Source organism: Loxodonta africana, chromosome 5, assembly GCF_030014295.1.
Source record: "Loxodonta africana isolate mLoxAfr1 chromosome 5, mLoxAfr1.hap2, whole genome shotgun sequence".
In the NCBI taxonomy this organism is placed as follows: Eukaryota; Metazoa; Chordata; class Mammalia; order Proboscidea; family Elephantidae; genus Loxodonta; species Loxodonta africana.
The window spans coordinates 51,789,033-51,859,056 of record NC_087346.1 but is presented as its reverse complement, the minus strand read 5'-3'; the positions used below and the strand labels follow the sequence as shown (position 1 = coordinate 51,859,056).

Sequence of the window (70,024 nt, the reverse complement as noted above, 5' to 3'; positions counted from 1 at the left end):
CTTTCTACCTCCCTTATCTTAGTCTGAAAGCTCCACCGAAAACTGTTCAGCTTCATAGCCTCCACTGACAGATGAGTGGTGGTTGTACATGTTAAATTATTAGCTAAGGTAAAACTGTTGTAACTTGGTTTTATTTAGTGGGAAGAAATAAGTCTTCACTCAGTGCCTAGTGAATATTAGGCACTGTATGCAAATAATCTTTGCCACAACCTGTGAGGTAGGTATTATGTTCCCTATTCACAGGTAATGTAATATAATTAACCTGTTGATACTGTTCAGTTATTCATGAAGGGAACGGAGATTAGATTTGAGGCCTGTTTGACTACAAATTTTATGTTTTGTCTAGTCACTCTATTGCTTTTGAAAATTTTAGTTTATTTGATAATATTTGGGATTTGTAGCTTCCTTCTCTTGCCATACTTGCAATAGAAATTTGATTTCTAGAATATTATTAATTTTACTTTTTTCCCCTAAATTTTATTTATTTTGTTGCTGTTGTTAAGAATACACACAGCAAAAATTACTCTGTGTTCCTTTTACTTTTATCATTGTTAAGTTAATATGTACCATATAGAATTACAACTCTAGATCCTAGTTAAAATGCAGGGAAAAAGACTACTTTTTTCATGTTTAGATGAGTGCTTGTATGATAACAAGTCATAATTAAAAAAAAATTTTTTTTTTAATAAAGTCATAATAGCATGTACTTATTTTAGCATCGGGAAATCAGGCAAATAGAATTCTTCCGTATTATTCAGATTTCAGTTTAAATGTAATTTCTTCAAGGTAGCCCTCCCTGAGTCTCTCAGGTGAGGGCCTTTGTGTTTCACTCTCAAAGCCCGCTGCACATTTCCTTCATAGTACTTTCAAATTTGGTGTTGCTTACTTGTATCTCTGTTTCATCTAGTGATTTCTTTTGGGGAAATATGGTGTTAAGGATTTAAATAAACTTACAGTAATTCTTTTACGTTGGCTTACAATTCAAGCTCTTCTAGGTGTATCACAGGTTGTAGCAGGGGAACATTCACGGAACGAACCTGAGGTTCTCTGAAGCAGGGTCAACATAATGGGATTTCCCTCAGGAGAAAACGAAGGTCAGAGATTTGAAGAGACCACAGAAAGAGACATTGAGTTGTTAAGCATTACATATATTTTATGGAATATTCATGAAATACAAAATGAGTAATCGTAGCCCGAGTATCTTCATATTCTGCTAATGTTAGAAGCAAAGCAAGTTTGCTGAACCAAATAATAAAAACTAAAAATCAGGGAATGTACCCAAAAAGACAAAAATTGCCATATTCTCTAAAAGGCTCAGCATGGATAAATACATTATATGTAGACCTTTTAGTACACATACATTGCTGTATCAGTAGCTATAGCTCAGTTCTGTATTTAAAACCTGCCTTCCAAACTAAAATAGGTCCAAGTTTTTATTTTTGTTCAGGGTAGCCAATTATCTTTTGTCTCTCAGCTCTAAACCTCCCTCTGCAGTCAGCTTTGCAGTGCTGGGACTCTGAACCATTTTGCTTTGCCAGCTGGTTCCATGGTAGACTCTGTCACTAGAGGGTGTGAGGGGGCATCTGGCAGGCCGGGGGAGGAAGCACGTGTTCTTTCCTGTTTATGCCCTGTAAGCTTTCTGTTTTCTTCTTGTATGCTTGCAGTTCCTGTGAATATCACCCCAGCATCATTTCTTCACCTCAGTAGAAGAAATTTCTTCGGATAGCATCAGCTGAATCAAGTTTAAAGTATTTCCAATCCTTGCAAAAGCAGCCCTATCATGTATCCTCAGAGACCCCAGCCAGCCAGAGCCCTCTCCTCAGAGACCTGAGTTTCAGTTCCGCTGGGCCCGTCCCTCAAGCTTTTAAGTTTTAATAGTATCAGCCTTTCCTTTTGTTCTCTCAAGCCCTAAGAGTTCCAGCAGCTTCCTGTAATTGTTGTTTTTATGATCCTTCTTACTTTTTTTGGTAGCCTAATTAGCAACTTTATTGCCTTTAATTTTTTATGTTACATTCCTTCAGTTCAAGTTACTGGTATGGCTTCTTTCTCCTGACTGATACACATAACCAAAAACTAAAACCAAACTCATTGCTATCAAGTCGATTCGAACTCATAGTGACTCTACAGGACAGAGTAGAAATGCCCCATAGGGTTTCTAAGGAGTGGCTAGTAGATTCAAGCTCCCAGCCTGTGTGCCACCAGGGCTCCTGCACTGATATGCATAAGCAAAGGACAAAGGCAAGAACCTTTGACTGGTTAAGTCTGTGTGCTTTTACCAAGCCCAACAGTACCTATATGAACTTGAATTTGAGCTAAATTTGATGTCATAAGAGGTGAAAAAATAGAGTGAAACTGGTTTTGGTATTCTTGAACCTGGGCAAGCCTGTACAATTGCTGAATTAGTGGCTATTTTCACAGATTGCACTGTTCTGCTGATACTTCCCTTTTCCCTTTAACCCTATTTATTGCTGCCATTTTGGTTAAACTCGATAATCCTTATTATATCTAACTAGGACAATTTGTGTAAATACTAAACTGACTCCATCCCTGCACTCAGTTAAATAGGTAGGAGATGGGGCCATCTGGTGGCCAGACTCCAAAATGCCCACCAGTGATCCTTACCACTTGGTATTCATGTCCTTCCATAGTCCTCTCCCACACTGAATAGGGATAATCTATTGGTTTCAGCAGAGCTTTCAGACTAAGACCAGGAAGAAAGGCCTGGAAATCTACTTCTGAAAGTTAAGCCAATGAAAATCTATGAATCAGAACATTGTCCAACTCGCTTGTTTTGGACACATCATCAGAAGAGATTAATCTCTGGAGGATGAATCATATTTGGTGAAGTAGAGGGCCAGAAAAAGAGAGAGAGACTCTTGGTGAAGTGGATTGGCATAATAGCCACAATGATGAGATTGAACATGCTGGTGTTTATGAGGATGATGCGGGACTGGGCAACATTTCCTTCTATTGTACGTAAGATCACCACGAGGTAGAGTCAACTCCACAACATTTATCTATCGAGCTCATGAGAACACCCAAGCAGCCCCCTATGAAACAGTCCAGGTGATCAAACTGAAGACTGTCACCAACAACCAAGTGCCACTTTGCCAACCATGAGTGATCCACCCTGGAAAGCAGATCCTTCGGTCCCAGTCAAGCCTTCAGGTGACCACCCTCTGGTTGACATCTTAACTGCAACTTCATGATGAACCCTGAGCTGGAACCATCCAGCTAAGTTGCTCTTGACCCACAGAAACTGTAAGATAATAAGTGTTTATGGTTGTTTTGGGCCATTAGTTTTGGGGTAATTTTTTATGCATCAACATAACAAATACAGACACTTACATAAATCAATACATAAATTTTATCTGTGTGATAGCTGTCATGATAGAGATAGAGTACAAGGTATAGTAGAGACACAGAGGATGAAGTATTAACTCTACCAATGAAAATGCTACAATTCAAGTTTTCTGAAAGCCTAGTATAAATTATTATTGTTGATTGCCGAATCATCAGAGAAATGGAAGTGCACACGTTTTTGCACATGAAGACAACCAAACACATTTTCTTGTATGGACATTGTCTTAGTTATCTAGTGCTGCTAGAACAGAAATACCACAAGTGGGCGGCTTTAACAAAGAGAAATTTATACTTTCACAGTTTAGGAGGCTAGAAGTCTGAATTCAGGGCGCCAGCTCTAGGGGAAGGCTTTCTTTCTCTGTCAGTTCTGCATGAAGGTCCTTGTCATCATCCTGGATGTGGCTACTCAGTTCAGGGACTCCGAGTCCAAAGGACACAGTATGCTCCTGGCTCTGGTTTCTTGGTGGTATGAGGTCTCCCTGTCTTTCTGCTCTCTTCCCTCTTTTATATCTCAGAAGAGATCGATTTAAGACACCACCCAATCTTGAAGATTGAGTCCTGCCTCATTAACATAACTGCCTTTTATCCTGCCTTGTAAACATCATAGAGGTAGGATTTACAACACATAGGAAAATCACATCAGATGGCAAAATGTTGGACAATCACACAATACTGGGAATCATGGCCTAACTAAGTTGACAGACATTTTGGGGGGACACAATTCAATCCAGACATCTACAAGTGAGGGCAATTAATTTTTTCTAGTTGAGTGTACAACTTTAATCAGGGGGCTAGATCCCTGAATTCAAATGATTTACCAGCCTAAAAAGTATATTTATCTTTATTTTTCAATGTTGGAAAAGTAACCAACAATACATGGAATCAAGTAAAAAGCTTTAATATAAAATATTTCAAACATCTTTAACTCATTGATCCCCCCCCCGCCCTATAAATTCTTTAATAAACTGGCATACATTATTTTTCACAGGGCTTTAACTGGACCATGCTGGCATTTTGGTTACCATGGAATTGGTGTTATCTCAGACTCTGTATCTGACAATTTTTGGAAGATCTGAGTATCCCCCCACCCCCATTTAGAGTTACACTGGTTTGTTTTCATGAGAAAGGATTGTGGGGAATTGATAGCGTATAGACTTACTGTGTGTGGAGTCTGTACTGAAGAGGACCCAGGTTCCCTTTCAGCCGATGGGCTCTGGGTCTGACAACCAGCTCAGGGTTGGAAACTGAGTGGAATGATCATGATTTTCTAATGTGGCAGCTGACATCAGCCTTTGGCCCACTCATTATTGAATTTTTTTTTTTTCCTATGTATGGGTCAAGCAATACCCTTATCCATCTCAGCTCTAGAAACACTGCAACCTATTAGCCATCACCACAAATCCCTGCAGATCAGAGCCTCCTGGTTGCCATTCAGTCCTTGTTGCCTATTAGGATCACTATATCCGTCTTGCTTCTGATGCTTCCGGGCTGCCTCCTGGCCTCTGGTATTTCAGAATCCTATCATGCCCATTGACACAAAGAGCTTCCCTACTGTTATCTCTGGCTTCCAAAGCACAGACATTACTGAGCTTCTTAGTAATACCAGTGCCCTTCTCCTGCTTCTGCCTCCCAAGACTAGTGCATTTCTTTTTGCTTTAGTGAAAGGAGTGTCTCCAGTGGATTCTCCTGAGGAGCACAGTATAGTTTATTTGGTGGATTTTCAGGTTTTATATGATAGATTCATTTTAACATGCCCATATCTCTGAGCCTCTCCACTCCTTCTTTGGTACTCTGCCAAAGCGGTTCTGGCATCTCTGCCTCATTTATTGTAGACCACTATTTTTGCTCCCCAAGCCTTAAGGAGCCATCCCAGCATCACGGAACAGACTCCAAATGTCCTTATCAGGGCATTAAATCTTGAGTGACCGGAGATTGCCCCCAGTAAACAACATCCCGCTTATATTCTGCTCCTCCAGTTTAGCATTCTCAAGATAGATTTCTAACACGTTTTTCCAGTTCCTGCTGGTACATATGAGCCAGTTCCCATGGCTATTTTGGTGAATTATTTTCCTAACCAAGCTGAGACTTAACCTTATTTATTGGCTTAGAAGCCATGAGGGGACTACTTTGGGGAGGGTAACTATCATCTTGTGAAGCATTCACCTTAGGTAAGGCCCCTTCATGATCTCTAGGCAAGGAGAGGCTGCTATACTGTATCAAGGAGGAATGGGCCACTTTAGGCTTAGAGGGTTCAGGAGAATCTGGGGGTTCACAGTTCTCAACTACATCTACCTAGGTACTTCTAATTCACCCCCAAGATACCACTCCTTCCTTATCAGGGCTTTAGTGCAGTGTATTTGTGGGGGCTGTAGAGTACGCCTTCTCTGTAATTTGACTAATCTTATATTCAAATCCTAGGTCTTCTTTTCAGCTCAATATGCCCTCTGGAGGAGCCCTGGTGGCACAATGATTAAGTGGTCGGCTGCTAACCAAAAGACTGGTGATTCAAACCCACCAGCTACTCCATGGGAGAAAGATGTGGCAGTTTGCTTCCATAAAGATTATAGCCTTGGAAACTCAATGGGGGCAGTTCTGGTCTGTCCTATAGGGTCTATGAGTTGGAATGGAGTCGATGGCAGTGGGTTTCATTTGGTGATGCCCTCTGGTTGTGGGAGATGAGGGAATTTTAAAATGCTATCATAGAAGTTGTATAGCTTTTACTCATGCTCTTAGTTGGTGATTGACTGACTCAAGCCTATCATCTTTTTCCTTCAGCAAATTTATAACACTTAACAATAACCTAATGAATCCATACTTCTACTGTCATCTTATCTCCTCAGTGCTAAAGGTATTGCATAAGACAGTGTGTACCCTGTAGTCTGTATCTCATTCCAATTCACTACAGGTGAGAATCTTAATAATTGTCTTGTGACAGCATGACCAGGAGGTATGTTTACCCTATATACCATTAGTGTATTAGTTATCTATTGCTTAACAGCTTTCTCAAAGCTTCTGTTGGTCAGGAATCCGGGAGCAGCTTAGCTGGGTGGTTTGGTTCTGGGTTTCTCACAAGGTAGTGGCCAGGGCTGGAGTAAGGAAGAAGCTGCTTCCAATTTCACTCACATGGCTGGTGACAGGCCTACTTGCAATCTCACTCAGACCCTTTTTGCAGAACTACCTCATGATGTGGCATCTGGCTTCCCCCAGAATGAGCGGCCTAAGAGAGAAGCACCCAAGATGGAAGCCACAGTCTTTTTATAACCAAATCTCAGAAATGACATCTCATCACTTGTGCTATTAAAGGCAAGACAGTAAGTCCAGCCCTCACTTGGCTAACATCCAGCGAATAATATCAAATTTTCACCACTAGAGAGAACTCTAGTGTCACCTTACAACATTTAATAGGAAATTGTATATAGGACATTAAAAAATTTTTCATTAGCTTGTGCTAACACCAATACAAAGGCCTCTTTGTGAGTATGCAGGAGCTGATGGTACCATTTGCAAATTATCAGGTAACATTAACTATCAGTGGTGCTGTAATCAGGCATCTGTGTGCATACTCCATATTAATAGAGGGCTTCTATACTGGATGGGGCAGTTCTACTCTGTCCTATAGGGTCGCTATGAGTCAGAATTGACTCGACAGCACTGTTTTTTTTTTTTTTTATACTGGATGATAGTGGCACCGTGGTTAAGATCACAGCTGCTAACCAAAATGTCAGCAGTTTGAATCCACCAGCCATTCCTTGGAAATCCTGTTGGGCAGTTCTACTCTGCCCTATGGGGCTGCTATCAGTTGAAATCTACTCAGTGGCAGTGGGTTTATATTGGATGAACACACTTTATTTTATTATTGCTTGAGTGATGGCCCAGAATGTAATCATTCATGTTTTCAGGTAAAAATCTGAAAATCTTTAAAGGTTTTTATGCTCAGGAAAGAACTGTAGAGAACTATAGTTCTTTCTGGAGGCTGGACTCCTACTGTGGGCCTGGGGATTAGGAAAGCTTTCCTAGAGGCCATAACTGCCCCATACGAGTTACTGTCCAGGTAGTGCAGTGCCTGAGAATAGGAAAAAAAGAGTTATGCTTTGTGGTTGAAACAGGTCAATTAAAAGTGGCTGCTTTTTTTTTTTGCAGTGGTGGGGTTTGGAGGCAGACCACAAAACCCATTCACAGAAAGTTTATAGGGCCTGATATTAGGAATCAAATGTGGCCTCGATGTTGGCAACAACAGTGAATGGGTATACAGTAATGTGGGTAGTCCCCCAGCACATATGTAATATTTTTGATCATCTATCAACAAGAAGGAGGAAATATTTCTGCATTTGTGATTACATTGGAGAGACTTTTACAATGAGCTACAACATAAAGAACCATTCAAAGTAACTTAAAGAATTGAGCTTGATTGGAGTAAAGAATATTTGTACTATTTTATAACAAAACATTTCTGGGCAAGCTCAGGCTTCCCAAGACCTGAAGATTCCTCCAAACTCTCACTGTTAAGTAAGGTATTTTGGAGGTAGAGCAGGAGGGTGCCTTAGCTGCTCTCAGGGAACAGAAGAGAAGAGCAGAATTGGGAATGGAAATTCCAATTCAGACTTGGGAAGATGGAGTCGTCATCCCAAATTGAGAGTGAATAGGTTTGATAGCACCCATTCCCTCTATTTGCAGAAAGCCAGAAACCTGAAGAGAAGGACAGGGTGTTCACCTTATAATGTTTACTTTGGGAATCAGAGTCTCAAGGAGTGTCCTTTGACATCATGTGATAGCCATGATGGGATAGAAAGGCTGGGGATGTGGCCCATCTCCTTGGCCAATCTTAAATTACAAAGTCCCTGGTGGTACAAATGGGTAACACACTCATCTGCTAACCAAAAGGTTGGAGGTTTGAACCTGCCTAGAGCTGCCTGGGATAAAAGTGCTGGCTGTCTGCTTCTGAAAAATCAGCCATTGAAAACCCTATGGAGCACAAGTTCTACCGTGATACATGTGGATTTCCATGAGTCAGAATCGACTCTATCGCAACTGGTTTGTTTTTTTGGTCTACTGGGTTTAAATAAAAAATGGCATTCCATTTCCTAGTCTCCCAAGGCCTACCAAGGCCTATTGACATAGAGGGGCCTATGTCTGATCCAATGGTCCCAGATCTAGGGGAACCCTAGCTAAAGTGGAAGATAATTTTATTAGGAAGGAAGCTCCTGTTGTGTATATGGTGGGGAGGGCACTGGTATGAGTCTTTCTTTATATGTAGGAGATAGAGAAGGAAGCCATATGGTTAATCTTAACCCTAGTTCTAAGAGTATCAAGAGGGACTTGGGCAGAGACTCAGAGAAGTTCTGGGTTGAAGGGATTGGGTGCCACAAATAACTAGTAAATCTTGTCTTTCCCTTATCTACTTTTTGGAGGAAAGGATCTATGCAGCGCATTAGTAAGAGATTATACATTTTTTTTTTCCTTTTGTAGAGAGTGGAATAAAATATCATTTTGTTATTTAATCCCACAACTGCCTCCTAGGGAGTATGGATCTTGATAAATAAGACTCCCCCCACCCCTACCTTTTATATGCTGCTGAACCTCTAGATGGCTTAGTGATAAGGCCAGGTAATATGAACTGCTGAGAGCTTAATTAACTTGCCCAACTGAAGAAGAATTCGGAGTTCCTTTGGCAATCCAGGAGAGAGTAAGTGAGTGCCAAGGAGATAATATAAGTGATGGTTTGAGACTAGGTTATGTAAGATGAAATGCCAATAGCAGTTCCCCTGGAGTGAGCTATGTTAAGAATGAGATATTTAATGTTCAACTAGGATTTATTTGAGTTGGTATGATGAAGGCCCCTCTTCCACTGGCTTCTTCACCCTGAATCTTTAAGAAATGCATGAATGACAAATTTCATTTCTTTGGTGTGAAATGGGCTTCATGTCTAGGTCTGTATGCTATGGGAGAGACACAGTGTGTGAGGAGGCATGGGCCCAGAGGCAACTACGAAAATGGGACCATCTTGGGGTGTCTTCAGATATCTGAAGTGTCTGGAATTGTTTGATTAAATCTTGATCTAGCTCTAAAAAGGAGAATAATCCTAGGTGACAGTGGATACATAAGAACCATTTTGATGAGGTAGTGAGGGAAGAAGCCAGGTCTGAGTGCACTGCTGAGTGAATCAGAGGCAAGCACATAGAGACAGCTTTGTGTGGGTAATTCTTCTAAATCATGAAAATTAGTCAGAATGTAATTCGGTTGGTGAAATACGCTGCAGATCTTGCACACATTATATGGTACTTAAAGCATCAGGACACAGCAGATATAAAAAAAAAAAAGAAAGAAAAGAAAAAAGAAAATTTGAAGCTTCTCTAAAGCAACGTTTGTATTCTGGCATTTCAAATTTTTTTTTTTTTTTGTAGCCCAGTAGGCTAGATTCCTTTCCTTTTAGGCTAGGTGAAAAATAGGTATATAAAACCGATTATGAGATATTTTTTCAAAATGACATGAAGCTCCAAGGTTAAGGAGTAAGTAGCAGATTTATTTGTGTGGGGAATGCCAATGTCCTGTTTATGGCCGGTTTCTATCTTTTGAGCCAGAGATAGGAGTCAGAATTTGGAATTCTAGGGATAATGTCCCCCTTAAAATAGCACAGAGCAACAAAACCCATAATGGCCTATTTGTAAACTATGTACTCAAATGTGGGAAAATGTTTTGTGAGCTGACTTCATTACTCACTGTGCCATTTCAAAAAATACCAAATTGAAAATAAAATGTTAATAGTAAGGGTAGATGAGCACTTAACTCTCCTCGGGATTGCATACTTTAAGAGCTGGGCATAAAACAAAATACGGAGAAGACGAGATGCTTACAAAACCTTCCTGAAACCCTCTTCAGTTTTACATGTGGCTCCTCCAGCAGTGACTACCCTTCTCTTGTCTCCACCTCTGACTCCCCCCCCAACTTATTCTCTTGGCCCCCAACACAAAGATATAAACATTATGTGAGAAACTTGCCATTTTCCGGTTTTCATTAATTCAGTCACTTCACTGATATTATCAAAATTCAGAGTTTGAGTAATTAGTGGATTTAGATTAAACTTCTTTGCCATGTAATCAGAAACCAGCTTAGGAACATGTTCTCTGCTCTTCCAGCCTGGAAATACACAGATTAATGACAAATTTTATACGTGAGACTTCACTTGAAAAGAAAAGTCATCCAGAGTAACTTCTGTAGGTGTTGGTTTTGACCGAGGAAGTATAAGGATGACCCATAACTTGCCTCTGTCGTCAGAATGCCTGTCCCAACCGCACGCCTTGTGGAGAGGGCTGTTTTCCTGAAGGCGACCTCTGGTACTATAGAAGAGAATTAATTCTAAGCAGGTAGAACTTGGACATTGTTTTGAGATGTTCTTGGTGTTAGGTTGTGTTCTGTGGGAAGCAGTGAATCCATATCTAATGTATAACAAAGGCCAAGGCCTTAGGAATCATGAAAGAAAGCAATTTGAAGGTTAGAAATTTCCTATTTGTATGTTTGTGTGTGTGTGTGAAAGCTTCATGAAAGAACCAAATACCTTAAAGTAAGAGAAGAACTTCTATCATGCAGTGAGCCTAGTGAGAGCTTTTGGGAAAAGGATGTGTATAAAGTAATATGAGAATAAAATATGCCTTCTGGAAACAGAATTGCACAGGAAAAGATGAGCCTAACATTTTGTTTTCTCTATTCTCATCATTTTCTAGAAATACTGCCCTTACGTTTAGACCTGTGCTAAGTGACATGATCATTGGGTTACTAGACAGAATTTGGCAGCCTGCTCACTTCAGGAAAAGGTAATGTGCTGTAATTGCCCAAGGAGGTAACACTGTCTTAAGCAGATTACTTTGTGTTAGGATCTTGGCAGTTATCTGCTTTTCTTGGTTCCAGTTTAGACGGTGTTCTCCAGCCTTCCCATTGATTCTCAAAACCACTGCTCTGACAGGGATCACAACAGAGAGTCTGGACAGTGCAGGAGAAAAATGTTGAATAGAATTCAAATTCACGAAATACCAGGCTTACTGGTCTGAAAGAGACTGGACGAGCCCCTGAAACTATGGCCCCCAGGCACTCCGCTAACCCAGAACTGAAGCCATTCCTGAAGCCCACTTTTCAGACAAAGACAGAACTATAAAACAAAAAATAACACGTGAGAAATGTGCTTCTTAGTTCAATCAAACATACGAGACAAAATGGGCACCTCCTGTTCAAAAGCAGAGAAGGCAGGAAGGAACAGATATTGGACAAATGAACACAGGGAACCTAGGGATGAAAGGGGGAGTGTGCTGTCATGTTGTGGGAATTACAACAAAAGTCACAAAACAATATGTGTATAAATTTTTGGAAGAGAAATTAAAAAGTTGAGAAGACAAGGGAGCAGGGAAACTAGAGTACTAGAAAGGAAACAAACTGAACACAGTTAAAGAGAATGTTGACACATTGTGATAAATGCAGCTAATAACCATTAAACAGTTTGTGTGGAAATTGTCAAATGGAAACCTAGCTTGCTATATAAACTTTCACCAAAAACTCAATAAAATATTATTAAAAAACAAACTACCTAATATTCTTCCAATGAATTTATTTTCTATTTAAGTTGGTTTCTGTTATAGAGAACTGTTATGGATTGAATTGTGTCCCCCAAAAACACGTGTTGTAAATCTTAACCTCTATGCTTGTGGTTAAAATTCCACTTGGGAATGGGTTGTCTTTATTATGTTAATAAGGCAAGATGAGTGTAAAGTATATCTTGAGTCAATGTCTTTTGAGATATAAAAGAGATTAAACAAGCAAGCCAGCAAGCAGCCAGGGGGACAGACAGATGTCATGCCACATAAAGATCACCGAGGAACCAAGAAAAGAGACAAGGACCTTTCCCCAGAGCCGACAGAGAGAGAGAAACAGAAAGGCTTCCCCTAGTGCCTGAATTTGGACTCCTAACTTCCTAAATTGTAAGAAAACAAATTTCTGTTTGTTAAAGCCATCTACTTGTGGTATTTCTGTTATAGCAGCACTAGATAATTAAGAATTTGGTACAGTGTGCTGCTCTAACAGATACCTAAAATGTGGAAGCGGTTTGGCAATTGGATAATGGGTGGAGGCTGGAAGAATTTTAAGGTGCCTTAATAGTAAAAGCCTAAGGAGCCCTGGTAGGACAATGGTTAAGGACCTCAGCTGCTAACTGGAAGGTTTGTAGATTGAACCCACCAGCTGCTCAGTGGGTGGAAGATGTGGCAGTTTCCTTCTGTCTTAGTCATCTAATGCCGCTATAGCAGAAATACCACAAGTGGATGGCTTTAACAAACATAAGTTTATTCTCTCACAGTCTGGTAGGCTAGAAGTCTGAATTCAGAGTGCCGGCTCCAGGGCAAGGCTTTCTCTCTCTGTCAGCTTTGGAGGAAGGTCCTTGTCATCAGTGTTCCCTTAGTCTGGGAGTATCTCAGCACAGGAACTTCAGGTCCAAAGGACGCACTCTGCCCCCGGCACTAATTTCTTGGTGGTATGAGGTCCCTGTGTCTCTCTGCTTACTGTTTTCCTTCCTTTTATCTCTTACAAGATAAAAGATGGTGCAGGCCACACCCCATGGGAACTCCCTTTACACTGGATCAGGGATGTGACCTGAGCAAGGGAGTTATATCCCACCCTAATCCTCTTCAACATAATTCAGTTAAGCACAAGCAGAGATTAGGATTTACAACACATAGGAAAATTATGATCACGAAATGGAGGACAACCACCCAATACTGGGAATCATGGCCTAATCAAGTTGATACATATTTTTAGGGGACACGACTCAATCTATGACAGCTTCCATACAGATTTACAGTCTTAGAAACACTATGGGGCAGTTCTACTCTGTCCTATAGGGTTGCTATGAGTCAGAATAGACTAGAGGGCAGTGAGTTTAATCATGAAAGTCTAGATTGCCTTGAAGAGATTGTTGGTAGAATTATGGATGTAAAAGGCAATTCTGGTGAGGGTTAGGAAGGAAGTGAGGAGAGCTATAGAGAAAGTCTCTATCGTCTGAGAGAATACATATGGCACCAGCAAGAGAATGTTGCTAGAAATGTGGATGTTAAATATGATTCTGCTGAAACTTTAAAAGGAAATGATGAGCATGTGATTGGACAAGGAAGGAAGGGTGATACTTTTTATGCAGTAGCAAAGAACTTGTCTGAATTACGTTCAGATGTCTGGTAGAAGGTAGAGCTTGTAAGTGATGAACTTGGATATTTGGCTGAGGAGGTTTCTAAGCAAGATCTTAAACGGGTTGTGTGATATTTCCTTGCTCCTCATAGTATAATGTGGGAGGAAAGAGATGTACTTAAAAACGAACTGTGCAAAATGAAAATAAAATTTAAAGATCTGGAAAATTCTGTTGTAGAAACTCGGGACATGTGTCCTAGAATTTTCACCAAGGACAACAATCTTTTGTTAAAGAGATTAAGCCTGTGACTGATGAATCCAACCAACTACCACAGTAGAAAACTTATCAGCATAGACTGAAGAGGACATAGATAGGAGAAAACGAAAGAAAGCTGTCTGCATCTTGGGTTTCTACAAGTGGGAAAAAGACCAAAGGAGCTACAACTGTGGTCATCCAAGAAAAGAAAAGGACCGTCCTGGGAGGAGCTTAGAGATAAGCAGAACTGTTGGAAAGCGCATGAGAAGCACTGCTGGATTGGTTTCAAAGGTTAGGGCCACACACTTCTAGGTTTCAAGAGTCAGATCTTTACCAATTTATTTACAGAGTGGGGGCTGTCATTCAGTTTGGCCAAGAGGATGGGGCTGCCACCCAGTGCTGAGGGACAGGGCTGCCATGCACAATGGGCAAAAGAATGGGGCCTGCTGGGTCTAGGGGATGGAGTTGCCACTCAGATGGACTAGGAGAAAGGACCTGCCCAAAGCTGTGGGAGCCTAGATGCCTTTCCAGTGGGCCTGGAAGGTGGTGCTGAAGCCCAGTGCTGAGTGGCCTCCACCCAGAATCTAGAGAGCATGGTCAACACCCAGAACCTGGAAGGCAGAGCCATTGCCCAGATGGTTTTAGAGAATAGAGGATTATTTTCAAGACTTGAGAGCTAATGTAAATGCTCGGTTTTGGACTTACTTGGTGTCTGTTATCCCTTCTTTCCCTCCAGCTTCTCCCATTTGTAATGGAAATGTCTATCTTGTGCCTGTTCCACCTTTATACTTTGGAAACAGATAACTTGTAGTCTGTCTAGTTTTCACAGGGTCACAGATGAAGAGAAATTTTGCCCCAGGATGGAATACACTCAAAGTTTCATCCATATTTGACTTAGGTGATTAAGAAGATAAGATTTTGGACTTGGAGTAAATTTAGGACTTTTGGGATGATGTGATAGGATGAATGTATTTTGCGCTTTTTTTTTTTTTAAGGACATATATTTTTGGGGGCCAGAGGGTGGAACGTTATACATTGAATCGTGTTCCCCAGCCCCAAATATGTGTTATAAATCCTAACCTCAATGCCTGTGGTTATAATCCCATTTGGGGATGGGTTTTCTTTGTGATGTTATTCAGGCAGGCTTAGTGTAGGGTGTGTCTTGAGTTGATCTCTTCTGAGATACAAAAGAGATTAAACAAGCAAACCCACAAGCAGAGACTGGGAAAGGTAGATGCCATGCCATATGAAGATCACCAAGGAACCAAGGAAAAGAGACAAGCACCTTCCCCCACAGCTGACACAGAGAGAGAGAAAGCCTTCCCCTAGAGCTGGTGCCCTGAGTTTGGACTGCCTCCTAAGCAGTGAGAAAATAAATTTCTGTTTGTTAAAGCCATCCACTTGTGGAATTTCTTTTACAGCAGCATCAGATAACTAAGACAGGAACCAAGCTTTCTAATAGGGCTCTATGTCATTACATGAAAGAATAGTATGTTTCTCTATTTGTTTTTATCTTTTGCTTGGTGATCTGATAAAGCATTTTCATATCTATGTAAGAAAACTTTCACTTGTTTTTTGTTTCTTCTTTCAACAAGACAACATAAGAAAAAAGGGTCCTCAAAGGGACCACAGACTAGCCTAGATTGTGTTTCTCAACAGGGGCACTAACAGCATTTTGGGTGGGGAAAATTCTTTATTGTGCACATTGTAGGAGGTTTAGCAGGCCTGTTCAGCACACATTACACGCTATTCTGTATTGAAAACCACTGAACCAGAGGATTATACTACATGCGAAAGGAATTAACTTACATCTATCATTCGAGTTCACCCAGAGGCACCTAAGAAGAAAGGCCTGGAGATCTACTTTCAAAAAAAATCAGCCATTGAAAACCCTATGAAGCACGGTTCTACTCTGACACACATAAGGCCACCATGACTCAGAATCAATTCAAAGGCAACTAGTTTTTGTTTACGGTCATTATATGAATGGTTAAGTGGCCAATGAATTAGGTTCAAAGGTTAGTGTATTTTCTATCAACAGTTATCATCTATAAACATAATAGAGGAAAATGGCAATGGGTGTGTTCAGTGATCCCAAATAGAAGAACTAAAACCACAGTTTAAACTGGAAATAACTTTTTGCCTTTTTTTTTTTTTTGTGGTGGCCCTGCCTTTTATCTGCTTTTCATAAATGATTTGGGTAAGATTCTTAGTATCTATAACAATACACATAGCCAATTTGGAGATACCAATAGCTCATTAGCCTCAGTAATTTAGACAGCTCCTAGTTTTCTTCTCTTTTGCCCAAAAATTCAGATTACCCAAAATCTCTAGGTAAATGTATTTCTTCTTAAAATATTATATTACTTATTTATGAGCCCAGAATTCTATCTCAGTAGATTTATTTATTTCCTATTTTCTCAATAGAGGACTTTTATAAAGATTATAAAAAATATATATGTCCCAATATAAAATCAAAAACAATAAAGAACATGGAAGAAAAAATAGGGACAACAGTAGGAGCCCTAATACGTGACATAAAGAGTATGCAAAACATTACTAACAACGCACAAGAGAAACTAGATAACTGGGAACTCCTTAAAATCAAACACCTCTGCTCATCCAAAGACTACACCAAAAGAGTAAAAAGATTACCTATAGACTGGGAAAAAATTTTAGCTATGGCATTTCTGATCAGTGTCTGATCTCTAAAATCTACATGATACTGCAAAAACTCAACTACAAAAAGACAAATAACCCAATTAAAAAATGGGCAAAAGATATGAATAGGCACTTCACTAAAGAAGACATTCAGGTAGCTAACAGATACATGGGGAAATGCTCACGATCATTAGCCATTAGAGAAATGCAAATCAAAACTACAATGAGATTCCATCTCACTCCTACAAGGCTGGCATTAATCTAAAAAACACATAATAATAAATGTTGGAGAGGCTGTGGAGAGATTGGAACACTTATACACTGCTGGTGGAAGTGTAAAATGGTACAACCACTTTGGAAATTGATTTGGCACTTTCCTAAACAGCTAGAAATAGAACTACCATACGATCCAGCAATCCCACTCCTTGGAATATATCCTAGAGAAATAAGAGCCTTTACACAAACAGATATGTGCACGCCCATGTTCATTGCAGCACTGTTTACAATAGCAAAAAGATGGAAGCAACCAAGGTGCCCATCCACAGATGAATGGATAAATTATGGTATATTCACACAATGGAATACTACGCATAGATAAAGAACAGTGATGAATCTGTGAAACATTTCATAACATGGAGGAATCTGGAAGGCATTATGCTGAGTGAAATTAGTCAGTTGCAAAAGGACAAATATTGTGTAAGACCACTATTATAAGAATTTGAGAAATAGTTTAAACAGAGAAGCAAATATTCTTTGATGGTTATGAGAGGGGGAGAAAGGGAGGGTGGGAAAGGGGTATTCACTAATTAGAAAGCATATAAGAACTACTTCAGGTGAAGGGAAAGACAGCACACAATACAGGAGAGGTCAGCACAACTGCGCTAAACCAAAAGCAGTTTCCTGAATAAACTGAATACTTTGAAGACCAGCATAGCAGGGGCAAGGGCTTGGGGACCATGGTTTCAGGGGACACCTAAGTCAATTGGCATAATAAAATCTATTAAGATAACATTCTGCATCCCACTTTGGAGAGCGGTGCCTGGGGTCTTAAATGCTAGCAAGTGATCTAAGATGTCTCAGTTCGTCTTGATCCACCTGGATCAAAGGAGAATGAAGAACATCAAGGACCCAAGGTAATTACGAGCCCAAGAGACAGAAAGGGCCACATAAACCAGAGACTACATCAGCCTGAGACCAGAAGAACAAGATGGTGCCTGGCTACAACCGATGACTGCCCTGACAGGGAACACAACAGAGAATCCCTGAGAGAGCAGAAGAGCAGTGAGATGCAGACCCCAAATTCTTGTAAAAAGACCAGACTTAATGGTCTGACTGAGACTGGAAGGACTTTGGTGGTCATGGTCCCCAGATCTTCTGCTAGCCCAAGACAGGAACCATTCCCAAAGCCAACTCTTCAGATTGGACTGGGCAATGGGATAGAAAAAGATACTGGTGAAGAATGAGCTTCTTGGATCAAGTAGAAATATCAGACTATGTTGACATCTTCTGGAGGGGAGATGAGAGGGCAGAGGGAGTCAGAAGCTGGCAGAATGGACACGAAAGGAGAGAGTGGAGGGAAGGAGTGTGCTGTCTCATTAGGGGGAGAGCAGTTATGAGTGTAAAGCAGAGTGTATATAAACTTTTGTATGAGAGACTGACTTGATTTGTAAACTTTCACTTAAAAAAATTTTTTTTTTTTACTTAAAGCACAATAATAAAAAAAAAAATTGCCCAGAAAAAAAAAAAAAGTCCCAAGACAGGTATTAAAAAAATGAAAATCAAAGGATTCTATGAAAAGATATTTTTTCCAAAAAAAAAAAAAAAACCTTCTGTTTTCTATCAGTTGTGTTTCTTTTCAATTATGAATTCATTGTGTTTCATGTCTTTGAGGAGGTATGGTGCCAACTCAGTTGTTTGGAATAAAATTTTACATTAGTTGAACAATGACTACTAATGATTAAGCATATCCTTCAAGGAATCCCAATTGGCAGGTATGTGACCCAACCCAGATGTAGTTATTGATTACAACAATCCCTTTTCTTTCCAATCTAGAGTTTGGATTAAACTTTTGACAATGGTTTCTTTACCAATTAAAAAAAAAATCTCCCTTTTCATGAGAAAAGCTTACCAAGAAGCAACTGGATACACCAAATATCTATGCCCTTACCTTGAGTATTCATGAATCAAAACAAAAACTACGATCTAAAATTCTTGCTTTGAGTTCCTTCTCAACATTTATGGCACGCCTCTCTATGTTCCCCCCTCCAGACCCCTGGGAAGTTCACCTTTCTCTGCTTCATCCATACTTCCAAAAACAGTTCCCTTCAAGGAACGTCCTGAGAAGAACAATGAGCCACTTATATTGAATTGGACACCAGCAGTGGAAAACCCCACAATCACGCAGACACCATGGCTCTCATGGCAGGAGGCCAGGGCAGCTCCCTCCGATAAAGCAAAAGCAGATCAGTGCTAGTTAAAAGATGTACTTAGGAGTTGGACCTAAGTTTTAGTCTCAGCTTGACTGCTGAATGATCTGTGATCTTCTTTTCTGATTCTAGCCTCATTGGTAATAACATTTATCTTATACGGATGCTATGATGTTGTGTGCTGCCTGGGATATGTTGTCATTCTGTGTCTTGGAGTCAATTCTGACTCATATTGTTGTTTGCCATTTAGTCAGTTCTGACTTACAGCGACCCTATGCAACAGAGTAGAACTGTCCCATAGGGTTTCCAAGGCTATAATCTTTATGGGAGGAGATTGCCATGGCTTTTGTCTTACGGAGGGACTGGTGGGTTCAAACTGCCAACCTTTTGGTTAGCAGCTGAGCACTTAACCATTGTGCCATCAGGGCTCCTGGTATATAAGACTCAATGAATGAAAGAAACAAAAATGAAAATAATAACAGCACCCATGGGGTAAAAATAATAATTTTTATCAGAACCATCTCTAACACAAGTGGTTGGTTATTGATTACATTTTTTTTTAAGACATTGAAGGGGACAATTAGATATTTGTATGGCGCTACATGCTAGCAAGTGACAGGCATGTTTTGCTAGTAGTTTTCAAAGGCGATTTCTCAGAGCAAGACTATGTGCAAGGTTTTGCTACATTCTTTTTAGAGAGGAGGGAATTTAGATACAATGAGGAATGAAAGCATTTTGTATGCTGGGGAAAGAGTCCAGATTGGAAGAGGCAGTTTCTAAATTTTCATAGAGTTGATTAGAAGATTGAGCCATGCAACCCAATAATACACTATTCCTTCAAATCTCCAAGGAAAGCAAATCTCAGATTTTAAAATAACTTCCTCTCAATTTATATTCTTTTATGTAAACCATGTCCTGCCAGACAAAAACAATCGTTTCAAATATTTCACAACATTTTTGAAATGAGCTTGTATAATCAAGATTAATAAATAAAATCTATGGAAACTTAGTTCTAACACTAAGGACTTTGTTGAACGTGCAAATCTCATTGCTTTATAGGGTCATAAATTCAGTTTTTACCTTATCTAGCTTAAATTTCCTGGCTCAGAAATTATAGTTACCAGGCAGTTTCTTGTTATGAAATAATTTAGCCAGAATTCCTTACAAAGCCTTACTCTCTTGCCTGTTGGAGAATGTCTGCTTATTTGAAGTACTGGTATGATGGAACAGAGAGGGAGATGAAAACCCAGCACGGAAGTTCTAGATTCAGTGTCCAGGAGAGTGAACAAATCTATTGGAAAGGACAAAGGGTACCAGCTGGGATGTCATAGGCATAAGGAAAGTTAAGAGAAATGTGGAAGGAATTTAATATTCTTCATTAAATTAAAATTTAAGATGATCACTGGTAGAGATATTGGTAATTTTCACCCCAGGAGGGCACATACCACAGTTTCTGGATTTCCAATGACCTCAAAGCAAAAGTCTGCCCCAGCACCAATCATCAAAATAAAACTTCTTGGATGGGTTTCTTGAAGTCGTGTGGGCTGATGCACTCAGTGGTGCCCACTTCTTTTGCCTTTTCAAATTTGTCTTTGTTGATGTCCACTCTGATGATCCTGGCTGCTCTTGCTGCCTTACAGCCTATGATAACGGACAGGCCGACACGGCACAGGTGGAGCCTGCAGTGACCTGAGCACATAAAGGCAGAAAACAAAAGCAAATGGAACACGCGCATTTATCCAGTTAGGAAGGCCAAATGCATACAAGTACTTTCTCAGAGATACACACAAAGGATATTTTCAAATAAAATATATTATGACTAGAGTTTTAGTTTCTCAAGATATTTGTAGATATTGAACACTCTTGCAATAGACGGAAAAAAAAAATACTACCTGCAAATAGAGTTTCAAAGTCCTCGGATTAGCGTGAATGGAAGTAGCTTTATCAGCATTCACTGACTCTTAAGATTTAACAGAATATTGATTTAATGTATTTCCAAGTCCCTTAAAACTATCGCCATCTTGCTGCAACCATTCCTTTCTTTTTTCTTTTGAGTATCCATAAACTTTGCATTACTTACAGTGTCAATGCCTTGTGAAGGTAAAGGCTTATTTAATACAGTTCAAAATTGAACTAATTTAAATTGAGTCCCTTCCACAAAATTTCTCTGTATAGTACTGGAGCTAAGGGACATTGGGAAAAATAAAGCCCTAAAATTTAACAGCTACTTAAAGAAGGGCACTGGGAAGATTTGGATGCAACAGATTAACAGTCAGTCATTATGGAATTCCTTGACCAATTTATCTGATACAGCAATACCTCCTTTTGGGGTCTTGATTTCTTTACTCTCTTTTTCTTTTTATTGATACTTACCACCACCTGATATATTATACATTTTTTTATGTTATTTTTCCATTAGAATGTAAGCTTGATGAGTTTTGTTAACTGCTGAATCCCAGCACCTGGAACAGTGCCTGACATAGTAGCCGCTCCATAAATGATTGTTGAATAGAAGAAAGAATGAATTGGATTGTGGAAGGACACATAATCATGTTGTAACTGTGTTACGCTCAACTCCCAGGAACTCCCGATGTCTCTGTTGGAGAATGGCATCCACAATTGATTTGCCACTTACTATTTACCAAGAAGAGCCCTGGTGGCGAAGTGGTTAAGAACTCAGGCTGCTAATCAAAAGGTCGGCAGTTCGAGTTCACCAGCTGCTCCTTTGAAACTTTATGGGGCAGTTCTACTCTGTCCTATAGGGTTGTTATGAGTTGGGATCGACTTGATGGCAACGGGGTTTTGGTTACTTACCAAGAGGCAATGGGGGAAGATATTGAAAGTGGCATGGGATGACTAGGCAGAGGGTAGAGAACTCAACATGGCTAGAGGCAAGTTTGTGATCCTTCCTCAGGTTGTATGATCATCTATGACCCAGATTCACAAGGGCTTTCGAGGATCCCATTTATAATGAGTATAAATGCTCCTCACCTTGGCAGTTTTAATTGCAGCACCATAGCTGGTGGAAAACCACAGCTAATTAGGCATACTTTCTCAAGAGGTGCACCTGCATCAATCTTGGTAACTGAAATTTCTTTCATCACTGTGTATTCAGAGAAAGTGCTCGTATTACCGAAGTGATACAGTGATTTTCCCCTGCAGGTGAACCTAGTGGTGCCATCAGACATCAGCCTGGTGTGGCCCTCACTTTTATAGACAAAAAATAAACAAAAAAAAATTATTTTGAATTAGAAAACTTAGATCTCTTCCAATGAAATTGAATTAATTTTTCAAAAAGAAAACAATAGCAAAGACTTACTTAAATTTTATACAAAAATTGTCCTCAGAATTCAGGAAAGAGGTACGTTCCCCACACTGTGGTAGAAAGAATGTGATAACTTTGTCACCTAGGAGAGCAAAATAATTTTTTATTATGGCCTTAATTATTCTTTAAAATTGTGGTGTGTATATATATATATATTTACATATGTTATATATACATACATGGAAACCCTGGTGGCATAGTGGTTAAATGCTATGGCTGCTAACCAAAAGGTGGGCAGTTCAAATCTACCAGACACTCCTTAGAAACCCTATGGGGCAGTTCTATTCTGTCCCATAGGGTTGCTATGAGTTGGATCTACTCCATGGCAACAAGTTTGTTTGGTTTTTTATATACATACATACACATACATATATACCCACTGCCTTCGAGTCAATTCCGACTCATAGCCACCCTGTAAACAAACCATTTACGAAGCCTACATTTTTCCATGTACAATTCAATGACATTAATTACATTCATCATGTTGGGCAAGCATCACCATTATCCATTTCCAAAATTTTACATCACCTTTAACAGAGACTCAGGCCTCCTTAAACAATGCCTTCTCTTTTCCCCCTCCTTCCCTCTCCTGGCGTAACTTTATTTTTTAAAGCAAAGAGCTAGCTGTCTCTCAGGATTGGAACAAGGTACCCAAGAAGATATCATGATGGTGATAACTGACAATTATTTCCATATTTAACTGTCCCTGAGACTACAAAGAATATCAAATATCTACCAAAAAAGTGCATATCTTTAATATCTGTGCACCGCCCTGCTGTGTCCAGCCCCGGGCTCAGTGGCCGAATCCTGAGAAGGTAGCCCCAGATTTGCCTCCTTTGTAAGTTCTTCTTAGAGCATCAAATGGTTTTGTCATGTAGTCTGTTCTTACATTTTCTACACTAACTTTGCTGTCAGGAACTGAACTTAAAATAGTATGGATACCACACACTGGCAGAATAAGCTTCTGGATCAGAGAGAAAGGATTGTCTCTATACTGTCCTCGAATGTTTTATAGAAGTTCTTTCTTCTTGGCCATGGAGACCAAAGGTAGGCATATTTCTCTAGTAAGGTTTTAAATATAACAGGAAGATTAGAACAGCTTGTCTGTTATGAACTTACTGCCTGGCTCATTGTCAATGACTGTAAACCAGAGCCATTAATTTCATATTTTTGGTAAAAGCCTTTTTAGAATTTAGCCTCTTCTGTTTTACTTAGTTTTAGTTTTTAAAAAGTAACACATTCATGTGGTAAAAATTTAAACTGCATAAAAGTGAATATTAAGTCACTCTTTCCCATTTCCTCATTTCTCTACCTCAGAGAAAATTACTGTGGTATCTTTTGGAAATATATAAACCCTTTAAAAATGCAAGACTAACGTACTATCTATTCTGTTTTGAGCCTTGATTTTTTCACTTACCAATATATCTTGGAGATTTCTAATTTTAGTACATATGGCACTCCATCAGTTTTAAAATGGTTACATGGTATTCTATTATATAAAACCAAAAACCTGTTACCATTGAGTCGGTTCCAACTAATAATAACCCTATAAAAAAGAGAACTGCCCCACAGTGTTTCCAAGGCTGTAATCTTTATTGAAGCAGACTGCTACATATTTGTTCCGTGGAGTGGTTGGTGAGTTTGAACCACTGACCTTTCGGTTAGCAGTCAAGTGCTTAACCACTGCTCCACCAGGGCTCTTTGCATTCTATAAATATATCATAATTTATTTAACCAGTTCCCAGGACACTGATAGACATTCAATTTATTTCCCTTTTTTTGGTACTAAAACAGCAACACAATAAATATTTTGTGGGCTATGGTAGGCAGAATTTCTAAAATGGCCCCCCAAAGATATCCCACTTAATTCCCGGAAACTGAATTTCTTGAGACGTCATGCCTGTAAGCTATGTTACATGGCAAGAGGGACTTTGCAGATGTAATTAAGGTTACTAATAAATTGACATTAAGATAGAGAGATTATCCTGGGTTATCTAGGGTAATCACACAAGCCCTTGAAAAAAGCGAAGAGGAAGGAAGAAGGAAGAAGAAGTCAAAGAGATTCAAAGCATGAGAGGGATTCAACATGGCATTGCCACTTTGTGGCTGTAGGAGGCCACATGAGAAGGAATGTAGGTGGCTTTAAGGAGCTAAGGATGGTCCCATTTGACAGCCAGCAAGGAAATGAGGACCTCAGCCCTGTAACCACAAGGAGCTGGATTCTGTAAATGACTTGAATGAGCTTGGAAGTGGATTGTTGCCCAGAACTTCCAGACAAGAGCCCAGCTGACTGACACCTTGATTTCCTTCTTGTGAGACCCTAAGCAGATGACCCAGCCAGCCCATGCATATTTCTAATACAAAGAAACTATGAATTAAAAAATTTATGTTGTTTTAAACCATGAAGTTTTTGGAAATTTGTTATGGCAAAAACAGAAAATGAATGCAGATTTTGGTACCTGGACGTGGAGTATTATTGAAACAAATTCCTAAAATGTGGAAGTGTCTTTGAAACCAAGCAGTGAGTGCTAGCTGGAAGAATTTTTAGGAGTATGATGGGAAAAGCCTAGGTTAGTAAAATTATGGATGTTAAAGACTTCTCTGATAAGGCACAGAAAGATGTGAGAAGTATTACAGAGGAAATGTAAATTGCCTAAAAGAATACCTAAATTGTTAGTAGAAATATGATTGTTAAAGGCACTGTTGACGAAGGCTCAGAAGGAAGTGAGGAACAAGTTATTGGAAACTGGAGAAAGGAAAATCTTTGTTATATAGTGGCAGAAAGGTTAGTGGAATTGTGTCCTGCAGTTATGTGGAAAGCAGAACTTAGAAACAATGAACCTGGATATTTAGTTGAGGGGGTTTCTAAGCAAAGTATCGAAGGTGGAGCTTGGTTTTTTCTTGACTTTTATAGCAAAATGTGAGAAGAAAGAAGAAAGACGTACATTGAGGGAAAGACTGTTAAGGTTCTTGAAAACAGCACAAAGTTCTTGAAACGCTTGCAGTGTACTTGAAAATGTTGTATCAGCAGGAACACTGTTGGTTTAGACTGAAAGGGACAGAGTACAAAATGAAAGAAGGCTGTCAGACTGTCAAAATTCTATTTGTAAGAAGCATGCTGGTTAAACCAGGAAGCTGCAAATACATGCAATCTTTTGGGAAAAAAGAGATTTGATTTAGAGGGTGGCATCAAGAGCCCAGGGGAAAGAGGCTTGATCCCAGAGGGTGGAGCCAAGAGCCACAGAGGATTTTTCTAGGCCTTGGAACGTAGTGGGATTTCCTGGCTGGATTTCAAAAATACTTTGGACTAGTGACCATTTTTTACCTTCCACTTTCCCTCCTTGTGAATGGGAATGGCTGTAGCTATTATTCTATGTTTGTCCCAAAATTATAGGTTGAGAAGACAACTTGTTTGTTATATAAGTTCACAGATGGAGAAGAATTTTGCCCTAAGATGAATTATACCTAAAGCTTCCTCCGCTGATGATTTAGATCATGAGATGTGAGACTTCATGAGTTGATGAAATTTGGATGAAGTTTTAGACTTTGACTTGATGCTGTAATGTGATGAGGCCTTGGGAATCTTGGCATGGGGTGAATATATTTTGCATTTGGGAGGGATGGGTATCTTTGAGGGATGGAAGGTGAACAGTGGAAGGCAGAATTTCTAAAAAGATATCCTGTCCTAATCCCCAGAAACTGTGACTATGTTGAGATAGCACATTCATGAATATGTTATGTTACATGGCAAATGTAATTAAGGTTACTAATCAACTGACCTTGAGACAGGAAGATTATACTGGGTTATCTAGGTGGGCCCAAGTTAATGACAAGAGTCCTTGAAAGGAGAATATAGGAAGGTAGAAAAGAAAGTCAAAGATGTTTGAAGTGTGAAAAGAACTCAGTGTACCATTGCTGCTACGAGTCTGGAGGAAGCATGTGAGAAGAAATGTGGGCGGCCTACAAGAGTTTAGAGAAGCTCCCAGCTGACAGCCAGCAAGGAAATGAGTGCCTCTATCCTACAAATGTAAGGGACTGAATTCTGACAACTTGAATGAGCTTGGAGGTGAATTCTTCCAGATAAGAAGCCAGTTGGCCAAAACCTTGACCCTAAACAGAGAACCAGACAAGCCCATCCAGACTACTGTTAGGTGCCATCGAATTGGTACAACAGAATGAAACACTGCCCAGCCCTGTGCTATCCTCACAATTATTGCTGTTAGAGCCCACTGTTGCAGTCAATAGAGACTACTAACCTACAGAAACTGTGAGATAATAAGCTTGTAGTGTTTTAACCTGCTAAATTTGTGGTAATTTTTTCCAGTACTAATAGAAAAATTAACATTAATATTTATCTATGGAATAAATTTCTAGAATTGGAAATGTTGGGTCCAAGAGTAATATGCATTGAATGATGTTACATATGTCAAATTTAAGATCTGTGAAAATTTAATTTCCAAACAAACAGGTATGAGGGATCTGTCTGCCTGTACCCTTGTCAGTCTCCCATTGATCTGAGAGGTAAAAAGTGTTTTTCCATTGTATTTAATTAATTAATTAATTAATTTAAAATATATTTCTGAGGTGAAAGGAGCCCTGGTAGTGCAGTGGCTAAACACTCGGCTGCTAATTGAAAGGTTGGCGGTTCCAACCCGCCAGCCGCTCCGAGGGAGAAAGATGTGGCACTCTGTTTCTGCAAAGATTAAAAAAAAAAAAAAAAAAATTTTACAGCCTTGGAAATCCCATAGGGTGGTTTTACTCTGCCCTATAAGGTTGCTATTTGTTGGAATCACCTCAGTGGCAATGGGTTTGGTTTGGGTTTTGGTATAACTGAGGTTGGGCATCTTTTCACATGTTTAAAAACATTTACATGTTTTTCCTCCAAATTAGATCCTTATTTCCTTTGCCTATTTTTCTATTAGCTTGTGTATGTATGTATTTACTTATTTATTTTGGAGTCCTTGGGTGGTACAGATGGGTAAGCACTAGGCTGCTAACTGAAAGGTTGGAGGTTGGGGTCTACTCAGAGGCACCTGGGAAGAAAGACCTGGCAATCTACTTCCAGAAAAATCAGCCATTGAAAACCCTACAAAGCATAGCTCTACTCTGACATACACGAGCTCACCGTGAGTTGGAGTCAACTCAATGGCAACTGGTTAGATTTGTTAGTTGTCCTTTTTTTTGCTTTTAAAGAGCACTGTGTATATATATGCTAACTCATTGCTATATTAATTGAAAATACTTTTAATATTTTTCCATCTTATTGTGTTTTTTTGACTTTTTGGGTATTTTAAAATATGCATTTAAAAATTGCTTTATTTAGTCAAAATTGTCATTGTATTATTTTACAACTTCTGGGTTACTTGTTTAAAATTTCCTCCCCTTCCCTGAGATAATGCAATGTTCTCTCATAATGCTTCTGTGGTTTCACTTTTCAAGTTTAAATCTTAGATCCATGTATAATATTTTTGTATAAGGAATGAGATAGTAACTCAACTTACTTTTTCCCCGAAATGACTAGCCAATTATTTCAATACCATTTATTGAATAATCCATGTTCCTCCCTTCAAATATGAAAGGCAAACCTAACCCTACATTAAAATTCTATATATATTTGGATTCAGTTCTGAACTCCTTTCCTATTTGGTTCCACTAACGTGTTTGGTTATTCACTGTATGTTTCATTTAAATAATTATTCATCAGTTTCCCACAGTTTACCTTTTCTTTCTGTAAATTTTTATCTCCTTTAAACTTTCTTTCAGACCTAGTTTCAGTGCATTCAATTTCTCCTGGCTGTTGTTTTGTCTTCTTAGAAAATATACGCAAAGAATATAATACATTTAGTATTTTAGTATAACTTATAAATAATTATTTTTTTCTAAGAAAGGGGCAACATTTTACCCTGTATTTCACTTGATTTCAATATATTGAAAGTTGCTGCTATTTCCCAGCCCCAGGTCCCAGTTCATACCTGTTTTCACCACGCTCACTCCTTCTCCCACACTCTCAACTATTCCAGCCCCTTCATGGCCCAGAATACTGGGAAACTTGGAAAGACTCTTCACCCTTTTCTTCTCTGTACCACAGAACCCTGTGGCTATAATCTGTATGGAAGGCAAAGAGCCTTATTGTTTTCTCTGTGTCAGATAAAGGTGTTTTAGAATTGTTAGTGTTGTAAAATTTTTTTCCTAGTTTGATAAGCTTCGTTAATATAGTGCATCCGTTTATGAGTTTTTCTTCTAGACAAGGATCAGTAACATTTTTAAAAAAGAAATGCAATGTTCTCCATTAGGTAATTTCAGAATCAAGAGGAGGATTTTAAAATTTTTTGAGGAGGACAGGATGGGGTCAGAAGAGGGTTGTTAAACCACAGCGTGACATTAGAGGTCTCGCTTGGTTTTTCATTAGAGCTTGCGGGTGGGAGCAAGGAGGAACAAGGCCAGTTATAGAAATAAAGGCATTGAAAAAAAAGGGAAATGGATAATGTTTTTTCTTATAATTGGAGCCTAAGTTTTTTTCACCAAATCAGTAGCCAATTGCCTTTGAGTCGACTCCAATTTATGGTGACTCCATGTATGTCAGAGTAGAACTGTGCGCCAAAGAGTGTTCAATGACTGAGTTTTTGGAGGTAGGTCTCCAGGCCTTATTTCTGAGATGCCCCTGGGTGGACTTGAACCTCTAACCTTTTGGTTAGCAGCTGAGTATGTTAACCATTTGTACCACCCAGGGAGGTTTTATTAATTTTTTTTTTAAACATCAGGGCTTTATGGTTGTGTTATTATTACAAATCATAATCCCTGCCAGACAATTTAAAATGGAGACACAATAGAGCAGTGGTAAAGAGTGCAAAACTGAAATCCTGGCTCTGCCCCTTTTGTGACCTGGCAGTGAATTATTTATCATTTATGAGTCTCAGTTTCTTCATCTCTACCACTGACATGAGGTTTACACACACACACACACACCCTCGCCCACTCACGCACTCATGCATTCACGCACACATACGTGGACACCCTAAGTTAAGAATTGAATCTATTCAAATTTGCCCACAAAAACGGGGTTTATTGGAAGTATACCATAAAACTGCTTGCAACCCAACTGTAGAAAGTATAGTCAGACCTTATAGATCTAGAAATTCATCAAGAAGCTCTTTTCTTCTTCTTTGAACTTTGATTCAACACGAGCATAGCTACATTTCCTGTTATTCTCCACAGATAGTCTCTTTGTTTGTTTATGATCACAAGGTTAAAAAAGGTGACCAGCCCTGAGCCCACTCTCCAGTGCCCACTATCATCTGCCTTGCTACAGTCTCTATATCTTGGTGTAAATTTACCAGTGAGAGACTCAGATTTGTAGGTGGTCAGGTGTCTTTGAGTCAATGTCCATCCCTGAGTTGCGAACCTGGGTGGGGATAGCCAAATGGCCCACTGTTCAAGCAGCAGGGTATGTAGGTCAGAGAAGACTCTCAGAAGAGGACATGGACTGCATAGGTAAGTTATCTTAGAAAATTACTATCTTTGTAATGTATCAATAAACAGTACTTATTATCATTGTTATAATTAAAATAATAACAAAGAATCCTGAACTACAAACCAGGTGAACCGTATTCTAGCCTGGTGGCTGCCTTTAGAATCATCTGAGAGAGATTTAAAAACTCCCCATGCCCAGGCTGTTCCCCGCTCAAGGCCAATTAAATCAGAATATCAGAATGTCTCAGGGTGGGGCCCAGATATCAGCATTTTTTAAAGCTCCAAATGTAGTGCCAAAAAAAAAAAAAAACTTCAAATCTGAGTTCTTTTTCTAACTAGCTGTGTGAACTGGGCAGTCACAAACCTCAGAAAACTTCAAATTTGTAAAATAACAGACATCCCCTGGTACCTTCCAAGGAGCCCTGTGGTGCAGTTGGTTAAGCACTCAGCTGCTAACTGAAATATTGGTGGTTCAGACCCACAAAGAGGCTCTTCGGGAGAAAGAGCTGGTGATCTGTTTCTGTAAAGATTACAACCAAGAAAATCCTATGGAGTAGTAGCACTCTGTAACATGGGGTCACCATGAGTCGAAATTTGTGAAGTCTCCTTGAGAGTACACAACAGCAACAACCTGGTCCCATCCAGCTCTAACCTTACATATTTCCAGAATTCAAACTTATGATTTATTTGTAATCAAACAAATTTTTCATACAACATATCTCAAGATAACTTAAATGTCATAAAGAATTGTAAAAGTACAGTTTAAAATATGGTTTGGGGGAAGAAAGTGCTTTTAATTGGTAATTAGTATTATAAAAAAAAAATTATAGCTGTAAGTAAATATGAGTTTTACTCTTTGGACATTTAGCTCAGCTGTTAGTCAGAATCGACTTGACACCAGTGGGTTTGTTTTGTTGGGTTAACTGAAAGGTTGGAGGTTTGAGTCCACCCAAAGAGCCTTGGAAGAAATACCTGGAGATCTACTTCTGAAAAATCAGCCATTGAAAACCCCACGAACTATGGAACACAGTTCTACTCTGACACACACACAGTTGTCATGAGCCAGAGTTGGGTTATACCTGCCTAGCTTTTTTCTGGCTAGGTTTAGAGACTGATGGAAACGGTTGATGAAAGGGAAGTAGAAGAGTATGTCGTTTTCCTCCTAAACTGAACATTATGAAAAGAATATATGACTTACAGTGAACAGTTCTGATTTTTTATGTGAAAATGTTGTGACTTTTTTTTTTTTTTAACCTTTATACGAATTTCCTTTGCCTTCGGTGGGGACACTTCTACTTCCTCAGTGGAAAATGGTGTACCAGGCTTCCAGAATATGGCTGCTCTACACTTGATAACCTGGAAAATAAAACATGGGAGCAGAAAAGGAAATTGCTTAGGCTTGGAAGTTTAAAGATTCCTATATTAATGATTATTAGTAGGTTTAGGATAGTTCTGCACTCAAACAGAAAAATCATTGCATAAATATGCACTGTACGTAACCTCCCCAACCCCAATCCAACTTTTCTTATACTAGCAACCTCTGTATTCAAATTAGTTTTGCCAATACTAACAACCAAGTGCATAGAGGCCATACTTTTGATATAGCATAAATATAGCTGCCAAACGAAGGATGTTTCAAGGTAAGAACGACTTTGTGGTGTGGGAGATATTTGTGGCCTTAGGTATGGGTGGGAGCCCTCGTGGCACAGTGGTTAAGAACTTGCCTACTAACCAAAAAGTTGGCAGTTCAAATCCACCAGCCGCTCCTTGGAAACCCTATGCGGTAGTTCTACTCTGTCCTATAGGGTTGCTATAAGTGAGTAGGAATCAACTCAATGGCAAGGGGTTTAGGTGTGGGAGAGAATCAGCTTTGGGGTGGAGAGGTGAGTTATGGAACAAGGAATAGAGGCCGTCTCATGGTTGCAATCCATTAAATAATGGTGATTGTTAACTGGTGATGTTGGAGATATCATTTGGGGAAAAAATACTTCTTGGGGACTTAGATTTCAGCCCACCGTTGTTGTCACTGTAAATTCTCTTCCTATGTGGTCTCATCTATTTTTATAGATTCAACCACCAGCTTTAGGCAAATGGCTTTCAAAAACAACATCTTTAGGACAGGCATTCCTAAAATTTAGAGTCAAGTATATATCTGCTATTTGAATATCCTACAGATATCTCTATCTTAACATGTTAAGAAATGAACACGTACTTATTTTTCACTCTCTTTCTCCCACTTTCTTCCCCTCCCTCAGCACACACACCACACAATCTGCTCCTCTCTTTGCATTCTCTATTTCAGTTAGTGGCCGTGAAAGCTATCCACTCACCCAAGATGGAAACCTGGGCAGAAGCTTTAATTCTCTCTCCATCATCCCCTTCCAATCTAGATTTATCCAGAATCTGTTCCCTCTTCTCCATTCCTATAATCATTGTCTTTCACCTGGATTATTAAAAAAGCTTTCTGTTTTATCTCTGACTGTATCTCATCACCTTCAAATGCACCTTCTCTATCATTGCGATCAGAATTATAATCCTGATGAAGCTAATCCCCGATTTAAAAACAATATGGCTACCAATTGTCTAGCAGGCTCCATTGGCATGGTTTACAAAGCTCTCCACGGCCTTCTCCCTGTCAGCCTCTCCAACCTTGTCTCACGTCACTTTCGGCCTCAGACTTTACCCTCCAGCCACATGGAATATCCTGGAGATCCGTATAGGAGATATTTTTCTTACCTCTATGCTTCTTCTCATGTTGTTTCATCTGGCTGAATATCCTTCTTTCTTTCCCTGGTAAATTCTTACTTCTAATCTAAGTTTCCCCTCAGGTGTCACCTCCTCTGGGAGGGCAAGTTGGGTTAAGGCTCTTTCTTTAGGCTCCCATTCTCTATTACTACCCTTGTACACTCTCTCTCTTTTTTTTTTTTTAAATTATTATATAATTGTTTTAGTTATCTAGTGCTGCTGTAACAGAAACACCACAAGTGGATGGTTTTAACAAACAGAAATCTATCCTCTCACAGTTTAAGAGACAAGAAGTCCAAAATTAGGAGAAGAGGGAGCAGATTCCAGAAAAATCTAGACGAGGGCTCTCTCTCTCTGTTGGCTCTGGGGAAGGCCCTTGTCATTAATCTTCCCCTGGGTATAGGAATTACTCAGCACAGGAACCCTGGGTCCAAATGACGTGCTCCACTCCTGGCTCTTCTTTCTTGGTGGTAGTAGGCCCCCTCCTGTCTGCTCACTTCTCTCTCCTTTTTATCTCTTATAAACTAAAAGGTGATGCAGGCCACATCCCCGGGAAACTCCCCTTACATTGGATCAGGGCTGTGACGTGAGTAAGAATGTTTCATCCCACCCTAATCTTGTCTCACTAAGGTAATAAACATAACCTAATCAAAAAACTTTTTTTAGTTTTTTTTAATCCTCTTTAACATGACCTTATCCTGCCTCATTAATATAATGGATAGCTCACTCCCAAATGGGACCATAACCCCAGGCATAAACCAAAAACAAACAAAAACCCACAGGCATAGAGGCTAGGATTTACGACACATCACAAAATGGAGGACAACCGTGCAATACTGTGAATCATGGTCTAGCCAAGTTGACACATATTTTTGGGGCACAGAATTCAATCCATGACAATAATTTTATTTACTTTGTTGTTGTTGAGAATATACACAGCAAAATATACGCCAATAGTTTCTACATGCACCATTTAGTGACATTGGTTACATTCCTTGAGTTGTACAACCATTTTCACCCTCACTTTCTGAGTTTTTCCTCTCCCATTAACATAAATTCATTGTCCCAAAGGTTCATATCTAACCTTTCGAGTTGCTGTTGTCAATTTGATCCCATATAGACAGTTCTTAAAAGAACATAATGCTTAAGGAAGACTTTTTTTTTTTTAATTAATTAAGCTAAACTTTATTGTTTGGTTTTAAGACTTCTGGAGATATTTTTGGTTTAAGGTTTAAGGATTATCTCAGGGAAATGGTGTCAGGGGTTTATTCAGCCTTCATGGGTACAGAAAATCTGGAGTCCATAAGAATTTTAAATTCTGTTCTGCATTTCCCACTTTTTTTAATCAGAATTCTTCTATGGAATCTTTGATCAAAATGTTCAGTAATGGTAGATGACCACCATCTAGTTCTTCTGGTCTGGTGGCAGAGGAGGCAGTTGTTCATGGAGGCTACTAACCACACATTCCATTTCCTTCTCCTATTCCTGGCTCTCCTTCTTCCTCTCTTGTTCTAGTCAAAAAGAGACGAATTGTTGTGCCTGAGATGGCAGCTTCCCTTGCACACTCTTTTTATAATCTTTGATATGCCTCTGTTTCTCTGTGAGGTCCTTTAAGGAGGGGATTCATTTTTCATCTTTGACTCTGGAAAGAGTGACACAGGGCTTGGCAATTGCTTATTTGAAAATGAAAAAAATTGGTGAAAGAAAGCAAGTAGAGTAAATAAAAGAAAAGGGAAAGAAGGAGGAGAGTTACTAAGATTAAGATGCCCTTCACCTCTAGGTGCCCAGAGACTAGCTGGGTAATGAGGTAGTGGTAAGCAGACAAACACACAAATAATGCTGTAACATGACATAGAGGAGGAGACCATACCCACTTTGCCCGTAGTACTCATGCTAACTTTCTTCCTCTTCTTTGCCACAGATGAGTATACAGAGAAAGAGAGATTCCGGTCACACATTTCAGTATGGAAAATCCAAGTGTATGAAGGTCACTGGTAGATACCAAGACTTTGTCTGGAGCTTTATGTGCAAATTCCTGTTGATTGAGGGAGGCTCTTAACTGTAACGTGAAACGGACTTAACTCAGTGAAAGTATACAAAGGTCAGATTGTGCAGTTTCTATTTCTCTGTTAACCAGGTAGTTCCTCTCTTATCGTTATCCTTCAGCAACTGGTTCAGTAATTCAGTAACAACACAATCCATTCTGTTGAGTTTTTAAATTTGGACTTTTAAATATCTGAGTACAACAGAGTGCATAAATTTCATTCTTTGTTATTTTTGAAATACAGAAATGATCATCTTTATCTGTAACTTTGAGTTACCTGTCCTGTGTTGCATCATGAGTCTTGTGAAACAATTCATGGTGAGAAGTCCATTCCATCTCTGTAGGGCGACCACAACAATTGGTGTGGCAAGCAGCATATCTTGACAATGACCATCCCCATTGGGGTTTATCTCCTCCTGCGTTGTCTTGCTGTCTCTGTCACCCTCTAGTGAGCATACACTAGCTCACATGTTCTTTGAGTTGTGTTACTGCCTGCTGGAAAACTTGTAGGTTTAGCTGTACCACTTTGTTCTGCATTTACTGAGTCTTTCTGAGCGTCTGTTATAGATTTAACCAACCTATGTAAGAAGTTTTGATACTTGGTGATTAGAGACAGGAGTATGGGAGTGGGAAACTCTTTAACATGGCCCTGGGTCATGTGTCTAGGCATGGACCTATCTGTGTGTTTCAGAATGAATTGTGTGTATCAGGAAAAAATTCTTCTTCTCTGTCAGCTGTGTGTCTCAACAAGGCATTGGCCTCTGTTCTCTAGAGTACTCAGGGGAAAGATTGATACCCTGTTCAAAAATACAGGCCCATTGGATGGTTGCTTATGCAGAGGAAGGGCAGTTACCATGTGGTGTGCTGAAGTCCACACTCCTACAAGCAGATTGCTCATTAGAAAAAAAAAAAACCTTTGCCGTTGAGTCAATTATGACTCACAACAACCCTGTAGAACACAGTAGAACTGCCCCATGGGGTTTCCAAGGAGTGGCTGATGGATTTGAATTGTTGATCTTTTGGTTAGCAGCTGAACATTTAACCACTGTGCCACCAGGACTCCAGATTTCTCTCTAGGACCCTACAAAATGTTTTGCTGTTGCTGCTGCCTATGCCTCTGTCACCAACAAAGAGCCTATCTCTCAGAGCTATAGGAAAAAGCAACCACAGCACTCCCATGGTACATCCAATAGGTTAATTCAAACCCAACTTAAGCCAAGGTTCATAATCCTATAAATCGACTATTGCCATAGGGTACGCCCCTAACCCTGACAATACTGATTTTAAACTCTCTGGAGGAAGAAACTTATAAATATGAGCAGTGTAGAGAAGACTGCTTAAAGTATATCGAGAAGTCCACAATTTGAGCCAATTGGAAATACCAAAATTTACTAAAAAATTTATACAGCAGAAAAATAAAAATAGTGCCATTTAGCTTTTGTGCCTCTATAACATAACAATATAGGCTCTAAATTAACTTTAACATCTGCTAAAATGTACCAACTGACAAATCTTCATGGCCTTAATCAATCTGGAGGTGTCAGTTTTTTTCTCCTGACGAGTTGAGATCAATAATTATATCTAAGGTGGCTGCTCACAAGCTTTTAAGGCTCCAGATACTACTCACCAAACTAGGATGTAGAACATAAACTTTATGAATTGTATTATGCCAATTGACGGAGTTGTTCCATGAGGCTATGAACCTAAGCCTTCAAACCTAGAAAACCTATCTGAAAGGTTGTCTTAATTATCTAGTGCTTCTATAAGAGAAATACCCTGAGTGGATGGCTTTAACAAAAAAAAAGTTATTATCTGACAGTCTAGAAGGCTAGAAGTCCAAATTTAGTGCACTAGTTCCAGGGGAAGGCTTTCTTTCTCTGTCTGCTCTGGGGGAAGGTTCTCATCATCAATCTTCCCCTATTCTAGTTGCTTCTCAGCCTAGGGACCCTGAATCCAAAGGACATTCTCCACTCCTGGCTCTTCTTGCTTGGTGGTAATGAGGTCCCTCTGCTCTCTGCTCCCTTCTCTCTTTTATGTCTCAAAAGAGATTGATTCAAGATATAACCTGTTCTGTATATTGTGCCCTGCCTTATTAATATAACTGCCTCTAATTCTGCCTCATTAACATCATAGAGGCTAGGATTTACAACACATGAGAAAATTACATCATATCACAAAATGGAGGACAGCTACCCAACACTGGGAATCATGGCCTTGCCAAATTGACACACATTTCTGGAGGACACAGTTCAATTTATAACAGAGGTATTTGGTTATGTCTAAGAAGTATATTGGCAGGGAACTGCCAGGAATTCAGGCCAGATTCAGAAGAGGATATGGAACCAGGGATGTCATTGCTGATGTTAGATGGATCCTGGCTGAAAGCAGAGAATACCAGAAGGATGTTTATCTGTGTTTTATTGACTACACAAAGGCATTCAACTGTGTAGATCATAACAAATTATGGGTAACATTGCGAAGAATGGGAATTCGAGAACACTTAATTGTGCTCATGAGGAACCTGTACATAGATCAAGAGGCAGTTTGTTTGGACAGAACAAGGAGATACTGAGTGGTTTAAAGCCAGGAAAGGTGTGCGTCAGGGTTGTATCCTTTCCCCATACTTATTCAATCTGTATGTTGAGCAAATAATCTGAGAAGGTGGACTATATGAAGAAGAATGGGGCATCAGGATTGGTGGAAGACTCATTAACAACCTGCGTTATGCAGATGACACAACCTTTCTTGCTAAAAGTGAAGAGGACTTGAAGCAGTTACTGATGAAGATCAAAGACCACAGCCTTCAGTATGGATTACATCTTGACATAAAGCAAACAAAAATCGTCACAACTGGACCAATAAGCCACGTCATGATAAACAGAAGAAAGATTGAAGTTGTCAAGGATTTCATTTTACTTGGATCCACAATCAACACCCATGGAAGCAGCAGTCAAGAAATCAAAAGATGCATTGCATTGGGTAAATCTGCTGCAAAGGACCTTTTTAAAGTGTTGAAAAGCAAGGATGTCACCTCGAACACTAAGGTGGGCCTGACCCAACCCATGGTATTTTCAATTGCATCATATGCATGTGAAAGCTGGACAATGAATAAGGAAGACCAAAGAATTGACGCCTTTGAATTGCAGTGTTGGTGAAGAATATTGACTATACCATGGATTACCAAAAGAATTAACAAGTCTGTTTTGGAAGAAGTACAACCAGAATGCTCCTTAGAATCAAGGATGATGAGACTGCGTCTTACATACTTTGGACTTGTTGTCAGGAGGGATCAGTCCCTGGGGAAGGACATCATGCCTGGCAAAGTACAGGGTCAGTGGAAAAGAGGAAGACCCTCAACAAGATGGATTGACACAGTGGCTGCAACAATGAGCTCAAGCATAACAAAGACTGTAGGGATGGCACAGGACCAGACAGTGTTTTGTTCTTTTGTGCCTAGGGTTGCTATGAGTCAGAACTGACTTGACAGCACCTAACAACAACAACAACAAGTATCCTTAACATGCCTCCTATGTGCTTTATTATATATGTGAATATATGTCTATGCACACACATGCATATATATAAACCAAAAACCCGTTGAGTTGGTTCCAACTCACAGGGACCCTGTAGGACAGAGTACAACTGCCCCAGTAGGGGTAATCTTTAAGGCTATAATCTTTATGGAATCAGACTGCCACATCTTTCTCCCATAGAGCAACTGGTGAGTTTCAACAGCTGACCTTTTAATTAGCAGCTAAGAGCTTAACCACTATGCAACCAGGGCTCCCCTTACATGTATATATGTGTACGTATATCTATGTATGCATACCTGTATACACACATATACATACCTATACACTTATATGCATACATACATATGTAACTACACATATATTTTTTGATTGTTGTTGCAAAATTTTATACATGTCACCCAGAAAAACTAAACTAGTTGCCATTGGGTCAATTCTGATTCACAGTCATAATCGCGAACCTATAGGATAGAATAGAACTGTCCCATAGGGTTTTCAAGGAGCAGCTGCTGGACTTGAACTACCAACCTTTTTTGGTTAGTAACTATAGCTCTTAATTCCTGTGCCACCAGAGCATTTATCAAAAACTTCCTTTATCTTGTGTACTTCTTAGTGACGTCACTTACCTTGGTCAAGCAGTGTGCACTTCACTCACATTTGGTGCTATGTTTTCCATTACCCAAAATAACAAGTGTCTACTGTCTACAGTATGATTTCCCTTCCCCTCCAATCCCTGGTATCAAACGTTGGTTTCTGTTTGTATACCAATTCTTGTCTTTTTATAAAAGTGAGATCATTTCACTCAGCATAACGCCCTCCAGATTCATCCATGTTGTAAAATGTTTCAAAAACTCATCATCATTCTTTTTGGCTGCATAATATTCCATTGCATGTATATACCACATTTGTTTGTCCATTTATCTGTTGACAGGCACTTAGGTTGTTTCTATCTTTTTGCTATTGTACATAGTGCTGCGATGAACATAGATGCGCACGTCTGTTTGTGTCTCTTCTATTATATCTCTAGAGTATATACCTAGGAATGGGTGGTTCTATTTCTAGTTTTTTGAGGAAGTACCATACTGTTTTCCATAATGGTTGTACCATTCTACAATCCAACCAGCAGTGTATAAGTGTTCCAATTTCCCCACATCCTTGCCCACATTTTTTTTTATCAGTGCCATTTTAACAGGGGTGAGACGATATCTCATTGTAGTTTTTTAAAAATTTAATTTATTTTACTTTAAGTAAAAATTTACAGCTCATGTTAGTTTCTCACACAAAAATTTATACACACAGTGTTATGTGACCCTAGTTGCTCCCTCTGTAATATGACAGGCACACTCATTCTTTCTATCCTGGGTTTTCCATGTTCATTCAACCAGCTCCTGTCCCTTTCTGCCTTCTATCTTGCCTCCAGGCAGGAGCTGCCCATTAAGTCTCACGTATCTAAAAAAAAAAAAAAAAATTTTTTTTTTTTTATCCACTTGAACTTAGAAGTATGCTCTTCACGAGTATCATCTTATGTCTTCTAGTCCAGTCTAATCTTTGCCTGAAGAGTTGGCTTTGGGAATGGTTTTAGTTCTGGGTTAACAGAGAGTCCAGGGACTGTGTCTTCTGGGGTTCCTCCAGTCTCAGTCAAACCATTAAGTCTAGTCTTTTTACGTGAATTTGAGTTCTGTACCCCACTTTTCTCTGGCTCCATAAGGGACTGTCTGTCATGCTCCCCGTTAGGGTGGTCATTGGTGGTAGCTGGGTACCGCCTAGTTCTGCTCTCAGGCTGATGCAGTCTCTGGTTTACGTGGCTCTTTCTGTCTCTTGGGCTAATATTTTCCTTGTGTTTTTGGTGTTCTTCATTCTCCTTTGCTCCAGGTGGATTGGGACCAATTGATGCAACTTAGATGGCCACTTGCCAGCGCTTAAGACCCCAGACGCTACTCAGCAAAGTGGGATGCAGAACATTTTATTAAGAAACTTTGTTATGCCAATTGACTTAGATGTCCCCTGAAAGCATGGTCCCCAGACCCCCACTCCTGCTACTCTGTCCCTCAAAGTGTTTGGTTGTATTTAGGAAACTTCTTAACTTTTGACTTAGTCCAGTTCTGCTGACTTCCCCTGTACTGTGTGTTGTCTTTCCCTTCACCTAAGATAATTCTTATTTACTATCTAGTTAGAGAATACCCCTGTCCGTTCCTCTCCACCCTCGTAACCATCAAAGAATGTTTTCTTCTGTGTTTAAACTTTTTCTTGAGTTCTTATAATGTGGTCTCATACAATATTTGTCCTTTTGCGACTAATTTCACTCGGCATGATGCCTTCCAGATTCATCCATGTTATGAGATGTTTCGCAGATTCATTGTTGTTCCTTACCATTGAGTAGTATTCTGTTGTGTGAATATACCATAATTTGTTTATTCATTTGTCCATTGATGGCATCTAGGTTGTTTCCACCTTTTTGCTATTGTAAACAGTGCTTCAGTGAACATTGGTGTGCATGTATCTATTCATGTGATGGCTCTTATTTCTCTAGGATATATTCCAAGGAATGGGATTGCTATATTGTATGGTACTTCTATTTCTAGCTTTTTAAAGAAGCACCAAATAGATTTCCTAAGTGGTTATAACATTTTACGTTCCCACCAGTGGTGTAAGTGCTCTAGGCTCTCCACAGCCTCTCCAACATTTATTATTTTGTGTGTTTTGGATTAATGCTAGCCTTATTGGGGTGAGATTGTATCTCATTGTAGTTTTGATTTGCATTTCTCTAATGGCTAATGATTGTGAGCATTTCCTCATGTATCTGTTAGCTGTCTGAATGTCTTCTTTGGTGAAGTGCCTGTGCATATCCTTTGCCCATTTTTTAATTGGGTTATGTGTCTTTTCATTGTTGAGTTTTTGCAGTATCATGTAGATTTTAGAGATTAGACCCTGATCAGATATACCATAGCCAAAATTTTTTTTTCCAGTCTGTAGGTTGTCTTTTTATTCTTTTGGTGAAGTCTTTTGAAGAGCATAAGTGTCTGATTTTTAGGAGCTCCCAGTTATCTAGTTTCTTTTATGGTGTTTATGCATTGCTAGTTATGTTTTATATTCTGTTTATGCCAAGTATTAGGGCTCCTAGCATTGTCCTTATTTTTTCTTCAATGATCTTTATCATTTTAGATTTTATTTTTAGTTAGTTTTTGTGCATGGTGTAAGCTATGGGTCTTGTCTCACTTTTTTGCACATGGATATCCAATTATGCCAGCACCATTTGTTAAAGAGACTGTCTTTTCCCCATTTAACTGACTTTGAGCCTTCATCAAATATCAGCTGCTCGTGGGTGAATGAATTTATGTCTGAATTCTCAATTCTGTTCCATTGGTCTATGTATCTGTTGTCATACCAGTACCAGGCTGTTTTGAATAACATGGTGTATAATAGGTTCTAAAATCAGGTAGTGTGAGGTCTTCCATTTTGTTCTTCTTTTTCAGTAATGCTTTACTTATCTGGAGACTCTTCCCTTTCCCTATGAAGCTGGTGATTTTTTTCTCGGTCTCATTAAAGAATGTTGTTGGAATTTGGATTGGGATTGCATTGTATCTGTAGATTGCTTTGGATAGAATTGACATTTTCACAATGTTGAATCTTCCTATCCATGAGCAAGATATGTTTTTCCATTTATGTATGTCTCTTTTGGTTTCTCGCAGTAGTGTCTTGTAGTTTTCTTTGTATAGGTCTTTTATGTCTCTGGTAAGATTTATTCCTAAGTATTTTATCTTCTTGGGGGTATTGTAAATGGTATTTGTCATGGATTGAATTGTGTCCCCCCAAAATATCTGTCAACTTGGCTAGGTCCTGATTCCCAGTATTGTATAATTGTCTACTATTTGGTCATCTGTTGTGATATCCCTGTGTGTTGTAAATCCTATCAGTATGATGTGATGAGGTGGATTAGTGGCAGTTACATTCAGGAGATCCACAATATTAGATAGTGTCTTAAGCCAGTCTTTCTTGAGATATAAAAGAGAGAAGTAAGCAGATTGACATGGGAACTTCATACCACCAAGAAAGCAGCACCGGGAGCAGAGCAAGTCCTTGGACCTGAGGTTTCTGTGGTGAGATACTCCCAGACCAATGGAAGATTGATGACAAAGACCTTCCTCCAGAGCTGACACCGAGAGAAAGCCCTCCCCTGTAACCGATGCCCTGAATTTGGACTTGTAGCCTACTAGATTGTGACAGAATAAATTTCTGTTTGTTAAAGCCTTTCACTTGTATTTCTGTTATAGCAGCACTAGATGACTAAGACAGTTTTCATTTGGTGATTTCCTCTTTGAAATTCTCTTCATTGGTGTAGAGGAATCCAACTGATTTTTGTATGTTTTTCTTGTATCCTGATCCTTTGTTGAAATCTTCTATTAGTTCCAGTAGTTTTCTTGTGGATTCTTTGGGGTCCTTGTGTGTAAGATCATATCATGTGTGAATAGAGATACTTTTACTTCTTCCTAACAAATTTGGATGCCCTTTCTTTCTTTTTCTAGCCTAATTGCTCTGGCTAGGATCTCCAGCACAATGCTGAATAACAGTGGTGTTAAAGGACATACTTGTCTGGTTCCCATTCTCAAGGGGGATGCTTTCAGACTCTTTCCATTTAGGATGATGTTGGCTGTTGTCTTTGCATAAATGTCCTTTATTATGTTGAGGAATTTCCCTTCTGTTCCTATTTTGCTGACAGTTTTTATTATGAATGGCTGTTGTACTTTGCCAAATGCCTTTTCTGCATCAATTGCTAAGATCATGTGGTTCTTATCTTTTGTTTTATTTATGTGATGGATTGCATGGGTTGTTTATCTAGTGCTGAACCATCCCTGCATATCTGGTATGAATGCCACTTGATCATGGTGAATTATTTTTTGGATATGTTGTTGAATTCTATTGGCTAGAATTTTGCTGAGGATTTTTGTGTCTATGTTCATGAGGGATATAGGTCTGTAATTTTCTTTTTTTGTAGAGTCTTTACCTGGTTTTAGTATCAGGGTTATGCTGGCTTCATAGAATGAGTTTGGGAGTATTCCATCTTTTTCTATGCTCTGAAATACCTTTAGTAGTAGTGGTGTTAACTCTTCTCTGAAATTCTCCAGTGAAGCTCTCAGAGCCAGGGCTTTTTTGTTGTTGTTGTTGTTGGGAGTTTTATTATCTTTTCAATCTCTTCTTTTGTTATAGGTCTATTTAGTTGTTCTACCTCTGTTTGTGTTAGTTTAGGTAGGTAGTGTGTTTCTAGAAATTTGTTCATTTCCTCTTGTTAGAGTACAATTTTTCATAGTATTCTGTTATGATTATTTTATTTGTTTTTTATTTATTGTACTTTAAGTGAAAGTTTACAAATCAAGTCAGTCTCTCATAGAAAAACTTATACACACCTTGCTATGTACTCCTAGCTGCTTCCCTCCTAATGACACAGCACATTTCTCCTCTCCACCCTGTATTCCCCGTGTCCATTCGACCAGCTCCTATCCCCCTCTGCCTTCTCATCTCATCTCTAGACAGGAGCTGCCCACATAGTCTCATCTGTTTACTTGAGCCAAGAAGCTCACTCCTTACCCGTATCATTTTCTGTCTTATATTTCAGTCCAGTCCCTGGCTGAAGACTTGGCTTCAGGAATGGTTCCAGTTTTGGGCTAATAGAGGGCCTGGGGACCATGACCTCTGGGGTTCCTTAGTCTCAGTTAGATCATTAAGTCTGATCTTTTAACAAGAATTTGAAGTCTGCATGCCATTGTTTTCCTGCTGCTTCGGGGATTCTATGTTGTGTTCTCTGTCAGGGCTGTCATTGGCAGTAGCTGGGTGCCATGTAGTTCTTCCGGTGTCAGGCTGATGTAGTCTGGTTTATGTGGCCCTTTTTGTCTCTTGGGCTCATATTTACCTTGTGTTCTTTATTCTCTTTTGCCCAGGTGGGTTGAGACCAATTGATGCATCTTAGATGGCCACTTGATACTTTCTAAAACCCCAGATGTCGTTCACCAAAGTGGGATGCAGAAAATTTTCTTAATACATTTTGTTATGCCAACTGACCTAGATGTCCACTGAAACCATGGTCTCCAGACCACTGTCCCTGCTACTCTGGCCTTTGGAGTGTTTGGTTGTATTTAGGAAACATCTTAGCTTTTGGTTTAGTCCAGTTGTGCTGACCTCCCCTGTATTGTGTGTTGTCTTTCCCTTCAGCTAAATTAGTTCTTGTCTACTATCTAATTAGTGAATACCCCTCTCCCTCCCTCCCCACCGTCATAGCCATCAAAGGATATTTTCTTCTCTGTTTAAACTTCATCTAGTGTTCTTATAATAGTGGTCTCACCCGATATTTATCTTTTCACAACTGACTAATTTCACTCAGCATAATGCCTTCCAGCTTCCTCTGCATCATGAGATATCTCATGGATTCATTGTTGTTCTTAATCCTTGGGTTGTATTCCATTATATGAATATACCATAATTTATTTATCCATTCATCTGTTGATGGGCACTTTGGTTGCTTCCATCTTTTTGCTACTGTAAACAGTGCTGCAGTGAACATGGGTGTGCAGATATCTGTTCTTGTGAGAGCTCTTATTTCTCTAGGATATATTCCAAAGAGTGTGAATGCTGGATTCTGTGGTACTTCTATTTCTGGGTTTTTAAGGAAGCACCAAATCAATTTTCAAACTGGTTGTACCATTTTACATTCCCACCAGGAGTGTACAAGTATTGCAGTCTCTCCACAACCTCTCCAACATTTATTATTTTGTGTTTTTTTTGATTAATGCCAGCCTTGTTGTGGCAAGATGGTATGTCATTGTAGTTTTGATTTGCATGTCTCGAATGGCTAATGATTGTGAGCTTTTCCTCATGTTTCTGTTAGCTGCCTGAATGTCTTTTTTGGTGAAGTGCCTGTGCATATCTTTTGCCCATTTTTTAATTGGGTTATTTTTCTTTTTGTCGTTCATTTTTTGCAGTATCATTTAGATTTTAGAGATTAGATGCTGATTGGAAATGTCGTAGCTAAAAGATTTTTCCCAGTCTGTAGGTAACCTTTTTACTCTTTTGGTGAAGTCTTTTGAACAGCATGAGTGTTTGATTTTTAGGAGCTACCAGTTATCTAGTTTGTCTTCTGGTGTTTGTGCATTTTTAGTAATGTTTTGTATACTGTTTATGCCATGTATTAGGGCTCCTAACATTGTCCCTATTTTTTCTTCCATGACCTCTATGGTCTTAGGTTTTATATTTAGGCCTTTGATCCATTTCTAGTTAGTTTCTGTGCAAGGTGTGAGGTATGGTTCTTGTTTCACTTTTTTGGAGATGGATATCCACTTATGCCAGCACCATTTGTTAAAAAGACTGTCTTTTCCCCATTTAACTGACTTTGGGCCTTTGTCAAATATCAGCTGCTTTTTTTTTTTTTTTATATGTGGATGGGTTTATGTCTGGATTCTCAATTCTGTTCCATTGGTCTATGTTTCTGTTGTTGTACCAGTACCAAGTTGTTTTGGCTACTGTGGCAGTATAATAGGTTCTAAAATCAGGTAGTGTGAGGCCTTCCACTTTGTTCTTTTTCAGTAATGTTTTACTTATCCAGGGCCTATTCTATTTTCATAAGAACCTGGAGATTTGTTTCTCCATCTTCTTAAAAAATGCCTTTGGAATTTGGATCAGAATTGCACTGTATCTGTAGATCTCTTTGGGTAGAATAGATATTTTCACAATGTTAAGTCTTCCTCTCCATTAGAAAGGTGTGTTTTTCTACTTACGTAGGTCCCTGTTAGTTTCTTGCAGTAGTGTCTTGTAGTTTTCTTTGTGTACATCTTTTATGTCTCTGGTTGTGTTATTCCTAAACCCAAACCCAGTGCCGTCGAAAGGTCAGGTTATTCCTAAGTATTTTATTTTCTTAGGGGCTATTGTAAAAGGTATTGATTTGGTGATTTCCTCTTCGGTGTTCTCTTTGTTGGTGTAGAGGAGTCCAACTGATTTTTGTATGCTTATCTTATATCCTGGTATTTTGCTGAGCTCTTCTATTAGTTTCAGTAGTTTTCTTGAGGATTCTTTAGGGTTTTCTGCATATAAGATCATGTCATCTGCAAATAGAGAAACTTTTACTTCTTCTTTGCCAATTTTGATGCCTTTTGTTTTTTTGTGTAGCCTGATTTTTTTTTTTTTTGTAATTGCTCTGGCTAGGACCTCCAGCACAATGTTGAATAAGAGTGGTGATATAGGACATCCTTGTCTGGTTCCCATTCTCAAGGGGAATCCTTTCAGACTCTCTCCATTTAGGATGATGTTGGCTGTTGGCTTTGTATAAATGCCCTTTATTACATTGAAGATTCCTAATCTGTTGTGAGTTTTTATCATGAATGGGTGGTGGACTTTGTCAAATGCCTTTTCTGCATAATTGATAAGATCAGGTGGTTCTTATCTTTTGTTTTATTTATGTGATGGAGTACATGGATTATTTTTCTAATGTTAAACCAACCCTGCATACCTGGTGTGAATCCCACTTGATCATGGTGAATTATTTTTTTGATATGTTGTTGAATTCTATTGGCTAGAATTTTTTTGAGAATTTTTGTGTCTATGTTCATGAGGGATACAGGTCTGTAATTTTCTTTTTTTGTGGTGTCTTTACCTGGTTTAGGTATCAGGGATATGCTGGCTTCATAGAATGAGTTAGGGGGTATTCCATCTTTTTCTATGCTCTGAAATACTTTTAGTACTAGTGGTGTTATCTCTTTCTCTGGAAGTGTGGAAGAATTCTCCAGTGAAGCCATCAGGGCCAGAGTTTTTTTTTTTGTTGTTGTTTTTGGAAGTTTTTTAAAATTACCTTTTCAACCTCTTCTTTTGTTATGGGTTTTTAAAGTTGTTCTTCCTCTGTTTGTGTTAGTTTAGGTAGGCACAGTGTTTCTAGAAATTTGTCCATTTTGTCTAGGCTTTCAAATTTATTAGAGTGAAGTTTTTCATAATAATTTGATATGATTCTTTTAATTTGAGTCTGTTGTTATATCGCCCATTTCATTTCTTATTCCAGTTATTTGCTTCCTTTCCTGTTTTTCTTTTGTCAGTTTAGCCAATGGTTTATGGATTTTGTTAATTTTTCAAAGAACCAGCTTTGGCCTTGTTAAATCACTCAGTTGTTTTTCTTTTCTGTATTTCATCTAATTCTGCTCTGATTTTTATTATTTGCTTTCTTCTGGTGCCTGAGGATTTCTTTTGTTGCTCTCTTTCTATTTGTTCAAGTTGTAGGAATAATTCTTTTGTTTTTGGCCCTTTCTTCTTTATGGATCTGCACATTTATTGCTGTAAATTGACCTCTGAGCACTGCTTTATCTGTGTCCCAAAGGTTCTGATTGGAAGTGTTTTCATTCTCTTTGGATTCTGTGAATTTCTTTATTCCATCCTTAATTTCTTCTATAACCCAGTACTTTTTGAGGAAGGTGTTGTTCAGTTTCCATGTGTTTTATTTCTTTTCCCTCCTTTTTCTGTTATTGATTTCTTATTTTATGGCTTTATGGTCAGAGAAGATACACTGGTACTGGGTTTATGTGGTCTTTTCTGGAGACTGTTCCATGTGTGTTGGAAAAAAAAGTATACTTGGCTGCTGTTGGGTGGAGTGTTCTGTATATGTCTGTGAGGTTAAAAGTTGGTTGATTCTGGCATTTAGATCTTCTGTGTCTTTATTGAGCTTTCCGGATGTTCTGTCCTTCACCGAAAGTTGTGTGTTGAAGTCTCCTACTATTATTGTGGAGCTATGTCGCTTTTCAATGTTGTTAGAGTTTGTTTTATGTATCTTTTTGTTGGGTGTGTAAATATTTAATATGGTTATAGCCTGCTGGTGTATTGTCCCTTTAGTCATTATATAGTGTCCTTCCTTATCCTTTGTGGTAGATTTAACTTTAAAGTCTATTTTGTAAGAGACTAATATTGTCACTCCTGCTCTTTTTTGATGGTTGTTTGCCTGATATATATTTTTTTCATCCTTTGAGTTTTAGTTTGCTTGTGTCTTTAAGTTTAAGGTATGTCTCTTGTAGGCATCTTGTGTTTTTTAACCCATCCTGCCACTCTCTGTCACTTTATTGGTGCATTTAGTCCATTTATATTCAGGGTAATTATTGATAGGTATGAGTTTAGAGTTGTCATTTTGATGTCTTTTTTTGTGTGTTGTTGACAGTTTCTTTGTTTCACTTAATTTTCTGTGTGGGGTAGTTTTCTTTATTTATTTTCTTTTCATCTCTTTCATTGTTGTTGATTTTGTATTTGCTGAATCTTTATGTTTTTCTTTTTTGTTTTAAAGTGTGGGATTGTTAGTTTCCTTTGTATTTACCTTAATATTTGCCTCTGTTTTTCTAAGTTTAAACCAATTTTTTATTTCTTTATTTCACCTTGTCTTCCTCTTTATGTGAAAGATACATAACTACATCGTTTAGTCCTTTTTTGTTTTAATGTTGTCATCTTTTATGTATTGATATCTCTGTTTCCCTATTTTCTGTGTTCTAGCTTTCATTTATTTGTGACTTTCCTATCTTTGTTGATATATGGTTGTTCTGTACAATGTTCTAGTCTTGGGTTGTTACCTGATGTTATTGATTTTCTAACTGGAGGATTCTCTTTAGTATTTCTTGTAATTTTAGTTTCGTTTTTAGAAATTCCCTAAACTTCTGTTTATCTGGAAATGCCCTAATTTTGCTATCATATTTGTGAGACAGTTTTGCTAGATATGTAATTCTTGGCTGGCAATTTTTTTTCCTTCAAGGCGTTATGTATTTCATCCAGTGGAGCTCTTGCCTGCATTATTTCTGCTAAGTAGTCTAAACTTAGTCTTATTGCCTCCCCTTTGTAGATGACTTTTAGTTTATCTCTAGCTGCTCTTAAAATTCTCTTTATCTTTGGTTTTGGAAGTTTGATTTAATATGTCTTGGTGACTTTCTTTTGAGTTCTACCTTGTGTGGGTTTCAATGATAATCTTGGATAGGTATCTTCTCGTCTTTCATGATATCATGGAAGTTTTCTGCCAACAAATCTTCAACAATTCTCTCTGTCTTTTCTGTTATGCCCCACCCCCCGCCCCGTTTTGGTACTGCAATCTCTGGTAGGTTATTCCTCTTGATAGAGTCCCACATAATTCTTAGGGTTTCTTCATTTTTTAAAATTCTTTTATATGATTTTTTTCTTAAATAAGTTGGTGTCAAGTGCTCTACTATCTCACTAATTCTTACTTCCATTGCCTCAGTTCTGCTCCTATGACTTTCTATTGAATTGTCCAATTCTGAAATTTTATTGTTAATCTTCTGAATTTCTGATTGCTTTCTCTCCATGGATTCTTGCAGCCTGTTAAAATTTGTCATTATGGTCTTGTATAACCCTCTTAAAAAAAAAAAATTAAGTTCCTCTATTTCTTTGTCTGTGTGTTCCTTGGCTTGTTCTGCATTTTGTTTGATCTACTTCTTGATCTCTTGAAGAGCTCTGAACTTCTTGATCTCTTGAAGAGCTCTGTATATTAATCTTTTGAATTCTACCTCTGGTAATTCCAAGAAATTCTCTTCCTTCTGAAGGTTTCTTCATTGTTTTGGGTGCTTGCTGAAGCCATCATGGTCTGCCTGTTTATGTGATTTGATATTGACTGTTGTCTCTGAGCCATTTATAAGTTATTGTATTAATTTATTTTATGTTTGCTTACTGTGTCCTAACTTCTTGTTTTGTTTTGATATGCCCAAATAAGCTGGTCATGTGAGCTAGTTCAATTATTGGTGCCTTTGAAACTCTCAAGTTCTGTCACCATGTGGTTAGAGTTGTTACTAGGTATGTGAGCCCAGTAGTCCATTTACTTTTCTTGTATGGATTCAGCTTAGGTGTCTAGGCAGTTGGTCACCAAGCGTGTGATGCAGGTTCTCACCTACAATCTGAAATGGACAGGGGTGATTGGAGTAGGCACAGGTATCTGGCTGTAGTAGAGGGTCATGTGCTGAGCAAGGCATGGGCTTACAGCTGCTCCTGAGTGTCTGGGAGGAAAGCATGTCCTTGTTCCCTACAGTGCATAAGTAGGTTTTCCAGCCAGACTATGGGCACACAGTGCTGTTGTCTGTAGGGACTGGGAGGCACTGCTTATTCTTGGACCCCTGTTGCAGCTGGCTAGGTGGCGTGGGTTGAACCACCTGTCCTCAGGCCCCTGATGTGGGTAGGTTAGGACCCTGCTTAATGGGCAGAGTGGTGTCAAATATCCCAAATCTGCCACTTCACATTATAGCTGATACAGTTGAAAACAGGCTTCAGGTGCATACTCTGTTGTGCTGTGCTAGTCAGAGCCTACACTGTTGAAATGTGCCTACACAGGTGGTGCAGGGGTGAACAGCATTCAAAATTCATGGACCCCTTATGCCTGTGCCTAGGCAAAGGGGCTGTGCCTGCCCTGAGCTCCCAGCTTAGGGGAGCTGGTAGATTATTTTTTCTTGTTTGTTAATTTGTTCCTCTTCAAAGCCAGAGAAAGGCTCAGAACATGTGGTGGATCCTACTTCCAGCTCAGGGGATGCGGCAATTGCTGAAGCTGGCCCAGAACCCATTGCAGAGTGGAGAGGGGGCAGGTAAATGGGAGAGAGGTTCTTCCCAAAGGGGATGTTTTTTGATCCATGTGATAGGTTAGATGCATGTACTTATCTTTTGCCAATTGACCACCGCTTTTCACTGGCTCTGGAAGTTTGAGTAGCCTCTCCACTGCTTTGTCTCTCTCAGTGTGGAAAACATGTCCCCAGCACCACTGCTTGCCTCATTGTGCATGTTAGCCTGTCCAGCTGGCAGGGTGCCAATGTGGGATTGATGGACTCCAACTTTGGGTGGGAGAGAATTCATAGTGGGGTATGTTTGAATGCTGATTTATTAATGTGAAATGAAAACTTACTCTGTTCTCTCACAGAACTATGGAGATGGGACTCCCTATGATCACATGACCAGCAGGGACCTCAGGTCACATGACAATGTCTCTCCACCTTTTGTCAATTCCAGAATGCAAAGTAAGATTGATTTTTAATTTAACATGCACCTTTGAAGGCTTATGTTTTACTGTGGAAGGAAAAATAAATGCCTAAGACAGAGGTTCTTGTTTTAGGATGTTGGTTGGGTTTTTTTTTTTGTTGTTGTTCTTTAGCCGAAGGTTTACAGAACGAACCAGCTTCTCACTGAACAGTTAGTACATATATTATTTTATGACATGGGTTAACAACCCTGTGATATGTCAACACTCTCCCTTCTTGACCTTGGGTTTCCTATTATCAGCTTTCTTGTCTCCTCATGCTGTCTCATTCTTGCCCCTGGGCTGGTGTGCCCCTTTAGTCTTGTTTTGTTTTATGGGCCTGTCTAATCTTTGGCTGAAAGGTAAACCTCAGGAGTGACTTCATTACTAAGCTAAAAAGGTGTCTGGGGGCCATACTCTCAGGGTTTCTACAGTCTCTGTGAGACCAGTAAGTCTGGTCTTTTTTTGTGAGTTAGAATTTTGTTCTGTATTCTTCTCCAGCTCTCTCTGGGGCCGTCTATTGTGATGCATGTCAGAGCAGTAGTGGTGGTAGCTGGGCACCATCTACTTGTCCTGGACTTAGTCTGGTGGAGACCATGGTAGTTGTGGTCCATTAGTCCTCTGGACTAATCTTTCCCTTGTATCTTTAGTTTTCTTCATTCTCCTCTTCTCCTGAAGGGGTGAGATCAGTGGAGAACCTTAGATGGCTGCTGACAGGCTTTAAGACCCCAGATGCTAGTCACCAAAGTAGAAAGTAGAACATTTTCTTTATAAACTATGTTACACCAATTGAGCTAGATGTTCTCCAAGACCATGGTCCCCACAGCCCTCGGCCCAGCAATTTGGTCCCTCAGGGAGTTTGAATGTGTCTATGGAGCTTCAATGACCTTGCCTTGTACAGGTTGTTCCGGCTTCACCAGTATTGTGTACTGTCTTACCCTTTACCAAAGTTATCATTTATCTATTGTCTATTTAGTGTTTTTCCATCCCCACCCCACTGTCCCTCATCACCATCAAAGATTGTTTCTTTTTGTGTGTAAACCTTTTCAGTACAGCAGTGGTCTCGTACAATATTTGTCCTTTTGTCATTGACTTGTTTCACTCAGCATAATGTCCTCCAGATTCATCCATGTTATAAGGTGCTTCACAGATTCATTGTTCTTTATCATTGCAGAATACTCCATTGTATGTTTGTACCACAGTTTTGTTATCCACTCATCTGTTGAGAGGCATCTAGGTTGTTTCCATCTTTTTGCTATTGTGAACAATGCTGCAACGAAGATGGGTGTGTATATGTCTGTGTGATGACTCTCATATCTCTAGGATACAGTCCCAGGAGTGGGATTGCTGGATCATATGGTATTTCCATTTCTAGCTTTCTAAGGAAGCTCCATATCATTTTCCAGAATTGTTGCATCATTTTTCATTCCCACCAGTAGTGCATAAGAGTTTTGATCTCTCTGCAGCCTCTCCAACATTTATTATTTCCTGTTTTTTTGATTAGTGCCAATAACGCTGGTGTGAGATGGTATCTCACTGTGGTTTTGATTTGCAGTTCTCTAGTGATTGCAAGCATTTCCTCATGTGTCTGTTGGCTGCTCGAATGTCTTCTTTGGTGAATTGCCTGTTCATTTCCTTTGCCCATTTTTAGTTCAATTATTTGTCTTTTTGTTGTAGAGGTGTTGGTTTTTCTTGTAGATTTTGGAGATTAGATCTTTGTCTGATTTGTAATAGCCAAATTTTTTTCCTAGTCTGTAGGTTCTCTTTTTACTCTTTTGGTAAAGACTTTGGATGAGCATAAGTGTTTAATTTTCAAGAAATTCCAGTTATGTAGCTTCTATTCTGGAGTTTGTGGGTTGTTGATTGTGGTTTGTATCCTGTTAGTGCCATGTATTAGGGCCTCTAGCTTTGATCCTATTTTTCTTCTATGAACTTCATAGTTTTTGGCTTTATATTTAGGTCTTTGATCCATTTTGAATTAGTTTTTGTATATGATGTGAGATATGGGTCCTGTTCAATTTTTTTTTTTTTTTTTTTTGCAGATGGACATCCAGTTTTGCCAGCACCATTTGTTAAAAAGACTGTCTTTTCCTCATTTGATGGACTTTGGATCCTTGTCGAAGATCAGGTTACCATAGGTGGGTGGATTTACATCTGGGTTCTCAATTCTGCTTTATTGGTCAATGTAACTGTCATTCTACTCGTACCAGGCTGTTTTTTACTACCGTAGCTGTATTGTAGGTTCTGAGGTCAGGTAGTGTGAGTCCTCCTACTTTATTCTTCTTTTTCAGTAGTGCTTTACTTACCCAGGGCTTCTTCCTTTTCCGTATAAAGTTAATGATATGTTTTTCCAACTCTTTAAAGAATGTTGTTTGTATTTGGATCGGGATTGCATTGTATTTGTAAATTGCTTTGGGTAGAATTGACATTTTCAAAATGTTGAGTCTACCTATCCTTGAACATGGCATGTTTTTCCATTTATGTAGATCTCTTTTGGTTACTTGCAGTAGTATTCTGTAGTTTTTTTTTTTCTTTTTTTTGTATAGGTCTTTTACGTCTCTGGTTAGATTTATTCCCAAGTATTTAATTTTTTTATGGGCTATTTTAAATATCGTTTTTCTGATTTCTTTTTGTCATCCTCTTTACTGGTGTATAGGAATCTGACTGGTTTTGTATGTTTATCTTGTATCCTGCCACTCTGCTGAGCCTTTCTATTAGTTCCAGTAGTTTTCTTGTGGAGTCTTTTGGGTTTTCTATGTATAGTATCATATCATCTGCAAAAGAGGGACAGTTTAACTTCTTCATTACCAATTTGGATGCCATTTATTTCTTTTTCTTGTCTTATTGCTCTAGCTAGGACTTCCAGCACAATGTTAAATAGGAATGGTGATAAAGGGCATCCTTGTCTTGTTCTTGTTCCTGAGGGGAATGTTTTCAGCCCCTCTCCATGAAGAATTATGCTGGCTATTGGTTTTACATAGATGCCCTTTATTACATTGAGAAATTTACCTTCTGTGCCTATTTTAAGTGAGTTTTTATCAGGAATGTGTGTTGGACTTTGGTGAATGCCTTTTCTGTGTCGATTCCAGTGATTATGTGATTCTTTTCTCTCCTTTTATTTATGCGGTGGATTACGTAGATTTTCTAACGTTGAACCATCCTTGTATACTTGATATGAATCCTACTTGGTCGTGGTATATTATTTTTTGATATGATGCTGAATTCTATTGGGTAGAATTTTGTTGAGAATTTTTGCATCTATATGCATGAGAGATATTGGTCTGTATTTTTCTTTTTTGTGCGCTATATTTGCCTGGTTTTGGTATCAGGGTTATGCTGGCTTCATAGGATGAATTTGGAAGTATTGCTTTCTTTTCTATGTTTTGAAATAGTTTCGGTTGTACTGGTGTAAGCTCTTCTCTGAATTTTTGGTATAGTTCTCCAGCAAATCCATCTGGGCCAGGGCTTTTTTTTGTTGAGAGTTTTCTTTGTTACATTTTCAATGTCTTGTTACGGGTTTGTATAGATTTTCAACATCATTTTGTGTTAGTCTGGGTAGGTAGCATGTTTGTAGAAATTTGTCCATTTTCTCTAGGTTTTCAAATTTGTTGGAGTATTGTTTTTCATAATACTTTGTTATAATTCTTTTTATTTCAGTTGGGTCTGTAATAATGTCCCCTGTTTCATTTCTTATTTGGGTTATTTGCATCCTTTCCTGTTTTTCTTTTGTCTGTTTGGCCAGTGGTTTGTTGATTTTGTTGATCCTTTCAAAGAACCAACTTTTGGTTTTGTCCATTCTTTCTATTGCTTTTCTGTTCTGTATTTCATTTATTTCTACTCTGATCTTTATTATTTCCTTTCTTCTGGTGGCTGTGAGTTTCTTTTGCTGTTCTCTTCCTATTTGTTCCAGTTGTGTAGCTAATGTTTTGATTTTGCCCCTTTCTTCTTTTTTGATGTGTGCTTCTATTGCTATAAATTGACCTCCAAGTACTGCCTTTGATGTGTCCCAAAGGTTTTGTTATGATGTGTTTTCATTCTCATTTGATTCTAGGAATTTTTCGATTCCATCTCTGATTTCTTCCATTTCCCAGTGGTTTTTAAGCAGGGTGCTATTCGATTTCCATGGAATTGTTTTTTTTTTTTCCCTTGCTCTTCCTGTTCTTAATTTACACTTTGATGGCTTTGTGGTCAGACAAGATACTTTGTATTATTTTAGTGTTTTAGATTTTGTTGAGGGTTGCTCTGTAGCCTAAGATGTGGTCCATTCTGGGGAACATTCCATGAGCATTGGAAAAGAATATGTACTTTGCAGCTACTGGGTGAAGTGTTCTATATATGTCTATGAGGTCAAGTTGGCTGACTGCGTCCTTTAGATCTTCTGCATCTGTCTTAGTCATGTAGTGCTGCTATAACAGAAATACCACAAGTGGATGGTTTTAACAAGGGAAGTTTATTCTCTCACAGTCCAGTAGGCTAGAAATCCGAATTCAGGGCGCTGGCTCCAGGGGAAGGCTTTCTCTCTCTGTTGGCTCTGGAAGAAGGTCCTCGCCATCAGTCTTCTGGAAGCATCTCAGTGCAGGAACCTTAGGTCCAAAGGACATGGTCTTTCCAGTGCTGCTTTCTTGGTGTTATGAGGTCCCCCTGTCTCTCAGCTTGCTTCTATCTTTTATATCTCAAAAGAGATTGGCTTAAGACGCTACCTAATCTTGTAGACCTCATCAATATAACTGTTGCTAATCCATCTTATTACATAATAGTGATACAATTTACAACACATAGGGAAATCACATCAGAAGATAAAATGGTAGAAAATCATACAATCATACAAGGGAATCATGACCTAGCCAAGGTGACAGATATTTCTGGGGGGTGGGGGGGGGACACAGTTCAATCCATGACAGCATCTTTGTTGAGTTTCTTTCTAAATATTCTGTCCTTTACTGAGAGGGTTGTGTTGAAGTCTCCTATTGTTATTGTAGAACTGTCAATTTCTCTTTTCAGTGCTGTTAGAGTTTGTTTTATGTACTTTGGAGCCCTGTCACTGGGTGCATAGATATTTATTACGGTTATGTCTTCAGGATGGATCATCCCTGTAATTATTATTTAGCGCCCTTCTTTGCTTTTTATGGTGGGTTTTACTTTAAAGTCTATTTTATTTTAGATTAGTATTGGTACTCCTGCTCTTTCCTGGTAGCTGTTTGCTTGATATGTTTTTTCCATTCTTTGATTTTTCATAAATTATGTCTTTGTTTCTAAGATGACTCTCTTGTAGACAGCATATTGATGGATGCTGTTTTTTTTTTTTAATCCATTCTATCCCTCTCTCTCTCTTCATGGTTGCATTTAGGCCTTTTATGTTCAGTGTAATTATTGATAAATGTGAGTTTATTGCTGTCATTTTGTAGTGCTTTTTTTTTTTGTAGTGCTGACGTTTTCTTTGTTCCTCTTACTTTCCTGTGCTGAGTTCATTTTGTTTGTGTATTTTTTTCATTTTTGTCGATTTTGTTTTTACTGAGACTTTATGTTTTTCTTCTTTATTTTGATGAGTAGGTTTGTTAACTTTCTTTGTGATTACTTTGAAATTTATCCTTATCTTCCTAGGTTTGAGCCAGTCTATTATTACTTCGTATCACCTTGCCTTCCTCTCCATTAGAAAGTTCTATACCTACACTGTTTATTTCCTGTTTGTTCTTTCTGATGTTGATGTCCTTTGCAGATTAACCTCTCTGGTTCTCTGTTGTAGATCTTTTGGTTTTGAATAGTCCTTGAGAGTTTACTTCCTAGGATAGTAGCTGGCTGGTGTGATCTTGCATCCTAGATTCAGGGTGTTATCTGATGTTGTTTGTTCTCAAACTGAATGACTACTTTTAATAATTCTTGTAAGTTTGGTTTGGCTTTTACATATTCCTTTAATTTCTGTTTATCTGGAAATGTCCTAATTTCATCATCATATTTTAATGAGAGTTTTGCAGGATATATTATTCTTGGTTGACAATTTTTTTCTTTCAACATTTTATATGTCATCCCATTACCTTCTTGCCTGTATGGTTTCTGCCAGATAAACAGAGCTTAGTCTTATTGTTTCCCCTCTGTATGTGAGTTTTCGTTTTTTGTCAAGTTGCTCTCGGTATTCTTTATTTGTCTTTGGTTTTAGTGAGTGTGACTATGATATGCCTTGGTGATTTTCTTTTATAATCTGTCCCATATGGGGTTCATTGAGCTTCTCGGATGGTCAACTTTTCCTCTTTCATGATATTAGGGAAGTTTTCTGTCAACAATTCTTCTATGATCCTCTCTGTGTTTCCCATTTTCTCCCCCTGTTCTGGAACTCTATATCACTTGCAAGTTTTTGCTTTTGATTGTATCCGACATAATTCTCAGGCTTTCTTCATTCTTTTTTCTGATTTTTCCTCAAAGTTGTATCTAAGTATTTGTCTTAAGTTTCGCTGATCCTGTCTTCCATTGTTTCAAACCTACTCTTCAGCGCTTCTCTTACATTGTCCATTTCTGAAATTTTGTGTTTGTCTTTTGGATTTCTAATTGTTGTTTTTGTATGATTTCTAGTTGCAAATTTACTTTGAAGTATTTTGTTCCTGTATTATTTTCCTGAATTCTTCCATTTTTTGGTCCATATTTTCCATGAATTTGTCTGCTCTTTCCATGAATTTGCCTTTTTTTCCCTTGTTTTTGTCTGCTTTTTGCTTCAACTCTTGGATAGCTCTGAATATTAGAGATTTGAATTCCCTATCAGGTAGTTCTAGTGCCTTTTCTTCTACTGGAAAGTCATCTGGTGTTTTATTTTGGATGTCTACTGGAATCATCCTGTCTTTTTTTTCTTTTTTAAAATATGTTTTGATATAGTCTGCTGTCTTTGGGACATTCGGTAGTTATTTTCTTCATTTATTGATTGTAGATTTGTTTGTTTCATCGTGCTTTTTTGTTTTCTTTGGTTATGTCTGAGCTGGTGGGTTGTGCATTCTTTGTTGTTTGCTCACCTGTGGGCACGATACTTTCCACCTCCTTTTGCAATTGGCAGGGCCAGTTGTTCAGGTATGGTGCAGCAGGGCAGGTCCAGCTGAAGAGGAGGGGCTGGAATGGGTTGTGGCATGTACTGGGGCCGACAGTGCAGGCTGGGGTTCAGGCAGGGCAGGTTTCAGTTGGCCTTGCCTGTGCTGCTCAGAGGTGTGATGTTCAGCACAAGGTACAGGTAGGCAGGGGGAGGGGAAGGCCGGGATTTGTGGAGCTAAGATGGGTATGGGAAAGAAGAGAGAGGAGAGAGAACCAGGAAGCAAACAAAGAAACAAACAAAAAAGTGCTAAGGGAGCTTTCTGTTGGAGTGGAAAGACAAGAAACCAAGAAATGAAGGAAAACAGAAAGGAAAAAACAAAAAGAGAAAAAAAGTTAAAAAAAAAAAAGAAAAGAAATGCCCCCAGGGACCCCACTGGTGACCAGGGAAGTCTCTCACAGACCTCAGGGCACAGCTTATCTACAAGGGGTGGCGATGGCACACAGCACCAGGTATTCAGGAGAGAGGAAAAAAAAGGAAAGCAGAGAGAGATGGAAAACTGAGAAATGAAGAAAAACAAAAAGGGGAATAGAAAAAGAGAAAAGAAAAAGTAAATATATTAAAAATAAAAAAAAGAAAAATAAGGTTAGAGTTAGGGTTAGGCATCCTCTGGTGTTGGTGCGCAGACCATGGAGTGGCTCATAAGCCTTGCAGTACAGCCCAGATATAAGGCACAGAGATGGCATACAGTGCCAGGTATTCAAGAGACAGGAAAAAAAGGTAAGTAAAGAGAGACAAGAAACTGAGAAATGAAGAAAGACAAGAAAGAGGGGGGAAGAAATGACCCAAGGAGACCCCAGGCTGCACAGACTGGGGAAGTGTCTCCCAAGTCTTGTAGTACAGCCCTTCTTGAAGGGGCTCCAAAGCCAGAAAAAGGAAAAGAAAACAAACAGACAACACAAAACAAAGAAACAAAAAAAAAGATCCAGGAATCCCATCAGTGTGGTGGTTTGGACCCGGGTAGCAGTTCCCCAGCCACATGGTACTTCACAGCTTGTCGAGGAGAGGCAAAGATGGCACAGGGAGCCAGGTGTTCAAGAGAAGGAGGGGGAGGGGGTGAGAGGCAGGGAAGAAACTAAAAGCAGCTGTAAAAAGCAACACCAGAAGCAACAAAATGACAATGAATGAGCTGGCAGGTGTGGGCCAGATGAATCCAAGTGGCATGGAGTTGGCACCTCCTGGACCACAGTCACTTGGCCCACTGGGAGATGGTAGAGGCTGAGCAGGGAGAAGAAGGGTGGAGGGTGGGAAAGCTTATATAACTTGTTATCAGGTGCTCTGTCTCCTGCTGGGTGCTCTGTGAAGATGCTTTCCTGTACTCCCTGCCCATCAGTCTCTGACAGGAGTCCAAGATGGCAAACCCATGCTGTGTTAGCTGATAGGGGACCTCTGCTCGTATCTCTCCTCACTCTCTGTTCTCTGTGAGTTTCTTATGCCATTCAGTGCTTGGTTGGGTTCTTTTTCTCTTAATTTGATGCTTAGGGTTCCAGGATTGATGTTTGTCTCTGTTTTACTTATTTTTTGGGGTCTTTGCTGTGGAAGGACAGTGTGGTGCTTATGTCTATAATGCCACATTGGCTCCACCCTCTTGTTTATGTGTTTTAAGTAATGAAAATACAGTACCTTTTAGTTATTTCACATACTACATGGATATTGGCAGCTTAAATATTTCATTTCTTTCCTTTTTTTATTAGGTAATAAGATAATAAAGCTCATACCAACAAGTGGACCCTCAGTCATCTGTCAGTTTGTCATACTGTGGGGGCTTGTGTGTTGCTGTGATGCTGGAAGCTATGACACTGGTATTCAAATACCAGCAGGGTCACCTGTGGCGGAGAGGTTTCAGCTGAGCTTCTAGACTAAGACAGACTAGGAAGAAGGACTTGGCGGTCTAATTCTGAGAAGAATTAGCCAGTGAAAACCTTATGAATAGCAGCGGAACATTGTCTGATATAGTGCCAGAAGCTGAGCTTCTCAGGTTGGAAGGCACTCAAAATGCAACTGGGCAAGAGCTGTCTCCTCAAAGTAGAGTCGGCTTTAATGACGTGGATGGAGTCAAGCTTTTGGGACCTTCATTTGCTGATGTGGCACAACTCAAAGAAACAGCTGTAAACATCTATTAATAATTGGAAGGAGGAATGTATACAGTATGAATCTAGGAAAACTGGAAATCGTCAAAAGTGAAATGGAGGGGGCAGAGCCAAGATGGCGGACTAGGCAGACTCTACCTCGGATCCCTCTTACAACAAAGACACGGAAAAACAAGTGAATCGATCACATACATAACAATCTACGAACCCTGAACAACAAACACAGATTTAGAGACGGAGAACGAACTAATACAGGGAAGCAGCGATTGTTTCCAGAGCCTGGAGCCAGCGTACCAGTCAGGTACGGCACAAGCACAGAGAGCTGCTCCACCCCCCTGAACTAACCCCGGGAGGGGGACCAGCCGGTTCCACGGGCGGCGTGGGACACAGCGGGTAGGAGAAGTCCCCGGGAGGCAGTGACTGGTCTTGGAGCAGAAAGAGCAGCATCCGAGCCGGGGAACCGTCCCGCAGGGATTTGGACTGGACGCAGGTACGGCATAAACACGGAGAGTTGCTCCACCCCCCTGAACTAACCCCAGGAAGGGGCCCAGCTGGGTCGCGCGGGTGGCGTGGGACGCAGCCGGTAGGAGAAGTCCCCGGGAGGCAGCGACTGGTATTGGAGCGGGGAGAACAGCGTCCCAGCTTGGACACTTGGTCACGGCACAAGCACGGGGAGCTGCTCCACCCATCTGAACTAACACCGGGAGGAGGCCCAACTGGCTCTCAGGTGCGGCACGGCCACGCGGCTGGAGGGACGAGAAGTCCCCGGGAGGCAGCAACTGATTTTGGAGTCGAGAGTGCACCGTCCCAGTAGGGGAGCCTTGACGCTGGGCGTGGGGCTGGAAGCGGAGGATCTGACCGTGACTCCAGCGGGCCAGACCCCCCGGGGGCAATCTCCACACAGCCAGCACACATAGGCGACGCGCCCCGCGGGATTCTCAGATATAATAGTCATTCCAAGCAAGACAAGCAACTCTGGCTATATTCTGAGGTGCTACTCTCCTAGCTCTCTGATCCCTCCCCCACCCTCCCCAGGCGGCTTCATTAACATCTGAATAGCCTGAGCCAGAGGGAGAACTCTGATAGGGATCTGACTGCATTTTTTTTAGCGGACTTTCTGGAAAAACTAGTTTCCCAGTGATGGCGCGGAGACAACAATCCATATCAAACCCCTAAAAGAAGCAGACCATGACAGCTTCTCCAACCCCCCAAACAAAAGAATCAAAATCTTTCCCAAATGAAGATACAATCTTGGAATTATCAGATATAGAATATAAAAAACTAATTTACAGAATGCTTAATGATATCACAAATGAAATTAGGATAACTGCAGAAAAAGCCAAGGAACACACCGATAAAACTGTTGAAGAACTCAAAAAGATTATTCAAGAACATACTGGAAAAATTAATAAGTTGCAAGAATCCATAGAGAGACAACATGTAGAAATCCAAAAGATTAACAACAAAATTACAGAATTAGACAACGCACTAGGAAGTCAGAGGAGCAGACTCGAGCAATTAGAATGCAGACTGGGACATCTGGAGGACCAGGGAATCGACACCAACATAGCTGAAAAAAAATCAGATAAAAGAATTAAAAAAAATGAAGAAACCCTAAGAATCATGGGGGACTCTATCAAGAAGGATAACCTGCGGGTGATTGGAGTCCCAGAACAGGGAGGGGGGACAGAAAACACAGAGAAAATAGTTGAAGAACTTCTGACAGAAAACTTCCCTGACATCATGAAAGACGAAAGGATATCTATCCAAGAAGCTCATCGAACCCCATTTAAGATTGATCCAAAAAGAAAAACACCAAGACATATTATCATCAAACTCACCAAAACCAAAGATAAACAGAAAATTTTAAAAGCAGCCAGGGAGAAAAGAAAGGTTTCCTTCAAGGGAGAGTCAATAAGAATATGTTCTGACTACTCAGCAGAAACCATGCAGGCAAGAAGGGAATGGGACGACATATACAGAACACTGAAGGAGAAAAACTGCCAGCCAAGGATCATATATCCAGCAAAACTCTCTCTGAAATATGAAGGCGAAATTAAGATATTTACAGACAAACACAAGTTTAGAGAATTTGCAAAAACCAAACCAAAGCTACAAGAAATACTAAAGGATATTGTTTGGTCAGAGAACCAATAATATCAGATATCAGCACAACACAAGGTCACAAACCAGAACGTCCTGATATCAACTCAAATAGGGAAATCACAAAAACAAACAAATTAAGACTAATTAAAAAAAAAAATACACATAACAGGGAATCATGGAAATCAATAGGTAAAAGATCACAATAATCAAAAAGAGGGACTAAATACAGGAGGCATTGAACTGCCATATGGAGAGTGATACAAGGTGATATAGAACAATACAAGTTAGGTTTTTACTTAGAAAAATAGGGGTAAATAATAAGGTAACCACAAAAAGGTATAACAACTCTATAACTCAAGATAAAAGCCAAGAAAAACGTAACGACTCAACTAACATAAAGTCAAGCACTATGAAAATGAGGATCTCACAATTTACTAAGAAAAACACCTCAGCACAAAAAAGTATGTGGAAAAATGAAATTGTCAACAACACACATAAAAAGGCATCAAAATGACAGCACTAAAAACTTATTTATCTATAATTACCCTGAATGTAAATGGACTAAATGCACCAATAAAGAGACAGAGAGTCACAGACTGGATAAAGAAACACGATCCATCTATATGCTGCCTACAAGAGACACACCTTAGACTTAGAGACACAAAAAAACTAAAACTCAAAGGATGGAAAAAAGTATATCAAGCAAACAATAAGCAAAAAAGAAGAGGAGTAGCAATATTAATTTCTGACAAAATAGACTTTAGACTTAAATCCACCACAAAGGATAAAGAAGGACACTATATAATGATAAAAGGGACAATTGATCAGGAAGACATAACCATATTAAATATTTATGCACCCAATGACAGGGCTGCAAGATACATAAATCAAATTTTAACAGAATTGAAAAGCGAGATAGATACCTCCACAATTATAGTAGGAGACTTCAACACACCACTTTCGGAGAAGGACAGGACATCCAGTAAGAAGCTCAACAGAGACACGGAAGATCTAATTACAACAATCAACCAACTTGACCTCATTGACTTATACAGAACTCTCCACCCAACTGCTGCAAAGTATACTTTTTTTTCTAGCACACATGGAACATTCTCTAGAATAGACCACATATTAGGTCATAAAACAAACCTTCGCAGAGTCCAAAACATCGAAATATTACAAAGCATCTTCTCAGACCACAAGGCAATAAAACTAGAGATCAATAACAGAAAAACTAGGGAAAAGAAATCAAATACTTGGAAAATGAACAATACCCTCCTGAAAAAAGACTGGGTTATAGAAGACATCAAGGAGGGAATAAGGAAATTCATAGAAAGCAATGAGAATGAAAATACTTCCTATCAAAACCTCTGGGACACAGCAAAAGCAGTGCTCAGAGGCCAATTTAGATCGATAAATGCACACATACAAAAAGAAGAAAGAGCCAAAATCAGAGAACTGTCCCTACAACTTGAACAAATAGAAACTGAGCAACAAAAGAATCCATCAGGCACCAGAAGAAAACAAATAATAAAAATTAGAGCTGAGCTAAATGAATTAGAGAACAGAAAAACAATTGAAAGAATTAACAAAGCCAAAAGCTGGTTCTTTGAAAAAGTTAACAAAATTGATAAACCATTGGCTAGACTGACTAAAGAAATACAGGAAAGGAAACAAATAACCCGAATAAGAAATGAGAAGGACCACATCACAACAGAACCAAATGAAATTAAAAGAATCATTTCAGATTATTATGAAAAATTGTACTCTAACAAATTTGAAAACCTAGAAGAAATGGATGAATTCCTGGAAAAACACTACCTACCTAAACTAACACATTCAGAAGTAGAACAACTAAATAGACCCATAACAAAAAAAGAGATTGAAACGGTAATCAAAAAACTCCCAACAAAAAAAAGCCCTGGCCCGGACGGCTTCACTGCAGAGTTCTACCAAACTTTCAGAGAAGAGTTAACACCACTACTACTAAAGGTATTCCAAAGCATAGAAAATGACGGAATACTACCCAACTCATTCTATGAAGCCACCATCTCCCTGATACCAAAACCAGGTAAAGACATTACAAAAAAAGAAAATTATAGACCTATATCCCTCATGAACATAGATGCAAAAATCCTCAAGAAAATTCTGGCCAATAGAATCCAACAACACATCAAAAAAATAATTCACCCTGATCAAGTGGGATTTATACCAGGTATGCAAGGCTGGTTTAATATCAGAAAAACCATTAACGTAATCCATCACATAAATAAAACAAAAGACAAAAACCACATGATCTTATCAATTGATGCAGAAAAGGCATTTGACAAAGTCCAACACCCATTCATGATAAAAACTCTTACCAAAATAGGAATTGAAGGAAAATTCCTCAACATAATAAAGGGCATCTATGCAAAGCCAACAGCCAATATCACTCTAAATGGAGAGAACCTGAAAGCATTTCCCTTGAGAACGGGAACCAGACAAGGATGCCCTTTATCACCGCTCTTATTCAACATCGTGTTGGAAGTCTTAGCCAGGGCAATTAGGCTAGACAAAGAAATAAAAGGTATCCGGATTGGCAAGGAAGAAGTAAAGTTATCACTATTTGCAGATGACATGATTATATACACAGAAAACCCTAAGGAATCCTCCAGAAAACTACTGAAACTAATAGAAGAGTTTGGCAGAGTCTCAGGTTATAAAATAAACATACAAAAATCACTTGGATTCCTCTACATCAACAAAAAGAACACCGAAGAGGAAATAACCAAATCAATACCATTCACAGTAGCCCCCAAGAAGATAAGATACTTAGGGATAAATCTTACCAAAGATGTAAAAGACCTATACAAAGAAAACTACAAGGCCCTACTACAAGAAATTCAAAAGGACATACTTAAGTGGAAAAACATACCCTGCTCATGGATAGGAAGACTTAACATAGTAAAAATGTCTATTCTACCAAAAGCCATCTATACATTTAACGCACTTCCGATCCAAATTCCAATGTCATATTTTAAGGGGATAGAGAAACAAATCACCAATTTCATATGGAAGGGAAAGAAGCCCCGGATAAGCAAAGCACTACTGAAAAAGAAGAAGAAAGTGGGAGGCCTCACCTTACCTGACTTCAGAACCTATTATACAGCCACAGTAGTCAAAACAGCCTGGTATTGGTACAACAACAGACACATAGTCCAATGGAACAGAATTGAGAACCCAGACATAGATCCATCCAGGTATGAGCAGCTGATATTTGACAAAGGACCAGTGTCAATTAACTGGGGAAAAGATAGCCTTTTTAACAAATGGTGCTGGCATAACTGGATATCCATTTGCAAAAAAATGAAACAGGACCCATACCTCACACCATGCACAAAAACTAACTCCAAGTGGATCAAAGACCTAAACATAAAGACTGAAACGATAAAGATCATGGCAGAAAAAATTGGGACAACCCTAGGAGCCCTAATACAAGGTATAAACAGAATACAAAACATTACCAAAAATGATGAAGAGAAACCCGATAACTGGGAGCTCCTAAAAATCAAACACCTATGCTCATCTAGAGACTTCTCCAAAAGAGTAAAAAGACCACCTACAGACTGGGAAGGAATTTTCAGCTATGACATCTCCGACCAGCGCCTGATCTCTAAAATCTACATGATTCTGTCAAAACTCAACCACAAAAAGACAAACAACCCAATCAAGAAGTGTGCAAAGGATATGAACACACATTTCACTAAAGAAGATATTCAGGCAGCCAACAGATACATGAGAAAATGCTCTCGATCATTAGCCATTAGAGAAATGCAAATTAAAACTACGAGGAGATTCCATCTCACACCAGCAAGGCTGGCATTAATCCAAAAAACACAAAATAATAAATGTTGGAGAGGCTGCGGAGAGATTGGAACTCTCATACACTGCTGGTGGGAATGTAAAATGGTACAACCACTTTGGAAATCTATCTGGCGTTATCTTAAACAGTTAGAAATAGAACTACCATACAACCCAGAAATCCCACTCCTGGGAATATACCCTAGAGATACAAGAGCCTTCATACAAACAGATATATGCACACCCATGTTTATTGCAGCTCTGTTTACAATAGCAGAAAGCTGGAAGCAACCAAGGTGTCCATCAACGGATGAATGGGTAAATAAATTGAGGTATATTCACACAATGGAATACTACGCATCGATAAAGAACAGTGACGAATCTCTGAAACATTTCATAACATGGAGGAACCTGGAAGGCATTATGCTGAGCGAAATGAGTCAGAGGCAAAAGGACAAATATTGTATAAGACCACTATTATAAGATCTTGAGAAATAGTAAACCTGAGAAGAACACATACTTTTGTGGTTACGAGGGGGGGAGGGAGAGAGGGTGCAAGAGGGTTTTTTATTGATTAATCAGTAGATAAGAACTGCTTTAGGTGAAGGGAAAGACAACACTCAATACATGGAAGGTCAGCTCAATTGGACTGGACCAAAAGCAAAGAAGTTTCCGGGATAAAATGAATGCTTCAAAGGTCAGCGGAGCAAGCGCGGGGGTCTGGGGAACATGGTTTGCGGGGACTTCTAAGTCAATTGGCAAAATAATTCTATTATGAAATCATTCTGCATCTCACTTTGAAATGTGGCGTCTGGGGTCTTAAATGCTAACAAGCGGCCATCTAAGATGCAGCAATTGGTCTCAACCCACCTGGAGCAAAGGAAAACGAAGAACACCAAGGCCACACGACAACTAAGAGCCCAAGAGACAGAAAGGGCCACATGAACCAGAGACCTACATCATCCTGAGACCAGAAGAACTAGTTGGTGCCCGGCCACAATCGATGACTGCCCTGACAGGGAGCACAGCAGAGGACCCCTGAGGGAACAGGAGATCAGTGGGATACAGACCCCAAATTCTCATAAAAAGACCAAACTTAATGGTCTGACTGAGACTGGAGGAATCCCGGCGGCCATGCTCCCCAGACCTTCAGTTGACACAGGACAGGAACCATCCCCGAAGACAACTCATCAGAAATGAAAGGGACTGGACAGCAGGTGGGAGAGAGACGCTGATGAAGAGTGACCTAATTATATCAGGTGGACACTTGAGATTGTGTTGGCAACTCTTGTCTGGAGGGGGGATGGGAGGATAGAGAGAGAGGGAAGCCGGCAAAATTGTCAAGAAAGGAGAGACTGAAAGGGCTGACTCAAGAGGGGGAGAGCAAGTGGGAGTAGGGAGTGAGATGTATGTAAACTTATATGTGACAGACTGGATTTGTAAACGTTCACTTGAAGGTTAATAAAAGTTATTAAAAAAAAAAGAAATATTTATATACTGTTGAGTATGTAAAATACGGGTATCTGTATAAAAAAAAAAGTGAAATGGAACACATAAACATCGATATCGTAGGCATTAGGGAGCTGAAATGGACTCGTATTGGTCATTGTGAATCAGACAATCATAAGATCTACTATGCTGAGAATGTCAACTTGAAGAGGAATGTCATTGGATTCATCATCAAAAAGAACCTTTCAAGATCTATCCTGAAGTACAATCCTGTCAGTGATAGAATAATATCCATACAGCTTTTAATAGCAAGTTAATAGGACTATTATTCAAACTTATGTACCAACTACTAAGGCCAAAGATGAAGAAATTAAAGATTTTTATCAACTTCTGCAGACTGAAAGTGATCGAACTTGCCATCAGCATGCATTGATAATTACTGGTGATTGGAATGTGAAAACCCAGGTGGCGTAGTGGTTAAGTGCTACTGCTGCTAACCAAAAGGTTGGCAGTTCGAATCCACGAGTTGCTCTTTGGAAACTGTATGGGGCAGTTCTACTCTGTCCTATAGGGTTGCTGTGAGTTTGAATTGATTTGATGGCAATGGGTTTTGGTTTTGGGAATGTGAATGTTGGAAACAAAGAAGGATTGGTAGTTGGAAAATATAGCCTTGATGATAGAAATGATGCCAGAGGTCGCATGACGGAATTTTGCAAGACCAAATACTGCTTCATTGCAGATACCTTTTTTCACCAGCATAAATGGCAACTATATGTGTGGACATCACCAGATGGAATACACAGGAATCAAATCAACTACACCTGTGAAAACAGATGATGGAAAAGCTCAAGGCCAGGGGCCAACTGTGGATCAAACCATTAATTAATCATATCCAAGTTCAAGTTGAAACTGAAGAAAACTAGAATAAGTCCATGAAAGCCAAAGTACGACCTTGAGTACATCCCACCTGAATTTAGAGACCATCTTAAGAACAGATTTAATGTGTTCAACAGTAATGACTGAAGACCAGACGAATTGTGGAATGACATTAAGGACATCATACATGAAGAAAGCAAGAGATCATTAAAAAGACAGGAGAGAAAGAAAAGACCTAAATGGATGTCAGAAGAGACTCTGAAACTTGCTATTGAATATCGAGTAGCTAAAGCAAAAAGGAAAAATTGATGAAGTAAAAGAGCTGAACAGAAGATTTCAAAGGGTGGCTAGAGAAGACAAAGTAAAGTATTATGATGACAAGTACAAAGACCTGGAAATAGAAAACCAAAATGGAAGAACATGCTCAGCATTTCTCAAACTGAAAGAATTGAAGAAAAATTCAAGCCCCGAATTGCAATACTGAAGAATTCTATGGGGAAAATATTAAATGACGAAGAAAGCATCAAAAGAATGTGGAAGAAATGCATAGAGTCACTATTCCAAAAAGAATTCATTGACATTCAACTATTTCAGGAGGTAATATATGACCATGGTACTGAAGGAAGAAGTCCAAGCTGCACGGAAGGCATTGGCAAAAAAGAAGGCTCCTGGAATTGACAGAGTATCAATTGAGATGTTTCAACAAATGAATGCAGCACTGAAGTGCTCTCTCATTTATGCCGAGAAATTTAGAAGACATCTACCTGGCCAACCGACTGGAAGAGACCCATATTTATGCTTATTTCCAAGAAAGATGATCCAACCGAGTGTGGAAACTATCGAACAATATCAAGAATATCGTACGCAAGCAAAATTTTGCTGAAGATCATTCAACAGCAGCTGCAGCAGTGTATTGATAGGAGTCTGCCAGAAATTCAAGCCAGATTTAGAATAGGATATGGAACCAGGGATATCATTGCTGATGTCAAGTGGATACTGTCTGAAAGTGGAGAATACCAGAAAGATGTTTACCTTTGTTTTATTGACTATGCTAAGACATTCTATTGTGTTGATCATAACAAATTATGGATAACATTTAGGAGAATGGTAATTACAGAACACTTAATTGTGCTCATGAGGAATCTGTACATGGATCAAGAGGCAGTCGTTCGAACAGAACAAGGGGATGCTGCATGGTTTACAGTCAGGAAAGGTGTGCATCAGGGTTGTATCTTTTCATCATGCCTACTCAGCCTGCATGCTGAGCAAATAATCTGAAGCTGGACTATATGAAGAAGAATGGGGCATCAGGATTGGAGAAAGACTCATTAACAACCTGTATTATGCAGATGACACAACCTTGCTTGCTGAAAGTGAAGAGGACTTGAAACACTTACTGATGAAGATCAAAGACCATAGCCTTCGGAGTGGACTATACCTCAACATAAAGAAAATGAAAATCTTCACAACTGGACCAATAAGCAACATCATGATAAATGGAGAAAAAATTGAAGTTGCCAAGGATTTAATTTTACTTAGATCCACAATCAACACCCATGGAAGCAGCAGTCAAGTAATCAAAAGATGCATTGCTTTGGGCCAATCTGCTA

At 39.2% G+C, this 70,024-nt stretch overlaps 1 protein-coding gene across 1 annotated transcript; it reads right to left on the bottom strand.

Moving 5' to 3' along the window:
• Window positions 1–9,333: 9,333 nt before the first annotated feature.
• On the bottom strand, window positions 9,334–34,296 carry LOC100673473 (alcohol dehydrogenase 6-like). The gene is given in 12 exon segments (XM_010590460.3): window positions 9,334–9,667; window positions 10,359–10,497; window positions 18,745–18,880; window positions 20,310–20,368; window positions 20,371–20,529; window positions 20,532–20,553; window positions 21,856–21,890; window positions 21,893–22,071; window positions 22,184–22,271; window positions 28,162–28,294; window positions 30,914–31,015; window positions 34,279–34,296. Coding segments are annotated over 12 exon segments (1,095 nt in total). The 3' UTR covers window positions 9,334–9,642.
• Window positions 34,297–70,024: the final 35,728 nt, after the last annotated feature.